This window comes from Nyctereutes procyonoides, unplaced genomic scaffold (assembly GCF_905146905.1).
Source record: "Nyctereutes procyonoides isolate TBG_1078 unplaced genomic scaffold, NYPRO_anot_genome, whole genome shotgun sequence".
NCBI lineage: Eukaryota > Metazoa > Chordata > Mammalia > Carnivora > Canidae > Nyctereutes > Nyctereutes procyonoides.
The window spans coordinates 103,842,273-103,914,361 of NW_026575125.1; the positions used below are offsets into that span (position 1 = coordinate 103,842,273).

Sequence of the window (72,089 nt, forward strand, 5' to 3'; positions counted from 1 at the left end):
TCCAGCATGACATGAGGTTTACTTTCCTCCAAGAGATGAAGAAGAGAGGTTTCATGCTGAGGACTAGGGATTTGGTTTGATCCGAATAAGCCCCTAAGTCCACTAGACCGCTATTTTAAATAAATATATTGTCACATTTGTCATTTTATGACAATACACAGATAATTTTCAGATTCTATATTTACATCATTTCAATTCCATTTGCCCTTATGCTGAGAAAGATCAATAACATGCCCTGGTAGGGGAAGAAAAACTATGAAAAGGCATTTACCTGCATGAGGAGCCCATTCTAAGAATGGTCTTGGGGGACCTGTGTGCCCCTGACCTCAACCTTGGAAGCACTGCCTGACTGAAACTATGTGTCCTTCCCTAATATGGATAAAGCATTTCTGAAAACTGTTTCAATAGTATTCACCTTGGGGGGATTGTTTTGAATACTTTGTATGTCGTTTTGTAACATAATATCTTGCCTGATTGTAAAACTAGGGCACGCTCATTGTAGAAAAGTTGAGGGAAAGTATAAAGAAGATTTTTTTGAATGTCATCTCAAAATGCCATTTGTGAACTGTGGCATAGCTTTAGCCATCTATCTATCTACCTCCCCAGCATCTTTAATATAATATAAAAATATAAATACATATTATTATCAATATATTTATTATATTTATTACTATAAATTTTTTTACTATAAATGTTTTTATATAGATATAAATGCATAAAGAATGAGTGTGATATGCCTCAGTTCACAAATGATATCTACATATTATGTTGATTATATATAAAATATAATATATATAATGTATATTAATATATATAATATGAAATATATATTTGATATAAACCCAAGTGCCCCAGGAAGTATTTTTTAAAAGATTTATTTATGGGATGTCTTGGAGGCTCAGCAGTTGAGATTTGCTTTTGGCTCAGGGCGTGATTGTGGGTTCCCAGGATCGAGTCCTGCATTGGGCTCCCTGCATGGAGCCTGCTTCTCCCTTTGCTTGTGTCTCTGCCTCTCTCTCTCTCTCTCTCTCTCTCTCTCTCATGAATAAATAAAATCTTTTTAAAAAAGGCTTATTTATTTTAGAGAGAGAGAGTGTACATGTGTGAGTGGGGGGAGGGGCAGAAGGAAAGAGAGAGAGAATCTCAAGCAGACTCTCTTCTGAGTGAGCAGTCTGACATGGGGCTCCATCTCACCACTCAGAGATCATGACCTGAGCCAAAATCAAGAGGTGGATACTCAGGCGCCCCCTTAATAGGAAATCTTGTTCTTCAACCAATCAACCCCATGTATTGATCTTGTGGACTAGAAATGTCACATTATTACTTGGAGTTGACTCTAACAGAAATGGTGAGCTAGACAAAGTCCCACCCCCATCTGATGTGAGGCAGAATCATAAGTGACTCCCACAACCTCCACCCCCTGGTGTTACCTCATATATAATCTTCTCTCCTTGAGTGTGTGGATAAGACTTGTGACTTGCCTGTAGTCAAATGAATATGCAAAGGTGTGACGGATGTCCCTCACAGTTAAGTTACTTTATATAAGGCTCCATCTTAGTAGATGGGAGCAAGCGGTTTCCCTGGTGGCCCTGAAGAAGCAGACAGTCATGCTGTGAACACAGCCTATGGAGAGGTCCATGTGGCAGGGAACCGCAACTGCAGGTAGACATGATGGTGGCCCTCAGTCAAAGACAGCCACAAGGAAATGAATTCTGCCAGTCATCCTGACTGAACTTGGAAGCAGATTTTTTCCCCAGTCGAGTCTCCAGATGAAAACCCAATCTAGCCAATAACTTCAGTGCAGCCTTTGAGACTGAGCAGAGAATCCAGCTGTTCCATGTCCAGATCCCTAACTAGAGGCAACTGTGAGGTAAGAAATACACATGTATTTTGACTTGCTGACTCTGTGGTAATTTGTTACACAGTAATAGAAAATGGACATGCCCCAACCAGTCCTGCACTTTTAGCTCCCTGCCCCATGCTCTTCTGCAACCATATTTGCATCAGAATGGAAATGGAAGCTTCTAGTGCCTTTTTTTGTCTTGATCTCCCCATTAATTCCCACGGGATGTAACCCACCAGACTGGCCTGAAGTGCCACGTATATTTTTTTTTAAAGATTTTATTTATTTATTTATTTATTTATTTATTTATTTATTTATTTATGAGTGCGAGTGTATGAGCACATGAACAGGGAGAGGGGTAAGCAGACTCTCCACTAAGCAGGGAGCCCGATGTAGGACTTGATCCCAGGACCCCGACTTGATCCTAGGACCCGGGGACCATGACTTGAGCCAAAGGCAGATGATTAACCTACTGGGCCACCCAGGTGATCCTGCCTAAGCATATTATTATCATCGACTGAACTTTTGTGCACATTATTCCTCCCAACCAAGAATTCCTCCCTTCTGTCTCTGTGTCCTACTCATGAAACCTGAACTTCTAGATCACTAGACCATTGTTTTTCATATACTTTTTACTTGCATCACTTGTTTGTCCCTGGTTCAAATGCTGCCATGTGGCCTCCTTTGAAATCTTATTTTTCTGAAAATGTTACTGAATGTATATGTATGTATATGTATACATGTGCGTTTATATGTATATACACATATGTTACAGAGACATATGAAATTGTAAGCTCAAAGAGGTTCAAAGATTCCATGTTGTTTATAGCAGACTGCTGGGAATCATACCTCCAAAATTTTTTAAAGACTTTATTTATTTATTCATGAAAGACACACACACACAGAGGCAGAGATACAGGCAGAGGGAGGAGAAGCAGACTCCATACAAGGAGCCCGATGCGGAACTTGATCCCAGGGAATCCGGGATCACACCCCAAACCAAAGGCAAATGCTCAACCGCTGAGCCACCCAGGTATCCCCACACCTCCATATTTAAAAGTTGTGTTATATGAGGTAGTCAGCCAAGCCTGGTTGGCCCCCTCCCGAGCCTCTCTATGGAACCAGACCTGAGAATATCCCTCATTTTTTGCCCTCATTTCGGCATGCTGCACTTTCCCTTACTGAAAATTGAATATAGTATCATCTACCATAATTATTTCAAAGACTAAATAAAGAGAACATGGGTTCCTGGCACTTCATAGGTGTCCAAATAAACTTGAGCTGAATCAGAATCTACGTTGGCAAACCTCCCACGTGTAAAGGCTATGCAGATGCAACCATAGGGGAATTATCAGAGGCAGGCCAATACTTTAAAAAGCTCAATGAAACTGAAGAAGCTTGTGTATTCAAAAGGCCAGTTTAGGTACTGTGTTTAAGCTTTAGTTTTCTAAGTGGATATATGTGGAATGCAAGGCCACTGCCTTACAAATACTGATCAAGAGTGGGGAGGCATTGAAAGGAATGCGAGTAAGTCTTGCCAGGAAAGAAGTTTGCTGCCTCTGAAATGTTTTGGTCTTAGCCACTGGCAGGATTGATCGATTGCAGTTAGAGCGTTTTCTGTGCAGCCTGTCCAAGCATCTGCTTCTGTAGTGCTGCGCAACTGTTGCTCATATTCACTCTCCCTTTTGAATCATCTCTGAAGAGCAAGCAAAAATCCCTTCAAACAACCGTAAGTACCCTAACAGCTTTTAAGTCCTTTAAAAGCGGGTCCTTAACATTTCCCCTTACCCCCTGCCTGGGTTCAAACTTCAACTCCCAGGGTTCGCCCAAGTCCCTCCCCTTGCCCTGTCATCTAATGAATATGCAAATACCATATAATTGGCAGCCAATGGCGTGGGTTCTGGTCACATGGTGCCCCTGGTAGGTGAGCGGACCGAAGTTGTGTGTCGGTGAACAGAGACAGCTCTCAGTCTGGGGCGAGCGCTTGAGTGAGCGTGGACGGATGCTTGGGCAGTAGTACTGGCGGCGGCGGCGGCAGCGGCGGCGGCGGCGGCAGTAGTGGTGGCAGGGGAGGGGAAGAGGGAGGGCCCCGAGGGCTACACACGCTCACACTTTCAAGTTCCCTTGGAGGGAGAGGAGGTGGGGCTGCAGAAAGAGGAGGCCAGGAGCAGTTCCATCCGTCCCGTCCCGTCTCCCCCTTGCTCCCTGCACCTTGGCTCTGCGAGAGTTGAGGGTCCAGGTGGCAGTCCTCGGCAGTGAGGGCAAGAGGGTCAGGAGAGTGGGGAGCGGAGCCAGGGGTGCAGGGGAAGATGCCCATCCTGCTGTTCCTCATAGACACGTCCGCCTCTATGAACCAGCGCACTGACTTGGGCACCTCCTATCTGGACATTGCCAAAGGCGCTGTGGAGTTATTCTTGAAGGTAAAGGGAGGGGAGGGGAGATCTGGGGAGAGCTCCCGAGGGATGGGGGTGGTGATGGATCTAGGTGCTTCTGTAACGTCCGTATCGCCCCCTCCTCCCTCCTTCCCTTCGCGGCCCCCTCCGTCATCCCTCGTCTCGCAGCTGCGTGCCCGGGACCCGGCCAGCCGCGGAGACAGGTACATGCTGGTCACCTACGACGAACCCCCGTACTGCATCAAGGTAAAGGGGCCATCGAGGGCGTGGGCGGGCGGGAAGTGGGAGCCAGGCAGCAGGGGCTGCCGCCCCCTGCCCCCGCCTGAGGCGGTGCTGCGGCGCCTGGCGGGGCGCGCGGGCCAGGCGGGGGCGCGCGGGGGGCTGGCGGAGCGGCGGCGGCGCCCGGGGCCGGGACCCGGGGATGCGGGAGGGGTGGCCGCGGGGCAAACGGCGGGCGGGGGGGAACCGAGCCGGTGGCAGGCCGACCGCAGCGGCCTCGGAACATGGCGGACATTTTGCTTTTGTATGAGCCAGAGAGGGAGACTGAGGGCGCTGCTGAGATGGAAAGGAGGGAGGGAAGGGAGGGGAGGGGAAGGAGGGTCCGAGACCCGGAGGGAGGCCGCGGGGTGGGCCCACCCGGGCCCGCCCCTTCGGGGCGCACCGGGCGCAGTGGCGGCGGTGGCGGCGGTGGCGGTGGCGGTGGCGGCGGCGGCGGCGGCGGCGGCGGCGGCGGGGCCGGGCAGGCCGAGCGACTCCGCCCCGCGGTGCTGAGGGCTGGGCGCGCGGGCTCTCCAGGCGCAGGCTCCTCCTCCGGCCCTGCCTCCTCCCCTCCCCTCTTCTCCCCTCCCCCCTCGCCTCCCCCTCTTCCTCCCACTGCCCTCCCCTTCCTGCTGAGAGCGTGGCAGAGCCAGCTGCCGGCCCTCGGAGAGGGGACCGAGCCTGTGCACGTCTGTGGTCTCTACCCAACCCCGCCCGATGGCAGATCTGTCCGCGGAGCGAGCCTCCCCGCCCCCAGACCCGGAGAAACTTCTCATTTCTCCCCCGGGAATGGTCCGCTTGAGCCTGCTCCAGGCACCTCCGCTACTGTTAATGTTTCACTGCGTACTCCACCGAACCGCGACGGGCGGGGCGGGGACGTGCGGATCGAAACTCACATGGGGCCGAGCTTTTTAGGGACCTGGCCTACCTATTTACATCCTAAATTAGGTTGCTGTTAGCCACGTAGGGATTTGTCCCAGGAGAAGAAAGGAAGGAAGGGGGAAGATCCGACTGTGCGCCGCTGCAGTAGCCAAATTCGATGATTTGATCCACGGCATTCTGACCTATAGGCGAAAAGTAGGGAGGATTTAACCTCCGTGGGGTAGTTAATCTATGTTCCTAATGGTGAGGAGATAAAGAATTGCCTTGCCTGCAGTGGCCCGATAAATGAGAACGTGGACTATTAAATCAACCTGCATAACAGTCCTCTGCTTCCATGTTGAAATTTCAAAATTATATTACCATAATCCTTGACGGATTTTGCTTGACGCCTTCTTTTTCTCAGAATTATCATAATAGTGCTGGGGATCCGCAGTGTGGATGTGTTGTAATCCGTTTCAGCCGAGGGAAGTGTTTAAAAGAATGGAACCTATCAAACCAAATAGTTGGCCAGAGAGTATGTGCCTTCAGAAATAAAACCTTGGGTTAACAGTTCGACGAGTGGGTTCCCCTTCAGACTGTTCTGGTTTGGAGGCTTTATTTTCAGTTTTCGATTTATCTATTTTAAAAACTACAGTGAGCAGACAGCTTTCAAAAATGCCATAAGCTTTTAAAAAATGTCAGTTTCCCAAAAGGGTGTGACCATTTTTTTCCACATAGAAAAGCAGATGTTTGTACATTCAAAGACTGAAAGTCTACACCCTTTGAGTTACTAATACAGATAAGAACCCACCATTTGTACTGTGGCCATTGGAAATTCTCCTTAATTTGAAGTAGTAAAAAGGATAAGCCACAAAGCAGTGTGACTTTTGTTTTTCTTTATAACTTATTTAACATTTTTCTGAACTGCCAAGACTTGTCACTTAAAATTTTTTTTTAAGCTGGAAACATTTCATGGCAATGTTTACAGAATCTTTGGAAAGGAAAAACAAAGTCCCCCCCCACACACACCCCTAAAACCATCATGCCATCTTTTTACCTAGCAGCCTAACCATAGTTAGTATACATTTTACTTTGTGTTCTGACTTCCCCACCTATTTTGTCCCATGAATTATTCTGGGTTGCCACATAGTCTTCATACTTAAAATTTTTAGTGGCTGTGTAACTTATCCATGGTATTTTGGAGGCTCCAGATAGTTCTGGGAACAGAGGGGGAAAGTTGGATCTTGTACTCAGTGGAAATTTCATCTGTTAGCTCTTTTTATCCTGCCGTGTTATAGATCACATTTTTCCCCTTAAGAAAAAAAGCGTCCTTCCATGTTGAATTTGATCCTTGTTTTCTTCTGTAGGTCAGGTATGGGAAGGCACTTTGTGTAATGGTTTTAATTACCAATCATTAGTTGTCTCCTTGTTTAGTCTTGATGCTTTTCTAAGGTTCGCTCAGGTTTTTCGTTTTCATGCCACGTGATTAACTCCGTGTGCTAGAAAATGGTTCATGGTTAATGATCTTAATGATGTTCCTGTCATGTTGCTGTGGGTACCCGAATCACTAATGATAGGCATCTTTGGTAACAGTTTTTTTTTTTCTGAGTCTCCTCAGCCACTCTCTCCTGCCTTCCCTCCCCCCTCAGCATGTGGTAACTATTTCTTCTTTGGCTTTTAGGATCTAGGCATTTGGGAAGGCCTGAAATTTTAGAACATCTGGTGAATTTTTCTTAAAATTTAGTTGAGTCTTTCATTAGCTAATAACTAGGAGCCACAAAGGTCTGTTTTCTGTCACATGGATTATCAAGAAATTCTTTCTTTGATTGTCAGCTGGCATCTAGTTCCCACTCAAAACTTCACTCTTCATTAAGAGCCCGGTTCCCTTCAGCCAAGTGATGTTACATATAGGGCTTTATCCGTAGCTTATTTTTTTTTAAAAAGATTGTATTTATTGATTGATGAGAGGCACAGAGAGAGATGCAGAGACATAGGCAGAGGGACAAGCAGGCTCCCTGTGGCGAGCCCTATGTGGGACTCGATCCTAGGCCCCAGGATCACGCCTGGAACCAAAGGCAGATGCTCAACCACTGAGCCACTGAGGCATCCCCGTAGCTTATTTTTCTGCAGAATACTGTGTACTGTTATTTCTCATTCGTTCTACAGTTGGAGGGCCATTGTTTATCTCTTCTCAAGATAACTGCTTATTTCTCAGGTCTTGGTTATATCCAGCTCCAGACACTGCAGAACATGCTTTTTCCCCCTACTACAAGATTCAGTTTTTTTCTTTCTAGAAGATTCCTACTAAAACATTCAGTTCTATTGGTGGTTTAACAGGCAGGAGTTGTGCATTTGGTTGGAAGGTTTTTTTCCTAATAGGCGTGAAACTATTCCCAGTATATCCACTTACAGGCTCTGACAGTAAATCTTGTGAAAAGTTAGTGACTGAAATTTCTCTCTAATGTATACTGTTGAGTACATGAATATAGTGTTTCACCTAGGACTTAGTAACTTACTGCGCATCCCCTAGGAATGGCTATGTGCTCTTTTAAAATTAGTCATACCTGTTACTTTCAGTCTGCTTGGCAGAGAAGGAATGAGGTTTGATTTGGGGACCATATAAAAAGCCTATGGAATGCAAGCATTTTGTGTTACATCTGTTTCAAGCGTTGCTTGGTAGACAAGTTTTATACACAGTGTCACAAGTGTTAACACTACTTTTATAAAATGGTATCTTTAGTGTACAGAAGGAGGATGAAACCATGTTTAATATTTGAGAATTTCTAGTGTAACCACATAAGAGTGATACAGGATTTTTACAAAGTGGGGCTTGGTTTGCACACTAGTTCTCAATAGTTTTGGCTGAGGTTCTGCTGTCTTTCTGTTTTGTTTTGCTATGAATCATAATTTCCTTTTATTCAGTGAATAGCTGAAGTAAGCTTGTCGCTACTACTAGTTCTGAGCACATTGAGGGCTCCAAGAAGAAAGGGAGCTGTGAGATTGGGGTCTAGAATAAATATTCAAAATAGTTTGATGTTTGAAGCTACTATCTTAAAATTTCTTTATTTCTTATTGAAGGAAATGCTTTTTTAACAGAAAACTGAGTCACTTTTCTAGAAATAGCTGAAACACATGTATAAATAGTGGGCAGAAGTGGTTTTTTTTCTTTTTGCATAAATAGGAAGAGAAGTTTCAAAGACATATCCCAAGTCTGTAATTTAAAAACATTGAGCATTTGAAAAAGTGAAAATTTCCCTTGAGTGTTACTTTTTCACATCCTGTAGCTAGTTTTGTTTACTGGTGTCTGCATGCCCTTGTCGACATGTGTCAGCAAAGGCGGCATTTTGGCTGACAGATTTAGGAAGTAAACTAATGCTTTTTAAATGATCTGTGTTCCGAACATGCATTGGTATTTTAACTAAGGCATCACTTTTTCATATTGCCCCCCTTCAGTATATGGTATGGGCTTTATTTGGACAAAAGAATGACTTTCTTATAGGGGAGCCTTTCACTGTGGTTGGAAGCTAAGGAAGTGCTTTAGTGTGTACCAGTAGCAAGGCCTGTGAGAGCAGCCTGACACAAGAAGGTGCACTTGCATATCAAAATGCCACAAAGGGGGTGCATTGACTTCTATGATGAAGTGCCTCTCCCATCCTTGCTTACTTTTCACCTTTCATTGGCCATTGGAAGCATGCGATCATACTTATTTTGAAATAAGAAAAGGGGAGAGGACCCATGCACAAATTTAAAGGCAACCTACTGAATGGAGAGAACATATTTGCAAATCATATATCCAACATTAGATATCCAACGTCTATAAAGAACTCATCCAACTCAAGATGAAAAAAAAACAATCTGACTTGAAAATGGGGAGAGGATCTGAATTGACATTTCTCCAAAGAAGACATCCAGATGGCCAACAGGTTCACAAAAAGATGCTCAACATCTTTCAGCATCAGGGAAATGCAAATCCAAACCACAATGAGGTATCACCTCATGTGTGTTAATGATTATTATCAAAAAGGCAAGGGATAGCAAGTATTGGCAGGGATGTGGAGAAAAGGGAACCTTGTGCACTGTTGGTGGGAATGGAAATTGGTGCAGCCACTATGGAAAACAGTATGGAGGTAGGTGCCTCAAAAATTAAAAATAGAAGTACCCTACAATCTGCTTCTGAGTATTTATCTGAATACAGTAAAAACACTGACTCAAAAAGATACCTGCACCCCTAGGCTCCTAGATTTATTGCAGCATTACTTACAATAGCTAACATATGGAAACAATGTAAGTGTTCATTGATGGATGGATGGATAAAGAGATGGTGATACATGTATTATTCTGCCATGCAAAAGAAGGAAATCTTGCCATTTGCAAAACATAGATTATGCTAGGTAAAATAAGTCAGGCAGAGAAAGACAAATACCATATGATCTCACTTATTTTTTAGATCTTTTTTAAATATCACCTGGTTTTCTAAGAATATTTATTTATTTATTTATTTATTTATTTATTTATTTATTTATTTATTTTTTCATGAGAGACATAGAGAGAGAGGCAGAGACATAGGCAGAGGGAGAAGCAGGCTCCCTGCAGGAAGCCTGGTGTGGGACTCGATCCCAAGACCCCAGGATCACAACCTGAGCCAAAGGCAGACGCTCAACCACTGAAACACCCAGGTGCCCCTATATGATCTCATTTGTATGTGGAGGCAAAACAAAAAACAAGCTCATAGATACAGAAAATAGATCAGTGGTTGGCAGAGGCAGGGGTTGGGAGATGGGCAAAATGGGTGAAGGGGTCAAAAGGTACAGACTTCCAGTTATAAAATAAATAAGTCATGGGGATGTTATGTGTGGTATGGCAATTATAGTTCATAATACTGTATTGCATATTTAAAAGTTGCTAAAAGAGTACTCTTAAAAGTTCTCATCATAAGAAAAAAAGAAAATTTTGTACTGTGTATGCTGATGAGTTTAAGCAGAATTATTGTGGTGATCATTTTGCAGTATATACAAATATGAAATCAACGTGTTGTATACCTGAAACTAATATAAGGATACATCAGTTATGCATACATAAATACAGACTTTTGTCCAACCTATGAATTAAATATAGTTTATTGGAAAGAATTTTATGTTCCTTTTTTAAAAAAGATTTTATTTATTTGAGCGAAAGAGAAAGAACAAGCACGAGGTAGTTGGCAGGCAGAGGGAGAGGGAGAAGCAGACTCCCCACTGAGCAGGGAGCCCTAGGAGGGGCTTGATCCCAGGACCTTGAGATCGTGACCTGAGCCAAAAGCAGACACTTAACTGACTGAGCCACCCAGGCACTCCTGGAAAGCATTCCTGAGTGAGGTACTCTGAGTGGTAGCACTTTTCCTTTATACAAGGAATTAGAGGGCAGCCCGGGTGGCTCAGCGGTTTAGCGCCGCCTGCAGCCCAGGGTGTGATCCTGGAGACCCAGGATCGAGTCCCACGTCGGGCTCCCTGCATGGAGCCTGCTTCTCCCTCTGCCTATGTCTCTGCCTCTGTCTCTCTCCTCTCTGTGTATTCTCATGAATAAATAAATAAAATATTAAAAAAAAAGGAATTAGAACTTCAGTGAAACCTTATCCAGAAAACTCATCACTTGAGTCTATGCCGCTCTATCTGTACTTTTGTTGGTGGTTTTGTTTTGCAGTGAATAAAATATTTCTTGTTAAAAATAAAAAGCCAGTAAAATTTTTGGTAGAAGCCTAGATCCCTGGGTTGGGGAGTAAGTGCCCTCTGCAGACTAGCTACGAGCTGGCAGATGATGGCAGAGTCCCATCAGTTCCCTATTGCCAACCTCTCCTCTCTCCATTCATTCTTACCTGCACCCCCCCTTTTTCCAACCTTCATCATTCTTCACCCCGACCTGTGTTGTAGCAGCCACTCAGCTGATGTCCCTACTTCTTGTCTTACTCCCCACTGATGCCTCCCCCTCATTGCCACTAATTGTTCATCCTCAAAATAAAACAAGTAGAGTAATTCCCCTACTAAAATCCTTCAGTGGCTCCCTGGTACATTTCAGAGTAGAATCTAGAATCCAGAGACCTCCAAGGCCTCCATGATCTAGCTCACCTTCCCAGTTGTGCCTTTCCACTCTTCCACTCTTCTTCTGGACCCTGGGCTCCAGCCAGGGCGATGAGAAAGTCTGCTATCTTCTCTGTACTCACTATGCGTCTTGTTTCCTCTGCCTGGGACACGCACTTGGCTGACCTGACATGCCTCAGCTCTCTATTCTATAGTCTCCAAAGTCATCCTGCCCTTCTGCCCAAGCTCTACTCCAAATGGTATAACCCCTCCTACTGTGATCCGCCAGCACTGCCCGGACCTTAACTATAAAAGTTAGCAAGCTGTATGGTGGTTCTCAGTGCTCATATTGGCCTTCCTAACATGAGGTCTTTACAGGCTCCTATTTAAACTTATATTTGTACCCTGAGCACCCGAGAGAGTGCCTAGATTTTAGCAGGTACTCAGTCAATGGAAGGAGTAGATTTCAAGCAGTAGGTAAGTGTGAAAGTTACCCAGTCCCAGCTCCCATTTCTGCTACTCTTACTTCAAAGGGTGATCAGTATTAACGAATGGTGTAATGGGTTTAATGTTGATTATAGCTAGTATTTTCACTTAGGGTCAGGTTTATGATCCAGCAGGGCTGTATCTTTTATAAGGCCAATGTATGTGCCTCCCCTTTCTTTTGTTCGTTGCAGTGTGAGTTACATACCCAGGTACATCAATCTTAATGACCCGATGCAGTTTTTAACATGTTTCTACATTCACGTAAGCACTGCCCCAGGCCAAGCTACAGACTATTTCCATCACCCCAGAAAATGCTTCTTGCTTCTTCCTGAAATCTGTTCCTCCCCTGCGGGTAACTGCTGGTTTAACTTTTATCAGCTCCACGCTGATACAATCATGATGGTGTTTCCAGAATAGAAATCCAACGGTGGGTGGCTACTCATAGCACTCATAGTAGGGGTCTGCAATCTAGGCCTGAGAGACCTGGCCCAGGGGGACACCAGAAGGGTAAAAGTCATGGTCCTCGTCATTGAGGGTCTGGAGAATGGTCACTTGGAAAAAAAGGTGACTGGAGCATATGGATTAAGACGTGGGATACACCAAAGACAGTGAGTGGACTCTTAACCGACAGATTGGAGGTGAGGCAGGGGGTGGGGTGGCATGGGCAAGTTACAGTGAAAATTCAGTTTATCCAGTCAGGGTTGTAACTAGCTGCGATTGGATCACAAAAGGGCTTTGAGACCTCCACACTAGAGTGTGTACATTTTCTCTGGGATGAAGAGTTGCAAGGCAGATTTGAAGAGGAATGGGGCTAGGCTTGTGGTCTGTGCACTTGTTCAGTTATTATTCCCAGGAGCATAGGATGAGGAAGGTCGGGGCAGAGGGATGAAGGGAAAGATGGGAGGGGACCTGAGAGATGTGGTTGGAAATGGCCTTGCCTTGCATGAGTGCTGACCGCCTGAGAGCTCCTGGTTTTGGGGTTGGGATTGGGGTGGGGCACCTGGCAGAGGGGTGGGGCCCACAGGAGGAGAGGGCAGATATGTCCTCCTCAGGTTGCCTGTGTTTCAGGAAGGTCATTAGAACTGCTTCCAAGACGGGGCTCGTAGGTTCACAGGGAGCTCAAACATGGAAGCAGTTGCACATTTCAAGCAGAGATGTGCCTTCCAGAGAAGGGCAGGACCCTCCATGTGGGTGACCCTCTGTAGGACAGGTCTGAAGACAGACCTTGGCTTTTAAGTCTTTCAATGAAAAACTCTTTGTAAACATGGTCTCTGGGTCCCTTTTGCCAAGGGCATAAATGAGAGATCCAGGCAGTCCCTTTGTGTGAATATTAGAAGCTTGGAACACACCATCTCCTGGATACAATGTTCTAAATCATGATGAGGTTCCCAGACCTTCCTTCCCAGGAAAGGCTTTTTAACCCTTAATGCCACTTAACCAGAGAACTATTGTGTTTGTCATTGTTTCTACGGGGGAAACGGATTTGGGTTTCCAGGTGATTTGGTCAAAACACATCCTTCCCCTCTTCTTCCTCACAACTCCTGGTGGCTAGTGATGGGGGGGTGGAGACCCTCTAAGGGCTCCAGTAAGATTGATGAAAGGCTGAGATGGCAGTGAGGTAGGTAGAGATCTTCAAATATACCATTCTTGTGTATTTTAATTAATTAATTAATTAATTGGAGAGAGAGGAGGGAGGGGCAGAGGGAGGTAGGGAAAGAGAGAGAGAGAGAGAGAATGAATCTTAAGCAGGCTCATTGTACAGCACGTAGCTGACATGGAGATTCATCTCAAGACCCTGAGATCAGGACCTGAGTGGAAATCAAGAGTTGGATGCTTAACTGACTGAGCCACCAGGGTGCTCTACCATTCATGTTTTAGATTGGCTACATTTACACCATTCAGTACAGTACCCACTGGGCACATGTGGTGATTGAGCCCATGAAAGGTGGCTGGTCTGAATTAAGATGATAAGTATACATTAAACACTTGATTTTGAAGACTCAGTACAAAAATATATAAAATATCTCATTAACAATTTTTGGAATGATTACAAGTTTAAGCAATTGTGTTTCTTATATACTGAGTTAAACAAAATATACTATCAGTTTCACCTAGGTCTATTTTTTAAAATATGTCTACTTAATATAAAAAGACATATGTGGCTTGCACTAGATTTCTGTTAGACAGCAGTGTTAGTCTTTTTTTTGTATATTTTTTATTGGTGTTCGATTTGCCAACATATAGTATAACACCCAGTGCTCATCCCATCAAGTGCCCACTCAGTGCCCGTCACCCAGTCACCCCATCCCCCTGCTTACCTCCCCTTCCACTACCCCTTGTTCATTTCCCAGAGTGAGGAGTCTCTCAAGTTCTGTCACCCTCTCTGATTTTTCCCACTCATTTTCTCTTCTTTCCCCTATGATCTCTTTCACTATTTTTTATATTCCCCATATGAATGAAACCATGTGATGATTGTCCTTCTCCGATTGACTTATTTCACTCAGCATAATACCCTCCAGTTCCATCCATGTTGAAGCAAATGGTGGGTATTCGTCGTTTCTGATGGCTGAGTAATATTCCATTGTATACATAAACCACATCTTCTTTATCCATTCATCTTTCAATGGACACTGAGGCTCCCTCCACAGTTTGGCTATTGTGGACATTGCTGCTATAAACATTGGGGTCCAGGTGTCCTGCCGTTTCACTGCATTGGTATCTTTGGGGAGAAATCCTCAGCAGTGCAATTGCTGGGTCATAGGGTAGCTCTATTTTTAACTCTTTGAGAAACCTCCACACAGTTTTCCAGAGTGGCTATGCCCAGTTCACATTCCCACCAACAGTGCAAGAGGGTTCCCCTTTATCCACATCCTCTCCAACATTTGTTGTTTCCTGTCTTGCTAATTTTCCCCATTCTCACTGGTGTGAGGTGGTATCTCATTGTGGTTTTGATTTGTATTTCCCTGATGGCAAGTGATGCGGAGCATTTTCTCATATACTTGTTGGCCATGTGTATGTCTTCTTTGATGAAATTTCTGTTCATGTCTTTTGCCCATTTCATGATTGGATTGTTTGTTTCTTTGCTGTTGAGTTGAATAAGTTCTTTATAGATCTTGGAAACTAGCCCTTTATCTGATACGTCATTTGCAAATATCTTCTCCCATTCTGGTCTTTTAGTTTTGTTGACTGTTTCTTTTGCAGTGCAGAAGCTTTTGATCTTGATTAGGTCTCAATAGTTCATTTTTGCTTTTGTTTCCCTTGCCTTCATAGATGTATCTTGCAAGAAGTTGCTGTGGCCAAGTTCAAAAAGGGTGTTGCCTCTGTTCTCCTCTAGGATTTTGATGGAAGTTTATATTCTTTCTTAAGATATTTATGATGTTCCTATCCTAGAAATTATTTGCTAAGGAGGTTCTTTTCTCTTGAAGTTCTGTTTAAAATTAACACCATAATGGACTCATTTGTGCATGAAAGGTTTTCATACAGTTGAGAATTGATGGGTTGATAACCTTTGGCCCCGGGGCAAAATATGAAAGCATCCCATTCTTGTTTGTATTGAAAGCCAGTGGCTTTTGGATGCAGTTGGTGATCCAACTGGTTGGGTTAGAAGTATTTTCCTAGGCTAAATACAATAGAATATATGTGTGAACTCCTAATGCAACTACAGGAATCAGAATTCTGTTTGTGATATGTGCTTAACAGTGGCACTGAATGTTGCATGCTTTTAGTGTTACTAGAAATATGTGACATAGCCCTGATTCAATTTATAGAACTTCTTGGCCCAAAAATCCTTAGGAACAGCATTCATCAAGAAAAGTAGGATAAAGGATAAATTCTCTAGCTTGGCATAGTATAAAACCCAATAAACAAAGGGGGGTTTGTATCTCTGCTTTTATTGAAGGCGTTCTCAATGTTCTGTAGAGGAGCCCTTGTCTTATATTGTGGGGTGTCATCAATAGCATTAAAAGGAAGGGGGAGAGCTCCCATGACTATTTCTCTAACCTCGGTCCTCCTAATGGGGGTTACGGAAGTGACCACGTTATTTTATTTATTTTTTTTACTGTAATGACTCCCATTTAAGGAAGAAACAGTAACGTTTCATCCTGAGTCTGGACAAAAGTGCAGATGTGCTGCTGAATGTCATGTATTTTATAGCCCTAGTTTTGGGTCCTCCTGAAACCCACCTCGTTACTGAAGGTGTTATCTGGCTTTTACAGATATGATTGGCCTTGTAACTACTTTCTTGTAATAGTGAACAATAATAATACAGTAGCTTTCTAATAATAGCAGCTGATGTTTATTGAGTAATGCCTATGTATAGGGCAACATGACAATGAATATAAAGCACTTCTTTCATTTATCTTCCCAACCACCCTAACTCAGGGAAACCAGGGCCCAGGCAGGTTACTTATAACACAGCCAAATAGTAACCCAGGTCTGTCTCTCACTGGTATTTTCTCATTATGATATACGTCCTGGAGCCATGGTTTTTAGACAGAATTATCATGCTATTATTTATAGTTCTTGATATAGCAGTGCCTGGTATTAGAGCAAGCACTCAGTGAATGAAAATTATTACTGCCACGTTACTAGCTTTATTTTTTAAACTCATTCTAGGTGAATAGCACGGTGCATTAATTTGTGAAATGGTTTGGCTTTTGATGTTCTGCAGTTCGGCCCTTACCCTAGTACCCATGTGTGTGCAGGTGGTAGAGATGGAGATAGTATGTATATGTCGGGGGCGGAGCTTGAGGGCCTGTCCTCCTGGCTGAGTCCACCCTATAGGAGGAGTGGTAGGCTTGTAAAAGCAACAGGGTAGTCTTTGGCCATCTAGTGGCTTCCACAATCTGATTTGCCACTTTCCCTTTATGAATCTCCTGATACATGTTTTTCTTGTAAGGAAAAAGAAGACATTCAAGATACGCCACGGTAACCATTTCATCTCTTCCCATCCATCACCTGTGGGGATGCAGAGTGGTTTTGTAAAAGGCTTGAAGGTGCCAGAACCACCTTTGCAGTATTTTAGGCATCAGCCTGTGCTTTGCCTCATGGTACCTTCTTCATTCCCTCCCCATCACCCTCTCTTTCCCCGGGCCCCCGACCCCTGCCATAGCCAGATGGCTCGTGGCTGCTTAGTTAGGTTGGGAAAGATGGATTTCAGAGAAGGAATGGAAGTGCTCCCCCAGTCAGCCACTGGGGTCTTAACTAGAGAAAAGGTGTATGAACACTTTTGTGCTGATGTGCCAGAGGTTGGGAGGAAAAGTGGAGTGCTGTTTCTGAAACCATGTTCACCTGATTATACTAGTCGTTAATGGCAGGTGCTCTTTCATTATCTATATTGTGCCCTGTAGGTTGAATAGTTCAGTAAACTTAGTACCGAGAGCCAAACTCTGGACTTGAATGCTAACGAACAGAAGACTTTGAAAGCATTTATGTTTGTGCAACTAAGGAATGGTACTAGCGAGAAAAGTAAATATGATTTCTCAAGGTCTCAGGATTCACTCTGTAGCTACTTGAGCCAATGTACTAATGTTTACTCTCCTTGCCATTGACTATATTTGGAACTGTTACTACTCCTTCCTTCCAGAAACTGATCACCTCCTCTGTATTCTTTCTCTGTCTTCCCAATCTGCTCCCTTGGTGAATGCATCCGACCTCATTCATGGTTTCCTATAGTCCTTCCACACTGAGGCTTCTACATCTTCAGCATCTTACCCAGCTGACTCCAGGACATCTCCATTTGACTGTCTATCCTGCCATCAGCTCACAGTAGGCATGTCAAGAAGACCCTGTGACCCTAAACCTATCCGCTCTTCCATGTTATCCAGCTTTAAGCCACCCAGTGCTGAAAGCCAGGCATTATTCAGGTTTCACCTGTTCCTTCTATTTCTTCTAATACCTGCCCATCCATCATTTCTTTGAAATGTCTCTCACGTATGTTCCTTCATCTCAATTTTGGCTGCTGTCACTTGAGGCTGGGTCCTGAACTTTTGTGCTTTGACCACTGTAACAACCTTCGACTTGGTCTCCCTAAGTGCTTCCCAAATTCCTACTCTGCCCACACGGACTGATAACTCTCTAAAAAAGCTGGTTTCATCATATCGACCCCCTTTCCCCGCCCAAGCCTCCAAAGACTCCTCAGGCCTGTGGATGCCATCCCGAGCCCTCTAGGATCTGCTCTATGCATGAGTAGAAAACTTGACCCCCATCATCTCCCCACAGGAGCCCCATGCTTCAGCCAGACCTGTCTCTTACACCACCTGATTTGGTCTCCCCATTCCTGATGCCGGCCCTTAGAGCATCAGTTAACTGAAGTAAGAGGGAGATCCAGAGCCCAGAGAACTGGGGGCTGGGGGGCAGATGGGGAGAATAGAAAGTGAACTGGCAGCATTTCAGTAAGGGTGTGACTTGAGGGGGAGGATGTGACAGAAGGTGCTTTATTATAATGATGAGAAGATGCAGAAGGAAGGGGGAGAAAGGTGGAGTATGACCTTTGGAGGCTTATTAGCGTGAACTAGACCAACATGTTGTGATTTAAATCAGCCTGCAGTTGCCTGGAGGCGCGGCAGTGTAATCAAGAGTTCTATCTTTTTGCATTTGTCTGTGCCCAAGGGGGCCTGCATAACTAGACAGGAGACAACAGAATTCCGGGGAGAATATCTAGGCTTTAATACAGCCATGGCATTGGAAAGTGTATGTGGGGGTAGTGGGGAGGTCCCTCCTGGTTTATTTCTTGTAGGAGAAAGCTGAAGATGGGCGGGGCAAAGCTCCCCCTCTTTCTTAAAAGCTCACATGTGCTTTGACTCTATAACCTCCACCTCATAGGGATGGCTCTGAGCTGCACGTTAGAAGTCTGGTGAAATCTAGGTCCTGTTACAAAAATCAGTTTCTAAAAAGTGGTCATGATACATCCTGTCTGGTAGGTCACCCGCCCACTGTCATGTACCTGTGGCAAGGGGTGTCACTTTAGCACGCAGCCACAATCTGCCACTGACTAGATAGATACATGACCCTGAGCAAGTCACTTTCCTTTTATGAGGTTAATTTTCTTATCTGTAAAAATGAAGGGATTAGACTAGATTATTCCCACTGTTCTTTCCAAAAAAGGACAGGAGAGAACTGTATAACCGAAAGATAGGAAAGGGGAGTAGTTGCATGGAATTCAGGGTGATTTCAAAATTGTTTGAAATTTTATAAAACATAGAAAACATGGTTCCTGTCCATGCCTACTGTGCTCTTCTGCACACTTACTCAGTGAATGTCACTCCATTTTAGTGGTAAATGTCACTCAATCTTACTGATGTCATTTTTGTCTGCTAACAGCTCAATGATTCCTGGCAATGGTGACCTCTGAAGAGTGTGGAACTGGGAGTTTTGGGGAGATATTGACTGACCTTGTATTTCTGTTGGGATTTTCAACAATGAATGTTTATTTGTATAATGTAAAAAAAAAAACTGCTCATAAAATTGAGAAAAAACTTTTTAAAAAGTCTGAGGGCATCTAGATGGTTCACTTGGTTGAGCATCTGACTCTTGATTTCAGCTCATGTCATGATCCTGGGGTCCTGGGATCCAGCCTTGCTTCAGGCTCCCTGCTCAGTGGGGAGCCTGCTTCTCTCTCCCTCTGCCACCACCCTCACCATTCTCTCCTTCTCTCTCTCTACCTCTCTCTCTCTCAAATAAATAGATTATCTTTAAACAAATCAGTCTGGGAGGGATCCCTGGGTGGCGCAGCGGTTTGGCACCTGCCTTTGGCCCACAGCGCGATCCTGGAGACCCAGGATTGAGTCCCACATCGGGCTCCCGGTGCATGGAGCCTGCTTCTCCCTCTGCCTGTGTCTCTGCCTCTCTCTCTCTCTCTGTGTGACTATCATAAATAAATAAAAATTTTAAAAAAAATCAGTCTGGGGGAAAGAGATGCTATGCAATCTTAGGAAAGTCACGAGTGGCCATTCTAGGGTATCCTCTGTTCAATTTTTTCTGCAGTGTTTGGGTGGCTTAGCCTTACTTCTGTCCTTGTGTCTTTCCAAGGTCACCTTTGTTAATTTTTTTTTTCGTTTTTTTATTATTTTTATTTTTTAAATTTATTTATGAGAGAGAGAGAGAGAGAGAGAGAGGCAGAGAGGCAGAGACACAGGCAGAGGGAGAAGCAGGCTCCATGCACCGGGAGCCCGACGTGGGATTCGATCCCGGGTCTCCAGGATCGTGCCCTGGGCCAAAGGCAGGCGCCAAACCGCTGCGCCACCCAGGGATCCCACCTTTGTTAATTTTTATTCTCTGTATGTGTTCATAAAAATTTCTCCTATCAGAACCCAAAGTCTCAACAGTTGAACATGTGATCTGCCCAGCGGCTTTTTTTTTTCCTGACAGTAGGTCAATAGCTACAGTTGAAATGGTCTGAGAGTGAGAGAGGTAACATTTTACACTATATCTGACTGAGTTTGGCCAATTCTTTGCTTCTCTAGGGTATTTTTCCTTTAGTAACAGTGCAATTGACTCTCAGAGAGAAAATTTTCTAAAGTTTTGGTTCTACACATTAGCATCCTCTGGTGAAGATAAAATTTCTTTTGACCTTACCATGCTTTCAAGTGAGAGGTGTGCTACTTCATAATTTCATCCTGATTCCCTGGGGTAAGAATTGAAAACTCATACATTCATTTTGCAGATATTTTAGACTAATCTTTAGGATTATTTATCCACTAAACCACCCCCCCCCCATTCTAGGAATTCTAAAGAGACTGGTGATACAAAATCACGAACTTTGTGTCAGTAGAATCAAACTGTGAATCATTTCCTTGCCCAGTTTACTTAAAAATAGGCACTCATGGTGGCACCTGGGTGGCTCAGGCGGTTAAGTGTTTGACTTCCGCTCAGGTTATGATCTCAGGGTCCTGGGATCAAGCCCTGTGTTGGGCTCTGTGCTCAGCAGGGAGTCTACTTCTCCTTCTCCCTCTGCCCTTCACTGTGCTCATGCTCTCTCTGCCTCTGTCTCTCTCAAATAGATAAATAAAATCTTAAAAAAAAAATAGACGCTCATGAGGGCCTTTAGCCATCTGCTGGAAAAACAATCCTGTGGTCCACAGACTGTCAAATACATTTCAGCAATGCACTAGGGGGTCAATTTCTTAGGCATTTTTTTTTAACAAGTAGAAGACTCAAGTAAGCTGGAATTATTTGGTGTGATCTTGACTCGTAGTATTTCCTGAAGTATGTGGATAGAAATTAGTTGATGGACCAAAACAGAGAATGGCAGTATCCAGAGTTCTCAGGGAGAGGACTGATTGAATCAAATAAAATGGACTTTGAGCATCTTAGCAATTTCAGGACACTAGGTGCCCATGGGAGCAGTAACTCGGACAACAAGAAATTCATGAGAACTGGATATTCTTAAAACCAGTAATTTTTGTAAGAAAAAGTGATATTATTAATCCCAAATGATAGGCAACCTTGTTACACCTGAAAGTGTATCAGAACCTCGAGTCACCAAAAAGTGAAACCAGTCCAAATCACTAGAGTTTTATGGGGGAAGAAATGTGTCAGGGTGAGAAAGCATAATACCAGAAGAGAAGTTTAAGGGAGATACAAGAAGCAAGACAATTCCAATCTTTTAATGATATGATGTCTTCCTAATGTGTAGTTCACCATTTGAACAAGCTCCTTTGTAAGGGTGCTGCCTGGAAACACAATTTAAAAAGAAGTTTGAATGTTTTAAGGTGATCTGGCTAGCACGGTTGTCTGTTTATGTAAGAGGACAAGAAAACCTTGTCTTATATCTCTCAGAATTAAAGTCTGTTTTAGTTGTGAGAAGAAAACCCCAAGAGTTTTAAAGTTTTAACGTGCACAGATAGTCCGTATAAGGCTAAGGGCAAAGACCAAGGGAAAAGGCATCTGTCTCCTCCAGAGATAGAGTTGATTGGAAAAGCAAGGCTTCCTACTTACTCTTCACATCATTCTGTCTTACCGGTCAGTTCACCAACACAAGAATTGTCCGCACTGACAAAGTTGACAGAGCGTCAGATTGGAGAAGAAATTAAGTTGGTCAGAAAATGTGGTGGAAATTGATTTAGTCCGATTGTATGAGTTGCCCTCAACTTTCAGAGAGCAAATGGAAAAGGGAAATAGTTAATCTTTAAGCAGGAGAAATGGTGGCCCTGCTAAATTTAAACTCCTTGGCTTTAACTTGCAACATCTGGAAAAATACTCAAATCCGTTCATCGTCTGGTTTGTAACCACCTCGAAGAAGAGCCCAAGGTCCAGGATAGCTCTATGGGATTGTGAAGGGCAAATATTACCAGGCTGATTTCATTTCCTTTAATAAAAGATTTTAAAAAGTCTTGTTAAAGAAAGGGAAGCAACATGTATTATCTTTCCCTGAATCCCAGGGAAGCCTTTTATTCATCAGGAAGGCCTTCTAACAAGCTATGAAGACTTACTTGGGCTGGGTTGAACTGTTACTTTTCAGAGGAGTGTCCAAATAGGCTTTCAGGCATGTGCGCCGAGAATGGGTCAGTGCAGTGGCTCAGCACTAAGTCAGAGGGACCCAGTGAGTGGTGCCCTTCTAGTGAGAGAGCCTGGGTTGTGACAAGCTCTATTTCTGCTCTTTAAAAAGATTCACTACAGTTGATTCCCTTTCAATAGCTATCACCCTATTGGATTGTAATTATCCATTTATTTCTTGATTTACAAGCATCCCATTTACATAGTTAGAGGGATGCTTCTCTTGTGGAAAATTAGATGTTGCTGCCCTAAATATGTTTTTTGCTTACCTTAGAAGGGGAGATTCACAGCACATTAGTTAAATTTGCATGTAATCCTAAACCTAACAAGGTTGTTTATATTTTGGAAAAGGATTACAAGTGCCATTTAGACGTGGAGGGATTTTCCAAAAGGGCTCTAGCACCACTCCCACATCGCCTTCAAGGACAGTTGATCTGCTTTTATCTTTCTTACTTGTTTATACTTCCTTTCATGATTTTGATGGAGGAAAGGGTTCTCCTCTTTTCAAAAATAAAAATAAATTAAAATTGATGAATTAGAGAAATGGTCTGGCCAAGGTGGGATGAAGCTTGGGAAGGAAAAGTATGAGGATGGTGAGGTTTGGGGGAGCCACTAAATAACACCTCCACCTTTCCCTCCTCCATTGAAACCAATGACAAAATAAGACCCAAGGAGCCAGCAAGAGTTCTGAATAATAGCTGTCTTCCTGACAAAGGCTAGACTGGAGGTGTGCGTTCCCAAAAAGCTTCTAAACTGTACACACATTGATAGACCTCCCCTATAGGTCTGATGTAGGGACAGGGCCTATACCTTAAGCAACCAATGTCAGAACATACCAGGAAATTAGAAAGACATGCTTCCTCCTCCATGGGAGCATGCCAATTTCCTGCCAAACCTAGCAGTCAGATAAGAAGATGGAAATAAGGTCATAGAGGATAGTAGAAAAATATTTTCTTTTAGGCTTTGCCCTTCCAGGGAAAGGAGTGAAGATTCTCTCTTTTCTGTGGTGATACGAGGGGTCAGTAAATGGCCAGTGGTTAGTCAGTAGAGCTGGAACAGAACCCAAGGCACTGATAGGCTGAAAGGCTCATCATACTTTCTCTGTTGGTATTCAAAGACATTTTCAATTAACTGTACATATTTCAACCAGGCCTGAATGAGCATATATATTAATATGTGAGGTGTTTTGTTTCTATAAGTCAGATTCATATAATGGTATGTAATTATGAGGTATGACAGCTTGAAGGGACCTTCGAGTTGTTTCTTTAGCCTTTTCATTGCTTAGATGAGGCACCAGGCCCAGCAGAGTGTAACTGACTTCCTCTGGACCAGTTTTTGATAGTTACAGCCAGGATAGACCAGGGTCTTCCAAGTCCTAGATCACTCGCTGCTCCCCATACCCCACTGGTCTGCATTTAGACATCAGGGAAGGTAGGCTTTGGTGAAAGGAAATTTGGAAATTTCATGAAATGTATGAACTTTTAAGCTACTATAACAAGACTTGTCTATGAAGTGAACATGCAGAATAGGTAGAAGATCCTCAAGTAATTAATGGTTTAAATTGGCTATGTGGGTGCAAATCCTGGCTGTGTCATTTACTAGTTGTTTGACTTGGATGAGTTGCTCATCCTCTCTGAGCCTCAGTGGGCTTATCTACAAAGTGGAACTAAGAGCAGCACCTACTTGATGGGGTGGTGGTGGCAACCAGACGAGGAGGATACTGTGCTTAGCATGAGGTCCTGACACATTGGCCCAGAAACACATTACCTATTATTATTATTATTATTCAGCACCACCATCATTATCACCACCATCATCATTTGACTTCTGGGAGACTTTTAAAACTTGATCTGTAGAGACAGTAAACTCTTAATTTAGGATTTCACTGATCCCAGGTTACTCTTTTGTCCCAAACCTCTGTTCCTTCATGTGTCCTGGGCTAGAAGTTTGTCAGCATCTTCCACTCTCTACTTGTAGACCCATGGTCTATCTGTCATCAGATCCTATCTTGTTGGTTTGAAATGTTCCTTATTTAACCCCTTGCTCCTCATCCCTATCCTAATCCAGGCCCTGATTCTCTCAGGTCTGGATTACTAATTCAAAACTTCTAGTTTTCTTTTTCCTGACCACAGGTTCTCCTTCCCCAATCAGTCCCCTATGTCACTGCCAGACTGACCTACTTGAGATACTGCTTTGGTCCTGTTTCCCCCCTGCCTCGGGGTCTGTAGTGTGTCTATTGTCTGCTGAAGACAGGGCAGGCTCTCTTGCCTGACCTCCAAGTCCTTCTAGAACATCTCTATCCAATAGACATATAATGCCAGCCATACACAAAATGTAACATTTTCTAGTAGCCACATTAAGAAGTACAAAGAAACCAGTGAAACTTTTTGTGATACATTTTATTTAACTGCAAATATTCAAAACATTATCATTGCAACATGTCATCAATATAAAAATCAATATTCAAGTATTAGCATTCTTTTTTTTTCCAAGTCCTCAAAATGCCATGTCTTTTATACTTATATCACATCTTAAGTCAGACTAGCCATTTTTTAAGTGCTCAGTAGCCACAAGGGGCTCAGGGATACCAGAGCAAGTACAATTCCAGAGTGTGACTCACTGCCACTATCAACCCCCCCCCAAACAAGACCTACTTAAGTCTTACTTCTTCCTGGTTTAGAAAAACAAAATTGGATTGGTAATACCATTCCTATTTATAGGGTTGTCCTCAACAAATGTGAAATGGGATAAGGCTTTGTAAGTTGTAAAGCTCCATAAAAATGTATAGAACTCATCATCATGAGTCAAGATTTTACTGACTCAATATGAAAATAGGGTACCTTTGGAGTGAGTTGAAAGAAAGGACTGTATTAAGAAGGTAAGTGTGGATGGGGGGAGGGGCACCTGGCTGGCTCAGTCTTAGTGGAGCATGCAGCTCTTGATTTCGGGGTTGTTTGAGCCCCATATTGGGTGTAGAAATGACTTAGAAATAAAATCTTAAAAAAAGTAAATGGGCTGTTCTGAATTCACTTATTAAAAAAAAGTCAACTCTAAGCAATGAAGAATATAATGAGAACGAGAATGAAGAATATAAACATCTACTTTCTACCACTAGCTCTTTATAATTATCTTTTGCGAAGAAATTTGTCACATGAATAAAGTTCTCTAAATATTGAGATTAATCTGTAGGCTTTTTCCTCTTCAGCATTGTGAGGAATGCATTTAGGGACATTTAATTCTTCTCTTGAAGAAGCTAAACTGCTCCCAAGAAGTTCATTGCTTTGGGCAGTAAATGTGGCTCCACTTTGTGATACCGAGGTAGGAGTAGCATCCACATTTCTTGTATTGTTCCATTCACTGCAAAGAATTGGAATTGGCCTGAAAACAGGATGCCACCAATTCAGTTGCAGAAACGATTTGTAAAATGCTTTCAATCCATATTATAAAGGGAAATTTAAAGGGCAGTTATTTCAACAGATTGATTAGTAAGATGATGAACAATCAGAACACATTATTTTAAAGATGGACAAGTTACAGGGTGGTTGTTTAAGTGGTACCCATGTCTAATCCCAACCCTTTCTTGAATCAAGTAAGTCTGTTAATTCTTCTTTGGCCATGCCTTGAACTACTCTGGCTCCCAGGAGTTCAATGCTCACTATAGATAGAATGTTGAATGTACGGTGTGGAAACAAGATTGCTATGTGAAGTCACTTTGAAAAAGAAGTCAACTTAATAAAGTGGCTTGTGGATGAATGACCCACCATTCTCAGGTTTGCCCAGGCCACAGAGCTCAACCTAATGGACTACCTCTTTTCCTCACCCGGCTCTTCTAATTAGCTCCTAAAAACCTTGTGACTGCCTCTGAAATACTTCATTCATTGGTGGCAGCATACTCCCCTCCCCATTGCTTTTGCTCAGGCTTTCATCACTCTTCCCATAAGCTATTGCAGCAGTTTCCAAACCAGTTTCCCTGCCTTGAGCTTCAGAAGCCCCCCCATACCCCCCCCCAATTTATTCTCCAGGTCCCTAGCGGAACAATCTTGCTAAAAGGTATATCTGATCATGACACTCCCCTAATTAAAAACCTCAAGTCATTCCCAGAGCCAACAGATAAAATCCAAACTCCTGAGCACAATGTACAAATCACTGTATGGTCAGAGCCCCACTTATCAGCCTTGCCTCCCGCCATGTACCCAGAACAACGATAATCAAATTACTTGTGGTTCTCCACAAAGCCCTAGCCTCTTATGGATTCTTGTTCTCTTCCTTGGCACACCCCTCCACTCCTACCATCAATTTGGGACGTCCCATGCTCTTCCACAGATGCCCCATGCTTAGGGAGAAGCCCTCCCTGACTTCCTAGCCACTTGCCCTTTCAGCCCTCCCGCCAAAAACTGCATTTCTCATTCCTCTGTGACAAGAGCTCCTCAAGGGCCTAACCCCTTCCATATCCTCAGTGTATGGAGTTCTGCCCAGTATGGTGGGGTTGATCCATGCCAATTTGTTGACTAAAGGAAAGAATTCCTGCTGTCCCTCCCAACTTCGTACCTTTCCTATCTGCCACAAAGCAGAAAGCTTATTTTTGAATTCAGCTCAATTTGTTTTTTTTTAATTATTTATACATTTATTTATTTAATATATTTTTTATTGGAGTTCAATTTGCCAACATTTCTCATAACACCCAGTGCTCATCCCACCAAGTGCCCCCCTCAGTGCCCATCACCCAGTCACCCCAACCCCCTGCCCACTTCTCCTTCCACTACCCCTTGTTCATTTCCCAGAGTCAGGTGTCTCTCATGTTTTGTCACCCTCACTGATATTTTAACTCATTTTCTCTCATTTCCCTTTATTCCCTTACACTAATTTTTCTATTCCCCAAATGAATGAGACCATATCATGTTTGTCCTTTTCCGATTGACTTATTTCACTCAGCACAATACCCTCCAGGTCCCTCCACATCGAAGCAAATGGTGGGTATTTGTCGTTTCTAATGGCTGAGTAATATTCCACTGTATACATAGACCACAACTTCTTTATCCATTCATCTTTCAATGGACACCGAGACTCCATCCACAGTTTGGCTATTGTGGACATTGCTGCTATAAACATCGGGGTGCAGGTGTCCTGGCATTTCACTGCATCTGTATCTTTGGGGTAAATCCCCAGCAGTGCAATTGCTGGGTCATAGGGCAGATCTATTTTTACCTCTTTGAGGAACCTCCACACAGTTTTCCAGAGTGGCTGCACCAGTTCACATTCCCACCAACAGTGCAAGAGGGTTCCCCTTTCTCCACATCCTCTCCAACATTTGTTGTTTCCTGTCTTGTGAATTTTCCCCATTCTCACTGGTGTGAGGTGGTATCTCATTGTGTTTTTTTTTTCTCATTGTGGTTTTGATTTGTATTTCCCTGATGGCCAGTGATCTGGAATTCAGCTCAATCTGTAACCTGCTGATATTTCTAGGTAATTTGATGAGGACCTGGGGCTCCAAAGATTTAGTCTCATGTGCTACTTTCCCTAGGCACTAGAAGTCATATCTACAATGTGCCAAAGGAACACGTGCAAAGGTTTTACCTTTCGATCCTTTGATCTATAGGATATGTTAGGAGTCTTTTTAAAAACAAACAAAGCATGTCTTTAATTTTACAGAATCCCAGACTATTGGACTGGAATGGATCTTAACCAGGCCCCCCTTCACCTTACATGGTTATGCAGGTTCTGAATTGTTCAGCTGCAGGGAGTGCCATTCTCATGGATTCCAGTGGGAATGACTCCTCCCTCGGGTTGTATTTTGCACAGCCTCGCAAGGTGTCCCTGTTTGCCTTAACCTTCTTCATTTTCAGAGAGTACGATTTAGGTCCTCAGAGCCAACAGGTTTGCTCAAGATCACGCAGACACTGCCCCCTTTCTGTCTCCCACTCATCCTGACCCAAACTGCTTCTGAAGACTGGGAAACCAGCAAAATAGCTTTGGCTGGAGTTGCGTAGATAATAGACTGTATGCCTTCAGCCAAATGTGATATTTGAGTGCTTTACTTTATCTTTTCTTATTTGCTTTTGCTTCCACCTCCAGCTGTCCTGGCCTGGTTGGCATGACTTCAGCATCTCACACTGCTGCCCTTAGGGCTCCCAAGACTCAGGTGGCCACTGGTCCCACCAAGTTGCCCAGCTGTGCTGTGTGCTCTCTCCCTTGCTGGACTTCTCCTCTGTGACCCGCTCTTAGCCGCCAATTCGTCTTTTGGCCTCTCTTCTTTACATTTGAAGCTGCTTTGTTTTTCTGGCCATGACTGCCCCATCACTGTGATCTTTTCCTCCTCTTCCGCAAACCATTAAATCATAGCATGCTGGCTGCTGACCTTGGTTCTTTGGTTCCTGGCTGCTGTCCAGAGCTGCTGGGGGTGCCTCAGGGATGCTGCTGCTTTGCCAAAACTTTTTAAATTTCTTTCTCCCCTTTTTCTAGATTTGGGGCTTTCTAAATGTTTGAAGATACCAGAAGGGTTGTCTCCAAATAGTTGTGGCTCTATTCCTAGAATTCCCCCTTGATTCTTATTTAAAGTGAAAATATTGTTTGGGAGGAGGAATCTTGGTTAGAAATGTTCAGGTAGATCAAACATTCAGGAAAGATTGTCTCTATGAAGGACAGTGCATTTAAAAATTGTGCTTCCTCTCCTCTGTACTTCATGCTCATCATCCATGTCAAACTAAGGTAAATACTGAGATGTTTGGGTAGTTTCGATTGGACCTGAACAGAAGACTGGACTCCTTGAGCCAGAGCCTTCCAGCCACAATGGATGAAAGCATTGTTTGCATCTTTGCTGTTGGGCATTAATGTGGATGGATCTTTCTGAAACTGATGGCTTGCTTTAGTTCCATTTGGTTGGCCAAGACATAGAATATAATTAGATCAAGGATCTATTCATTAGTCAGATGTTTGATACTTGCTGTTTAGTGGTTTCTTGCACTTTATATTATTGTTCATTGTATAATCGGGAATTTCTTTGTAAATGTTTGGTTTTCAGGCTGGTTGGAAGGAAAATCACGCAACATTCATGAGTGAACTAAAAAATCTTCAGGCTTCTGGACTGACTACTCTTGGTCAGGCTCTAAGATCCTCATTTGATTTGTTAAATCTCAATAGATTAATATCTGGAATAGACAATTATGGACAGGTAAAAAAAACTTTAAGTGAGTACAGCTAATTTATTTTGGTGACTTGGGTTAAGAGTTTAAAATTGGGCGTGGTTACCAAGTTTTTTTGCTATTTGTCACAACTGCCAAAAGGAAATCTGTATCTTTTAAATACCTGCTTTGAAAAAGATCCCTCTTTTGGGGAGGGGGATTTTGTATGTGGCTTGATCATAAAATATGTAGTGAAAAGTGACTCCCCATCATATCATCAGAGATCTGAGAATGAGATGAATAAATTGCTGAGAAATATTGGAATGAGGCCATTAAAGAGTGTTTCAGTGTCATGAACTCCCTTGTCTCTCCCAATTCAATGAAAAAGCTCTAGAATAAGAGGAAGGCAAGATAGCATCTGGCGCTCCTGTTGTCCTTACTCTAGAATCTCTGATCACAATAACCAGACTCACTGCCTGAGCTCCAGAGCATAAGTCACTATTGTTCCCCCAATCTGTGCCAAGGTTTTGACTCAGGGGAATGAATTCACAGATGTGGATGCTGCTGCCATTATAATCTCTCTAATATCTTTCTCTTATGATTACTTGGAAAGCAGAAGGAGAGGAGTATTTGGTTGTTATAGTTTGGGGAGTTCCTGAATTATATGAATTCCTCAGTTTATTCTGAATGTTACCTAGGCGGGGATCGTTATTTTGATTCCCACCCGCTTTAGCCCCTAATCTTTCCCTTCTTATTTATCCAGGCAAATTTTGTCATACACTTGAGAGATCACTGGCAAGACAAATGTAAAAAAGTTTAAATACAATTTTATTACTTTACATGGCTCTAATACTTGTTAAATGTATTTTAGGGGAGAAATCCATTTTTTTTAGAACCATCTATTTTAATTACCATCACAGATGGAAACAAGTTAACAAGTACTGCTGGTGTTCAAGAAGAGGTGAGATTTCATTTTTTTAAAGTTTCGTTTAAATGGCAGAGAACATGCCGCTATTTCTGTGGGAGGTGTACGTTGCCAGTTAAGAATAAGTTGGATCAAACCTTCCATCTTCATGAGCCCTGAAAGATTATCGAGTACATGAAAGAAAAGTGACCCTTTTAACTCTTTCTTCATTGTTGCCCAGGTTGTTATGATAAAACTTTTCAACTTTTGCCTTATCAGCTTCATCTTCCTTTGAATTCTCCTCTGCCCGGAAGTGAACTAACCAAAGAACCTTTTCGTTGGGATCAAAGGTTATTTGCCCTGGTGCTACGTTTGCCTGGATTGGCTTCTACAGAACCAGAGCAACTAGGGAGTGTACCAACTGATGAGTCTGCCATCACACAGATGTGTGAAGTCACAGGAGGTATGGGCAAAACTTGTATTTCTAAAGGAAGAATTCAGAGCAACAGGGGGTGGTTCTTCTTAAATGCCATATTCTGTCTGGCCTTGCTTTCCTTCAGAATCCTTTAGCTCTGCTGCTTACGCTCATCATGAGCATGAGGTTTGCTGCCAATGTAGTTATGATTAGTTCAAGGTATATTTTAGGATTTCAGATGCTTATATTGTTAAGTAGTATTTTATTTGATCAAACTTACACAATTTGTTTTTCCTTTTGGTATAGGTCGCTCCTACTGTGTTAGAACACAAAGGATGTTGAATCAGTGTTTAGAATCTCTAGTTCAGAAAATTCAGAGTGGTGTAGTTATTAACTTTGAAAAAACGGGACCAGATCCACTTCCTGTTGGAGAAGGTACAGTAGATGACTTTTTTTTTTTTACCCTGGAGAATGATCTGAGATTGGGAAGACATTCATCTAATAATAGACAGTCTTTACTGTCTATACACATTCATGTGGTTGTGAACATCCATCTGAACAACTGCCATTCATTCACTGCCTTTGTATGTGTCAGGTGGTTAGATTCTAACAACTTTAATTTGACATCAGATCTTACAAAAATTCTTCCTTTTCCCCATCCAATTCATATCCCCTTGTCCCAGTTCTGGGATACACCACATTATTCTCTTGATTCATTAAGTATCTGGAGAATCACTTTGGAGTGCCACTTAACCAGTAACCTGGTTTAGGTCTTGTGAGTGCCAAATGTGCCAAGTGATCTTTATGAAATCTGTGTTTGTCACCACATGTCAGCGAGAGATTGTGAACGTTTGTCTAGAAACTGCTGATATTCTATAAGATCCTACACCAGGATTTTCCTGGCCACTTTTTAGCTGCAGAAACTTTTCTCTTCAAATGACATTTTCCAGAAAGTTCAGCATCTCAAAATAGATGATCACAGAGAGTACCTTTGTGTAAGGGAAGGGTCTTCTCTCTTATATCATCTTAGCACCGCAAGACTTCCTGGGAGCATAAGGCTGCTGCTTCTCATTCCTGAGTGCTCACACACATCATTACCATAGTGCTTGTCTGATCGGATCCATACATTTTCATTAATGGCCATAATTAGTGGTGACTGCTCAGAAAGACACATGTTTCTGTCTGAAGCCATTGGATCCTGTGATCTCTGGCCTTTTAAATGTTTAGTTCCTAGAACCCTATAAGAAGCAGTTGGAAACAGGAGAGACCTCTCTCCCTAGAATAATGGACATAGGCCACACAAATACAATTTTGTATTTGATTTTAGGGTTTCTTGGACTCCAATTTAAGAACACTCACCACAGAAGACTGAAGCCTCACCATCTATTTTAAATTCATTAAATTAATTGAGGAAAGACATGTTCTTTTGCTAATGATTGACTGCTCCATCCATACTTTCGTGTTCGTTATCTAAATGTGAACTGGGAACTGTCCCACTGAAAGCCGATTAGATTTGGTGTCCTGTGAATAGCTCAGATTTTCTTTCTAGATCCAATTCTCCTTTGTCCAGAGTTCTCAGCCTTTGAGATTCTGATGAAAGTTAAGAACTCTCTCCTGAGAAGAATGCACATCCCCAGAATTGTGAGCTCAACTTCAAGGGGTGGGGGTCCTTTTGGTCCCCTGAAGCCATTACATGTATTCCTTAGAGCTCCATGGACTCTAATAAATCTCTGGGTATAAAGTAATTACTTGTTTAAAGTAATGTGTAAATAAGTAAATCATATGACTTGTAATATAAGAAATATGAGACTCAAATCATTAAAACATGTCCTTTACAAATATAATTTAGACTGTTGAATCATTGCATTAAAGGATATATATAACTGTCTTGCCTTCTTTGCGGGGGCAAATGAAATATGCTAGTTTAAATAATTAAAATGCATTCAGGATACATCCTTCAGCATTATACAATGCCCAGTTTCCTGGAATTTTAGTGGTGGATGGGGAAACTATCATGAATTAGTTCATAACAAACTCAATGCATTTGCATTATGTTCCCTCCCCCAACTATATATATAGATTGTACTGGCAACATTCCTTCTATCTTTGAGTAAATCTGGATCGTGTTTATTTTGCCTTTGTGGTCACTGAGTCTGTTTAGTAAAGAATACTTTTTTTCCCACCTAATTGGGAATAGAAAGAAAAACTAAATGTAATTTAATGACCTATTTTGTCAGATCCCAAAAGTGTAAAAACTATACCAGGAGGTGAGCAATTTCATTTGCCTAATTTAGAAAAATAACTCTAGTGGTTTAGTGTGTTTAATTTATGTGTCTAAATTCAGAAAATTAAAAAAAAACAAATTCAGAAAATTGAAAACTAATTTTATAATAGTTTCCCATAAACTACGTATTTGGGGCATAGATAAGGATGGCATGGGGTGTTAGATTAGAGGGGTGGATTAGAGGAAAATTGCTAGAGAGAACATTCAGAAATCTTGATACAGTCTTATTTCTTTAATTTTTCATGAATCACTGTTTTGGTTTGTTTTGTACTTTGCTTTTCACTGAAAATTTTCTGCAAGATCAGCAGCTGTTAAAAGAAAGTCTTGCCTTAGTGTCTGTCTTTGTTTACCTTTTAGATGGACTTATGGATTCATCCAGGCCAAGCAATTCATTTGCTGCTCAACCATGGCATAGTTGTCATAAGCTCATTTATGTACGACCTAACTCTAAGACTGGTGTTCCTGTTGGACATTGGCCAATTCCAGAATCTTTCTGGCCAGATCAGAATTTACCTTCACTAGTAAGTGTCATAAAACAAAAAGGTAAACCTCATTCTTGGTTTTCAGTTTGCTGATTACATCGACCCTTGTAAAATAGCTTTGAGGCTCTTCAGCCATACCTTCCATCTCTTGCTGGAAGTCTAAGCTTGTACCTAAAAGCAAGAGAGGACTTCCTTGCTATTCTGGTATTCTCTTTCTTTTAATTGCCTTTTGCCACTTGAACTGCCCACTTTGGATGTTTAAAGCATTGTTATTTTTGATAGTGTTGCAATTGGTGGCTTGGTTTTTATTTCTGAGTGGCTGATTTGATTGACATGGGAAATGCAATGTCTAAAGACTGCTAGCATTGTTTTTTGTGTACATCCTCAGGAAACGAAAACTTAGCTTACACCTTGCATAGGTTCTAGTAACCTACTCAGAACAGAAGCTCTTCTACTTCCTCCTAGGGAGTCATTAGACACATAGTGCAACTTTGTGGACCTGCTTTTCATCTTTTTCTTTTTTTTCTTTTTTTGTAATCAGTGGGACTTGGCATTCCTTGGCAGTGCACCTTTCAATGATGGGTAATTAAGCAATATTTTAAAAATGATCTTTAAGTGAAGACTTTTCTTTTTGTTCACTGCTTTGGGAGAAGAGGTTTTGATATTGTAGTTGCTCCTAGTACCAGATGAATTGGCTTTGTGGGGGAGGGGGTGTCTGCTAATGAGGGAAAGCATATGAAACTCACTCTCCCTCAGTCTTCCTCCCTGTCCCCCCCGCCCAGCCTCTGTAAAAAGGCCCGAGTGAGCCTTCTTGGGTGTGTTGGGGGGGTACATGACGCTCACTACTCCTTCAGTTAGCACCTTCCTGGTTCGGCCAAACTACATTCTGTGTAAGTTGTAGAACTTTCTTTTTTTTTATAATAAATTTATTTTTTATTGGTGTTCAATTTGCCAACATACAAAATAACACCCAGTGCTCATCCCGTCAAGTGCCCCCCTCAGTGCCCATCACCCATTTACCTCCACCCCCCGCCCTCCTCCCCTTCCACCACCCCTAGTTCATTTCCCAGAGTTAGGAGTCTTTATGTTCTGTCTCCCTTTCTGATATTTCCCACACATTTCTTCTCCCTTCCCTTATATTCCCTGTCACTATTATTTATATTCCCCAAATGAATGAGAACATATAATGTTTGTCCTTCTCCGATTGACTTATTTCACTCAGCATGATCCCCTCCAGTTCCATCCACGTTGAAGCAAATGGTGGGTATTTGTCGTTTCTAATGGCTGAGTAATATTCCACTGTGTACATAAACCACATCTTAGTTGTAGAACTTTCTGACATGAGCTGCATTTTTTTCCTGGATTACTCCTTCTAGGCTCCTTTTTCTCAGGAGACGCCATGAGAATATAGGGCCAAACAGCCACTTCCACCACTGCTGTGGGTGAGGGCACATCTCCTCCACCTTCCCTCAGGGCTGCAAGTTCACACACCAGTCAGAGCTCAGTGCCCAGTTGCTCTTAGCTCCAAATCCCAGAGTGAATATTTTGGTTACAAATTTATGTCATTATTGCTAGTGACTGGGCTGCACCTGTGTCTTTATGGCTTTTTGAAAATCGGTTTAAATAGAACAGGCCAGAAATATTTCTCAAGTTTAATTAAAATGAAAATCAGGGGGTCACCTGGGAGGATCTGTCAGGTAAGTGATTGGCTCTGGTTTCGGCTCAGGTCATGATCTCAGGGTCCTGGGATCAGGCCCCAAGTCAGGCTCTATGCTCAGTGTGGAGTCTGCCTGTCCCTCTCCCTCTGCTTCCCCCCCACTTGACTGTGAGAAGTGCTATACAAATTCCACTTTAAAATAAATTTCCACTGGTCCTGGGTGTTGTGACTAGCTCATTTTTGTTACCTGTCTTGCCCTTTCCGTGCCTTGCCATTTTTCTGCTTGCTTGTTAGTGGCTCTAGCCCTATCATTAACTCATTAGGTAGCTTGATGGATTTCTTCCTCACCAGTAGGGTCTGGACTACCTGTAACCTCTTGGTACAAAGGAATGAAGGGCAGGTGGTGCTTGGACGTGCAAAATGGGTCTGAAAATCAGGGTTCATCTTACGGATCATTAGTGACTTCCTAACCATATTCAAAGCACTTATCATCTTTACTTCATGAAAATTGTAGTTATGGGTGTTCTAATTTACCTTTCCTCCTCCAATGCCAAGTAGATGGTAGAGCTAAAGAATCTGTGTGTTCTCCCCGAATGGACACTGTTGTCGATGCCCTCTTTTACAAAGCGCCGGTTTATAGTTCAGCGATGGTTTAACAAAACATGAAAGGGATTGCAGATTTTTGTCAGAAATGTAAGCTCGCTTTGATAACAGACTGTATCTTCCCTTTTTGTCTTTTAGCCTCCACGAACATCTCATCCTGTTGTGAGGTTCTCCTGCATAGATTGTGAGCCAATGGTAATAGATAAACTTCCTTTTGACAAATATGAACTTGAACCTTCCCCCTTAACTCAGTACATCCTGGAACGAAAGTCTCCCCATACCTGCTGGCAGGTACTTACTCTTACCTGGTGGCCAAATGTCTAACTGCTCTGGGATCTAGGGACTGTTTTAAGAAGTTTCAAAGTTATTCTGGGAATAATTAGACTGAATTTGTTAATAATTTTTCTAACAAATGCTATCAAATAAGCCGCAGAGCCAGGCAAATAATTTCAGAGTGATAGGAATCATTAGTCCACTGTATATTGCCATTTGAGATGGTGGAATCTGGTGACATTTGTGTATTTGGAGGATTTGGAGGAACCTTCCCCCCACCCCACCCCCGCTTACTCAGGGACACCAAGTTAAGAATCTCTAACCTAAATGATATAATTCTATTTAGTTATGGCTTCTGCAGCTGAAGCTTAGTGTGAATTTGACAGATTGGAAGCACAAGATCAATTTTTAAAAGTTTTTAAAAAAATTCCATTAGTTAACAGTACAGTGTAATATTGGTTTCAGGTGTACAAGATATTTTTGACACACACACACACACACACACACACACACACAAAAACCCCATAGGCCCTGAAACTACTTTTTACATTAGTGTAAAGTAACCAAACTTCTCTTCCTGTACAAAGCACATTGGTATGTGTAACATGGATTTTACGTGGATGAGACAAATGCACATACTGGCTCTTGCAAGTGTTAGACTTCAGCCAGAAAGGCATGCTAATTTATTAATAGACTTACCTTTGTATATTAGTTTGTAAAAATCCAGACATGGCAGTCATAGCCCTTTTATTTGGATATAATAAAGAAGTCCTACGCTGGAAGAATGTTTGTTCTGTTTCTAAACTACAGCACCATATAGCAATCAGTAATTGTTAGGTTCTATTTACGCAAGAAACACTTTTAGACTGCCATCTGTTTCATCCTAAAATGTGAGATTATTGCTACCAGTTGTCTTTAAACTACTTTAATTCTCTAAAGATGCTAAAACTGGGTAGAAAAAAAGGAACAAACTTAAAGCAAGAATGTAAAAGTGTAAGAAACAGAACAATCTCATAAATATAATATTGAGTGAAAGAAGCCAGACCTCAAAGATCCCAGATCCTGTGATTCTATTTTATTGATACTCAAAAAGATGTAAAGCGGGCTTACTCTGTCAAAAGTCAGGCTGGTGGTTTCTCTTGGGGTTGCAGAGCAGTGACCAGTAAAGGGCATGAAGGAGTTTCTGGTCATGTTCTATTTCTTGATCTGGGTGCTGATTACACATGTGCTTTCACTTTGTGAGCATTCATTGAGCTATATACTTACAACTCTTGCACTTTTCTGAATGGATGTTTATATTACAGTAAAATGCACTGGAAATGTGCTACGAATGTAGAGATATAGATAATAGAATGTTAACTTAAAATCACAATAGGAAGTTTGACACCATGGATTGACAAAAATTTTGCAATAAAGGCAAATACAATTACAAATCATAACTTTTTCCTAAAGGCCTCTTTTCTGTATAGCACATTTCTTGTAAATCTTCTCCAAAGGAACATCAGAAATTATGCCCTTGCTTGTTGCACCACCCCTCAAATGTGCCATATGCTTGTTTCCTCCTGTACCTTATGTGACTTTGGTTGAGTTTTAATGCAATGAATTAATGGGAGTAAGAAAGAATAAGATGAAACAGGGGAGGGATGCCTGGGTGGCTCAGCGGTTAAGCACCTGCCTTTGGCCCAGGGCGTGATCCTGGAGTCCCAGGATCGAGTTCCACATTGGGCTCCCTGCATGGAGTCTGCTTCTCTCTCTCTCTCTCTCTCTCTCTCTCTCTCTCTCTCTCTCTGTTGTCTATCATGAATAAATAAAATATTTAAAAGAAAAAGAATCAGGGGGAGCCAGGAAATTTGGCTGAGTCGTAATGGAGCCTGGATTCTAACCTTAGGTCTGCCACCAATTATATGGTCCTGGGCCAGACACTTCCTTTCTCTAGACTAGATAGTCTCTAATGATCCCTTTGAACCCCCTGATTCTATGAATTTGCAGGTGAAAAGGAGTTTGGAAAAACTCAGAGGGCTTATGAGATGGAAGGAAGAGAAGAAGGAAGGGAGGGAGAGGAGAAAGAGAAAAAGAGGAACAGAAAACAATGTTTCTCCTCTCATGAGCCTTGTACGTTTGACCGCCAATGGCTGTGTGTAATGTTTTTAATCCTTTCTGATGATTTTCCCCTTCTTCTGTTTTACACACTTAGGATGTAGGGGGAAATTCACCATGTGTTATTACAGTCTATTAAGGTTCAAATTATGACATGAAATCTCATAGATGAGTCCTGTTTTATAGCACCAGCACGACTCATTGTTTTGTAGGGTTGTAAATGACACAGGAAAGATTTATTCTTAGCTATGACTAAATATAGCAAGAATTTAGTCAACTGGTAGGTGATATGGCTGGTACCAGGAATTAGCAAGGTGAATGGATTCTGTTCTTCATCAGGATTTGATTTTTGTTTTCAACAATGCTACTGAAGGACCTGGGAACCAGCAAAGGTCTAGGTCCCTAAAAGTATATACTGGTGCCCTAATTTTTGGCCAAAGAGTAAACAGGGAACAGAGAGAAAGCATGGTAGTCAGAGGACTTCAGCCCAGCATATTGAGTGTACAGAACTTTGACCATATGATATATATCAAATCAGGAATCATCAGTGAGGAATAAGATGATAGTCACATGGAATAAAGATCAATGTTTTGATCTTTACTGAATGTTTGCTCTATTGGCATCATTTAGAAGAGAAAGTGCCTTCCAGATTTAGCCAAAGCTCAATCCTTGCTGCCTCCAAATAATTAATACCCATTCTTGGCTCATAATAGCCTACTCGATAAATATTTACTGGATGAAAAATGAATAAAAATGGGTAGGAGAATGGGGGCATCAAAAGGAAGCAGGGCAAGACTAATAGTATGTCAAGAGTAGTAGTAGGATGCTTTAAATGGGCTTTAATTTCGTAATTGCATGCCTTAGGCATGGGGCCATGTTCATTTTTCTCAAGTCTCCACTCTGGTCACCAAGTGTTCTTTTGAGAAGTCAGTTTGTTTTAATGGCTGGTATCACTTGGTGGAATTTCAGCCTTGATTGTCATCGTACTAAGTCAGTATTTGGGTATTGTTGATGTGAGCCCATGGTCTCCAAATGGTTACTGCACAGTCCAGTCTCAGTTTTTTGTATAACCTATAAAGAATTGCAATTTGAACATCCTTTTTTAGTATGGCATATTTGGACATAACCTTAGACTAAAAGCACTACTGCCTTAGATATCATTTTGGAATGTTGCTGGATGTTTAGTTTCAGATAAAATCCTTATTGTTGTAACTGTGTATGACTTCATGTTCTCAGGTATTTGTTACTAGCAGTGGAAAATACAATGAACTTGGTTATCCATTTGGTTATTTAAAAGCCAGTACGACTTTAACTTGTGTGAACCTCTTTGTGATGCCGTACAACTACCCGGTTTTACTCCCTCTTTTAGGTAAGTAAAGTATATGCCTCTTAATCATCTTTAAAATACAACAGAAATGAAAAATAGGATAAGGGGCCAAGCATTTTAAATGTAGCTAAAGAGTAATTGGTATCAGGATATAGAAAAGTCTATACATGGGTTTGGAAGGATGGAATTCACACACAGTTTTCTGTTCTGTTCGTTTTGTTGCTGTTGTTCTTCTTTGCATCACACAGAAGAGACACTTAACCTCTGGTGTGGCTTGTGACTCGTACTGCTCTTTAGACTGTGAGCACCACTGCTGCCATTCCTGGCACCCCCCACCCTCGCCCTGGGTTTCAAGCGACTTTGATTTTCTGTAGACTAAATTTGGACCAAAAATTCCATTTATTGAGGTTAATGCTCCAAGAATCTGATGGTTTTCTCCAGAAAATAGGGCTTCTCTGTGTGTGTGGTGGGGGAGGGTATTAGCTCACACTATTTCCCCCCTAAAAGAATCTCAAATGCTCTGGAGGCAAGTTAAGGAGCTTGGTATGAGAGTAAATTCTGCAGTCACTCTAGTCGTAAAAGCTGTGGTTTCTATGGTAAAATTCTACAAGAAACAGCTCTAGAAGCTTCTACTGAGATATCACTGAAAATGTGTGTAGAGATTTTTTTTTCCCATTGAAAGAGCTGCGTCTGTTTGGAGCAATTTAGTAGTAAACCACATAGTATGCTTCCAGTTGTGCAGTTGGACTCACTTTTATTTGATGGGGTTTCTTTCTTTCTTTCTTTCTTTCTTTCTTCTTCTTTCTTTTTCTTTCTTTTTTGTTGGGGTTCCTTAATTCTTGCAAAAAGTTTCAACCTTACTTGAAGTTGTAATCTAGTCATTAAAAGCATAAGCTTTTTAGTGCTATAAATACTATTTGTACTAAATATGCTGAAAAAGCATTTCAAATTTTGCAAATTAAGCAGGTTAAGAACTGGTCATCATAAATGTTAGCATGATTGTTTCACATGTAGTCTACGGACTTTCTTTCTTAGTGTCTAATATAAAAATGTCCTCTAGGGGGCGCCTTGGTGGCTCAGTCAGTTAAGCGTTAGCCTTCTGCTAGGGTCATGATCCTGGGGTCCTGGGATGGAGCCCAATTAGGGCTTTCTGCTTAGCGGGTAGCCTGCTTCTCCCTCTCCTTCTGCTGCTCCCCGGGCTTGTGTTCTCTCTCTGTGTGTGTCAAATTAAATAAATAAAACCTTTTAAATAAATAAATAAATAAATGTCTAAAAGGTGATTGTCACTGATATAAAATATAGGTTATGTCTTTGAGATTAATAGTGATACCAATAAAAAGTACCTATACTTTGTGGATTTGTTTATACGTTCAAATAAATTTATTATTTGTTAATTATTTTCTTTTTTTTTTTAATTTTTATTTATTTATGATAGTCACACAGAGAGAGAGAGAGGCAGAGACACAGGCAGAGGGAGAAGCAGGCTCCATGCACCGGGAGCCCGATGTGGGATTCGATCCCGGGTCTCCAGGATCGCGCCCTGGGCCAAAGGCAGGCGCCAAACCGCTGTGCCACCCAGGGATCCCTGTTAATTATTTTCTTAAATTTATTTTTTAATGGGTGTAGTTGACACACCATATTTTTTTAAAGATTTTATCTATTTATTCATGAGAGACACAGAGAGAGAGAGAGAGGCAGAGGCAGACACAGGCAGAGGAAGAAGCAGGCTCCATGCAGGGAGCCTGATGTGGGACTTGATCCCGGGACTCCAGGATCACACCCCGGGCTGGAGGCAGGCGCTAAACCGCTGAGCCACCCAGGGATCTCCAACACACCATGTTACATTAGTTTCAGATGTACACCATAGTGATTGGACAAGTCTATATGTTGTGCTGTGCTCACCACAAGTGTAGCCACCATCTGTATCACTATAACAATACCACTGATGACATTCCCTATGCTGTGCCTTTTATTCCCAAGATGTATTCCTTCTCTAACTGGAAGCCAGTATCTTCCATGCCCCTTCACCCAGGTCACCCATCTCCCCAACCCCTCCGGTCTGGCAGCCATCAGTTCTCTGTACTTATAGGTCTAATTCTGCTTTGTCTTTGTTTATTCATTTGTTTGTGTTTTTAGATTTCACGTGTGAGTGAAATCATATTGTTTTTCTCTTTCTCACTCTGACTTATTTCACTCAGCATATTAGCATCCATGTTACAAATGATACAATCCCATCCTTTATGACTTCAGTTTTCCCAACTATAAAGTGAAGGATTAGACTAGATAATTTCCACTTAAACTATTAATGACATTATTTTTCTATCTTTAAAGACTACCTTTTATTTTCAAATAATTGTAGATTCACATGCAATTGTAAGAAGTAATAAGAACACTGGTGTAGCCACCAGTATGGGGGAAGACAGTATAGAGATTCCTCCAAAAGTAAAAAAGGATACCTCCCTGGCTGGGAGAAGTAGGAGTTCCTCATAACTCCTCCCCATGTGGTCTCCACTAACACCTCTGGGGTGGAGGTGCCCTTATTTACCAAGGCAGTGGAAAAGTTCTATAGAACTATTATGGGCTGAATTCCAGGATCTCTTCTTTGGTCTAAACTCAGCCTGCCTTCCAAATTATGATATGAAAGTGCCCCTAACTAGAGTAGCTGGTCTCCCATTAGAAATTGAGATGTACAGTTCTTCACAAAGCAAGACCAGCCCTCTAAGCCTGGCCTTTGCTGGTCTTGTGGGTAATAGAGGTCAGATGTGGACATGGTGTAGTGGTTAAGAGGAAGCATTCAGTCTTCCCTTTGTCTAAATCTGCTGTGCCTAATAGCTACATGTTGTCCACTCACACTCCCCACTACTAGGTAAGGTCAACTCCTGGCACTGTCTGCTTGGTGACCTGGTAGTCTGTATTTCTTCCCCAAATGCCAAGTTCCCCTTCTCTCTGAGATGTTTTCTGTCACAAGAGGTACATGTGCCACATCTATCCCTGGTCCTCCTTAACGTAGGACACTGAGGATCCAACCCTACCTAGAGCATCACTATACCTCCGCAAACATCTCAAACCAGAAACCCCAGACACATATTTGATTCCTCCCTCGTCCCCAGCACCACACGTCTATCTGAGGGTCAATCCATCCTTGATTCAGTTCCCATTCTGCCCTTTGGCTTTAAATATCCATTTCCAGGCTTTTCTGTAACCTGTGTCTTTCCAGGAACATAGGGTTTTTCATACCCTCTGAGGCTGCAGGTCCTTGTGCCCCTGAATCCCAAACTTCAGTTTTGTGTTGAGTTCTGAAATAGACACTCTCAATATTTCCATCATTACTTTGCTTTCTGGATTGTGTAGCCCCACAGCATTAAGAGTTTGGACTATAGAAGGGCACCTGTGTGGCTCAGTCAGTTAAGCATCCAACTCTTAATTTCAGCTCAGGTCATGATTTCGGGATCATTGGGAGGAGCCCTGAGAGTCGGGCTCCTCACTCTGTGGAGTCTGCTTGGGATTCTCTCACTTCCTTTCCCTCTGCCCACCCCCATCTCAAATAAATAAATAAATAAATAAATAAATAAATAAATAAATAAATAAATAAGTCTTAAAAGAAGACTATGGACTGTAGAGCATAGATGGCTTAGTATGGATCCTGGTTCTGCTGTTTGCTAGCTTTTTGACCTTGGATAAGATACATACCCTCTCTGTGCCCTCGTTATTTTATCTGTAAAATGGGAGTAATGATAGTATATATCCAAAGGCATTTAGTTGGGATTAAATGAATTAATGGAGTAAAATTGCAAATAGTAAATGCTCAGTAACACTATCAGCATTATTACTACTGTCATTAATATCTATGCTATTTCTGTAGCTTTTGAAGGCACTGCTATTCCATATGAAGGACATTATTAAAGATGTAGAACAATTTTGCAGTTTGGTGGGCAGGGCATTTAGTAAAAAGACAAGTTAAGTCACATGAACTTCCTAATGCCTGGAAACATCACTATATTACTGCATAATATAAATGTCCAAAAAGGTCATCCTTGTTTTTTTCCCCTTATTAATTCAAGATTTCCATCAAACGTAGTGAACAGAGGTTTAATTATTTAAGCACTAAACCTTACCTGGAAGGGATAAGTGAAGCTTGATTGGATCAATAAGCCATCATAAGAATCATGTCAGTAGGATGGTGACCAGAATATCACAATTGGCAAAAAGATTATCTCTCAATAAGGAAATTCTCTTTTCTATCAAGAACCAATAGGGCAACACAGGTGGCTTAGTGGTTTAGCACTGCCTTCGGTCCAGGGCATGATTCTGGAGATCCGGAATCGAGTCCCACGTCAGGCTCCCTGCATGGAGCCTACTTCTCCCTCTGCCTGTGTCTCTGCCTCTCTCTCTCTCTCTCTCTCTCTCTCTCTCTCTCTCTCTGTGTGTGTGTGTCTATGAATAAATAAATAAAATCTTAAAAAAAAGAACCAATAATTACAGAAATTAAGGCATTTATGGCAACTTTTTTCCCCTTGACTATACCATATTCAGTTCACCAATTTTTAAAGATTATTTATTTATTTTAGAGAGACAGAGAGAGTGTGGAGGGAGGGGCAGAGGGAGAGGGAGATGGCGAGAGAAATCCAAGCAGAAATTCCCACTGAGCTCAGCTCGGAGCATGGAGAGCTCTACGTGGGGCTTGATCTCATGATCCTGAGATCATGACCCGAGCTGAAACCAAGAGTCGGGTACTCAACTGACTGTACCACCCAGGTGCCCTTGTTTGTTTGTTTAATTAAGAACTGGAAAAAAATAAGAACTGGAGATTTGTGTAAGAAATAAAATTCAGCTCCATATTAAGATCAGTTTCGATCAGAAGAACAAAAAGGACATGGGCAAAGCAATTTCTCAAAGCTCACTCTGCTGAGTGTGTGGCTGAGCCTGGAACTCAAACCCACGTGTCCCCTCACTTTTTTTGCAGCAGGAAAGGAGGAGAAAGGAATGAAAGGGAAAATATCAATAGTTTTCGAGGCGTGGGCAGTATCACTTTCCTCTCCTACGCTCTGATATCCTTGCCTTTCAAATGTTGACTAGCTGAGTGTTTATGATATCTTCACTGTCCCATCCTCCAAATGTAGCCTAACACCTTGGAAATAATTTCCTGCCCTATGGAGAATGTGACTCAAGTGGCTTTACCCCGGTGGCTCTCTACCCTTAATCTAGACTGTGAAACATTCTCTTTCTTCCTCCCCATTTCAGAAACCCCCAACAAGAAATAATTAGACTAAATGAGACTAATTGGTGGAGTCTGTGCAATCAGCAATTGTTTGAAATTGTAAGACTATTCTTAACTCTCATTATCAAATCTATTTATATCTAAATGTCTCCCAAGTCTTGTGGTATTTCCATTTGTCAGTTTCCAAAAATCTGCTTAATTCCCAGCAGACTCCATGTAAAGACCCAAGTATAACAGCATATTTCCACTGACTCTCATTCCTTTCTGTCAAGATATGAATGGTCTTTAAAGGACCTGCGTGTTACAATGAGCCAGAAATCTCTTCATATCTGTTTTCCTTTGTTCTTTCTATCTTGTACCAAAAGAACAAAGAGCCACATTTTATGACTTTGTAAATTCATTTAAATTAGTTTCGGCAGGGGTGAATAATTTATTATAGCAATAAAAGGAAGAAAATGTGTAGTTGCCTTTCTTAAGTAAAGTAATTCAGCATTTCAAAGAATAGACCTATTTGTAGAGAAATTATGCATATGGCATAGGAATGGCTTTTGTCCTTGGAATAAAGCATTTGGATGTGTTTTGGATAAGAGCCAATGAAACCTGAAGAAATAAGATAGAAGATGAATTTCAAATATCTTTGGCATTTATAGTGTGGCAGGTTCCTGTTGATGTCTGCTGATATCAATTTTGAATTCTTAGATAAGAAATATTTTTGTACCCTCAGAAGGAAATAATAACGTGTTTTGTAAATTTTCCTGTAGTGTATATAATGTATTTAGATTATTAAAACACTTAAATTTAAGTGTGAAAAAGGGAGAGGATGTGTGCTTATTGAAGGACAATATCTTCAGTGGTATTAACATACATGGTATTCAAGAAACATAATTGTACAGAGTTTCAAACTTAAACTGAACATCTCCACTAGCCTTTTCTAGTGCCATGACCTAATTGTTAACTAATATTTGACAGAGCCAAAATTTGCCTCGAACTGCCTGACCACAGAAATGGAAGAAATGAAGTGAGTGTACGGGAATAGACTAATCAAAGTATAGGTAGATGAAGGTGAATCTAAAGCATAATTTACAGCTCGCTGTCATTGCCTGGAAATTAGAGGCTTCGCTTTTGTTCTCATATACTTTGTGTAGTCTCTTTACAACACCCTCCATTTATTTATTTATTAATTATTGAGATATAATTGATATATAACATATTAGTTTCCCGTGCACAACATACTGATTCAATATTTGTATATATTGTGAAAAGAACACTGAGAACACCAGCTAACATCCATCATCATGCATAATCACAAGTTTCTTGTGATGAGAACTTTTAAGATCTGCTGTCTTAACAGCTTGCAAATATTCAACACAGCATTATTAACTAGAGTCACCATGCTGTGCAGTACATCCTCAGGACTTATTCATTTTGTAACTGGAAGTTTGTACCATTTGACCACTTATCAGCCATTTCACCTACCCCTTATGCCTCCACCCTACCTCTGGCAGCCTCCAATCCGTTCGCCATCTCTGTGAGTTTGGGTTTTTGTTGGTGGTGTTGCTTTAACACCCTCTATTTGAATGAAAGAAATATTTCACCAACCAGTGACCACGGATTCCCCCTCAGGTGAAAATTAGTACAGTAGTGTTACCAGTACGTAACAGGTCAGAAAGATATTTCACGTGGCTCAGAGTAAGCGCTTTAATATTATATTTGATGTAGCTTCACAGATGGAAGAGGAATATGTAACATGAGAATTTGGTGTTTTCTTTTCTAGAAAAATACTATATGTAATTTTGGTAAGTGGTACCAAAAATGACAATCGAATCAATGAAAGGTTCATCTGATGTAATTAAAACTTGAGCTTTCTAGGAAATGATACAACAGATGTGGGTTGCCTGATATAGATCTTGGAATTTAGGACTGGAATAACGTAATACTTTGTTTCGTTTTCTCTTACAGATGACTTGTTTAAAGTTCACAAGCTTAAGCCAAATCTGAAGTGGCGACAGGCTTTTGACAGCTACTTAAAAACTCTGCCTCCGTACTACTTATTAGTATGTATTTAAGTGTATATATGCATTAACTGTATCAGTGATGAGTCTTGTCACCAGAAATGTCAGTGAACCAAAAACCTGACCCCTGAAATAAGCTTGATATTTTTATTGCTAAATATTTGTATTGCCATTGTCTTCTCGAATTATGTGTAAGTTATGTGTAAGAGCTTGGTGATGTCATGGCAGCACAAAAAAGAATTTTTTCTTTATTTTATTTCCTATAACTGCCATGGTTATTTTTATAAGAAACACATCTATCTATGTTTTTCTTCTTAAAAGTAACCTTATGAAATTGGAATTTGGGGATTTAAGAAAAACAGGTCTGGATTCATGTGTGATATCAACTTCCCTTTTTAACTCTAGAAATTTTCAATATGGAGTTACCCTCTGAAACACAATTCTGAAGGCAGTATATTGACATACTGTCTGTTAAATGTGTCCTAGACTCAGCCTCAAGCAGGGGTGCTGGTTGGGGAGGGGAATCTAAAATGGAGGAAAAGCTACCTGGCCTCATGTGGGTTTTTACAATTTGAGAAAGATCGTCATGATGATTTTGAAATGGTCGCATAATCGATCATCACGACGATCAAAATCATTTTGGAGGTGGATGTAGCAAACTTTTAAGCCAAGTTTCTAGAGGTGAAAAGGCGGAATCTTAAATGGTACTATTGGTGTCACTGGGAGGAGAAATTGGGGTGCGTTAGGATTCACCATGGCAGGAGTGGGGTGCACGCTAAAATGCAGTATGAAATGATTTTATGACTTGGGAATTAAGACTGATGCAATTGACCTGTTTGAATTTGCTGTTTCTTGCTCTTCTTATCCCACTCTCTTCTGATTTTGTTACTTTCTGCTCCTTACTCCTCTGCTATATTCATTGCCACTTTTTAATGTTCCATGTTTGGTTTTATGTGCAGCACCTTGACTTCTAAGAAATGAATCATGTCCCTTTGCCCCTTATAACTGAACGTTGAGTATTTTAAGATTTATTCTATTCTTACTGTTGTGTATTTTGTTTCCTTATAGCCATTAAAGAAAGCACTAAGGATGATGGGAGCTCCAAATCTGATATCAGATAATTTAGATTGTGGACTTAGTTACAGTGTTATCTCTTACCTTAAAAAACTCAGCCAACAGGTAGTATTGGTAAAAACAAACAAACAAAAATCCTTTGCCCTCAGAAGTGCATTTCCTTCTTCTTTAGTGTAATTGTAATTTTTTCCAATTAAATGTGTATTATTTCTCCACTTTATGGATTAGTAATAATGTGATACTCTCTGACTTCTAGCTTCACCATTAAACCGCAGTTAAGGGTCTGTCAGTGTCATTGGATGCTGTGCCATCTCTCCTTTCATTTGCCAGTCTGTGTTGTGCACAAGCTGGTTGATATCTTGTGGCCTGAGAGGGGCAGAGGCTTAGTAAAATTATTTAGCGGGTCACATTTTGTCTCTTCTCAACCTTGTGCCTCCGCAGGTCACATTGGGCTAGAGCATCCCCCCTTTCCTAGGTCAGCACACTGAGGCATGGTGTGATTCAACGTCTTGCCTGAAATTTGTTTTTAGGCAATACATATTCAGATGCTTTTGCTTGGAGACGGGGAGATGAGACCAGTGTTCTCACGCTGGAGGGGGATAGGCCCTAAGGGGACCTGAAGAGTGGAGCTCAACCTCCTCTCTTCTTGCCCTCCATCTGTTCCTTTATACCCCCACCTCATTTACCATTATTCACCTTGTCCCTGCCCCTCTATGAGTACCTCATCCTCCACTCACCCCTACTTATCATACTTCTCACCTCTACCTAGCCCATTCTCGCAGGATGGAAATGTTTGAGAACTACCGAGGTAGAGATTTACTGCCACACGAATGTGTTCATGTGATAGGACCAATTAATGCAGCCTTTTAACTTTCTTCTTCTGCACAAGGGTAGTTCCAGGTAGGGAGCAGTACTAGCATTTGCAGTGACTATCAGGCTTCAGGTTAGCTATGTTTGGAAGTTGGCCTATAGAAGACAGATAGTAGTAAGCAAAAGGGTGTCAGATTCCACTAAAGAACCAAAGTGACTCCACAACTGGGAACGCTGACACACCTTGCTAGGAGCTGGCACACGCAGAAGGATGGTCTAGGGCTTACCAGCTCCTGACTGGCCAGCATGCTCATAAATGCCAAAGAAATTGCTCATAAATGCAAACCTTAGACTTCTGGTCTACCAAGTGTCCCCATGATCCCCATTTCCTCTCTGCTGATAGATTTTTGTTGTTGTTAATGTTTTGTTTTGGTTATTGATTGATTGATTGACCTGTTGATTTATATCTATTTTTTATTTGATGTCTACTGTAGGCCTTTAAGGCTGTGTCAGCAGGGTATGGCCACAAGGAAGAATAGTGAGCAGAGTGGAAATTCATGCAAGTTCTGGGACCTTCTGGGACACGTTGCTTATGTGGTTTTCCAAATGAAATTTTGAGACCACTTCTGGAAACAGACCCTTCATTTGCTCTTATCCCTTATTTCAGGACTTATTTTTTTTTTTTGAGAAAGATAATAAACGCGTTTAATTCCAATCATAGTGAGAGTTTAGTGCATATTTCTGACCTAACCATAAGAAACTCAGAATTCTTTTGGGCTTACTGGGCATTGGTGGAATTCCTTCTTTTAGAGAAAAAGAAAAGATTATTACTAATTTATAATCGCTCCAATTACTAATTTAATTACTAATTTAATAACTATGTTGCCAGTGTTCCTTGATCCATCTCAGATGTGTGTCAATCATAAAATATGCCCTATATATTCCTACAATACCCTGTCAAGCAATCTTTATCAATGTGGTTTAATAGTGCCTGTTAAGAAAAATTTTTGCAAGTTAGCTAGAAACTTACTGAGTACATATTACACATTATTTACGTGGTAATGTTTGTTAAATTGAGCATTACTTTTTTGGGGGTGGTCCGATATAAGAAAACAACTGTTTAAGTTTTTACAGATGTAATGCCAAATCTATGTAATCTGAAATTTGGCACTCGTTTACATTTAGAAATCCAGAGTCCTAAACCTTTCTGTCTGGGTCTGAAATAAATATGTTGACTTAGACTAGATTTTAAAGCAACAAAATATGCTTTTAAATGTCTATGAATGGAATTCTTATCCACTATTTCCATTCTCTCCGTGATTTGATCATAATTTTGACACTAGATGAGAAAAAAAATGTACCAAGTTATTGACCTTTCTAGCCACCCCCTCCCTGTTTGCTGTGATAGCTCAGAGAAGCACAGGGCAATGTTTAATTATCAGTTTTTCTGTAATTTACAATTGAAAAAATTATTCTGTGGGGTTCTTAAAGTATTACCTTTCTTAATTAGTGAAAACAACAGTGATGCTATAGGCCTTTTCTTAACATACTATGTAATTTCATTTTAGACCAAACTAGAGTCAGAACGGATACTAGCATCTGTGGGGAAGAAACCTCCCCAGGAAATTGGAATCAGAGTGAAAAACCATTCTGGAGGTGGCGTGTCCTTGACTCACAGTAAAAATTTTAGAAAACTCTTGAAAGAAATCATAGGGGAAACTGCACCAAGACTGGCAGAATTGAATACCAAAGAATTTGCTGGCTTCCAAGTAGGGCTCTTAAACAAGGTAAACTGCCAGAAATAGTTCTTATTTGTTTGAACTTGTCTGATGCATTTATGTCGTATTACTTCAGTTTTGAAATAATCACGATCCTGTTTTGGACTTTGTGGTTATTGATGTGGACCAGTCTAGGAATTGTCCTGCAAGTAGCTGCCACTGTGGAATTAAATGTACAAGATACATTTGGTGGGGAGTAGGGTGGGGGGTAATGTCTGTGAAGGATAAAGGGGAGAGAGGACAGGAGTAGGCAGGGAGAGCCTTCAGGCCATACTGCTGATCTAGCACCTGTGAGAGGACAGAACAAGGCAGAGGATTGCTATGAAGAGGCTCGGGCAGCAGTGCAGCTGTGAGACAGTCTTGGCCAGGCCCGCGGGGACCTCTGGCCCCACAATTTCCCGTAGAGGAGGTCCACTTGGGGCAGAACTGGCCAGGCCAGTTGACATACTTGGAAAAGGGTATTCTCAGTGGTTTGAATACTTTGGGGGGGGGCGTATGAGAATTCAGAACAAATTTGCCACTGGAAGAGTTCTACTCTAGTTAAGCATTGAATATCCCTCTCTTCACTATGATTTTCAGAGAGTTAAGAATTACACTTCTATCTGAAAAGCCTCAGGAAGAACTGAAATTATTTGTTCCCTTTCAAATAGGATTTGAAACCCCAGACGTACAGAAATGCTTATGACATTCCACGTAGAGGTCTCTTAGACCAGTTGACCAGAATGAGATCCAATCTGCTGAAGACACACAAGTTTATTGTGGGACAAGATGAAGGTAAATGAACAAAGAAGTAGTTTTTGTTGATTAGGAAAATGTCAAGCCCTGATTTACATGGAGGTGTTACTGCCTAATGGGTAGGCTATTCAGTCATATTTTAAGGCTTAGGATGGCCATTTTCATTGAACCCCTACACTCCTCAGGCACAAGTTGGTTGTTCTCGGGTTTTAGGGGAGGTGTGCATTAATCTGCAAGCGTAAGACACCATCCATGCTTCAACTCCTGTAAGCCTCAGAACAGTCCCATGAGAGAGGTACTGTTTTTATGCCCATGTTACGGATCTGGGAATGGAGAGTGAACATTTTTTTCTTAGTTTTTATTTTAATTACAGTCTAGTTAATGAACAGTGTAATATTAGTTTCAAGTGTGCAATTTAGTGATTCCACACTTCCATACATCATGCAGTGCTTATCCCAAAAAGTGCCCTCCTTAATTCTCATCACCTGTTGCACCCATCCACCCTCCCCCCTCCCATTTGGGAACCCTCAGTTTGTTCTCTGTGGTTAAGAATCTGTTTCTTTTTTAATTTACTTAAATTTTTAAAAACATTTTTAAAGATTTTATTTGAGAGAGAAAGAGAGAGCACAAGCAGGGGGAAGAGGCAAAGGGAGAGGGTGATGCAGACTTCTTGCTGAGCTAGGAGTCTGACATGGAGCTTGATCCCAGGATCCCGAGATCATGACTTGAGCAGAAGGCAGACGCTTAACCGACTGAGCCACCCAGGCGCCTGTTTCTTGATCTCTCTCTCTCTCTCTCTCTCTCTCTCTCTCTCATCTTAATGGCTAGTCATGAGTTGGAAAGTGGCAGGACCTAGGTGGAAATTGTACAACACAGTCTGCCATGATGAATTCAATCCAGAATTCCTCATTTACATGAAAAGAATTAACCTGATAGCATCTAGGATAATTGGTGATGTTGTACAATTCCCCCTTACTCCCTTTTGTTCATTTTAAAAGGAGTCATTTGTCTATTGAAATGAGCAAATCTTAGCCTGGCCAACCTCCTGAAATTATACACCAAGTTTATGGCAAGGAGGAAGCTTCTCTAGGAAGAGAGCCTGTAGATTTAATCACATTCTCTAAGAACATAAAGCCTACTACTAACCAAGGTCCTCTGGATGATAAGACAGAACCATGGAGCCTAGGCTCTTTGAAATGCAGAACAAACATGGTGCTTCAATTGGGTGGTACCCTAGGGGATGTCAGCCCATTTTCAAACCTCATTTGAAGTGGAAGGGAGTTGCCGTTGGCCTAGTGATTTGAGCTTGTAGGCATTACTGATGGTGCACTGAGTAATGAGTGGGATGTTGAGAGACGCTTTTAGATTTTAGAATTTGAGATTTTAGACTATTGGATGCCAAGGTCCACATTGTTAAAGCCAAGTATGATCATGTCCTCTTAAAAAGACAGACACTGCAGCTGTGTAGCATCTGTTTCTTTCCCTATGATTTTATAGATTCCCTTCATAGCGTTCCAGTCGCACAAATGGGTAACTATCAGGAATATCTGAAGACATTGGCTTCTCCTCTTCGGGAGATTGATCCAGATCAACCAAAAAGACTGCATACTTTTGGCAATCCGTTCAAACAAGATAAGAAGGTAAGATGTATATTTCTGGGTCTACCTAAATTGTGATATTCTTGCCATAATTCCTTTCTTCTGGGCAAGATGAATATAAATCAGAGCTTCTCCTTCTGTTTGTTTAAAAGATAAAATAGGACTCTGGGGGTCTTTGTGAATGGAAAGTGGGAGCCTCCTAATACGAAGGTGTGTTGCTTGAGGAAAATAATAACTGGCCTTTCTTGAGTACCAAGTGGGAGCTGGTGTTTTAAATTATCACATTTAATGTTCACATCTGCCCTTTAATAAGAAGAAACCAGGGTTCACAGTGGTCAAGTGACATGCCCTGAGTAACATGGCTGACAAGAGCCAGGATTTGAATCTACATCTTTCCAGCTCCAGAGTCTGTATCCATTCCCACCTCTACACACTGATTCATTTACTATTGAGATTACCATTTATTTCCTGTTTCTGTGACTCAGATTTCTAGTACTTCCTCTAGACTGTGATGAAGCATTCCTCATGAAATAGGGAGTACTAGGTGATGTTGCTATATTTGGATTGTCCTACTAGAGATCTAAATGTGATATGCATGTGTGTGTGTGTGTGTGTGTGTGTGTGTGACCAGGAGAGAGAGGGAGAGAGAGAGAGAGAGATATGCTGACTTGATCATGTAAGGATGAGGACACATGGGGATTATATCTGCACACATGGAGAAGACCATTGGTATTAAAGTGCAGACCATACAGTAATCTCTTTTGTAACAAAACTAGACTGGGAGGTATCCCACTTCACCCCCATCTTCAATTAACTGGAGCTTTTCTTAATTTTTCTGTGCCTTGGTCTCCTCATTTGTAGCTATGGGGATATTTATTATGTTTAACTAACAGAGCCCTGTGGAATAGTGAGTGGATGCATGTATACCATTTTGAACATGATCAGACATGTAGTAATGCTCAGTGAATGTGGTTTCCCCTTGCCTACTGTTTTGCTTTGGAAAATGCCTTGGAAATGTCGTTTATCATGGTTTTATGAAAATATTTCCATATTCTTGGGTTATCCTTGAATGAGAACAGCTTTTAGCTTACTGTCTACACTACTGGCTCTCATCCTTTACTTCTGAGAGTGAAAAGCCCCCGCAGTAGACATATTTGAATCTCTGTGAGGTTGCTGTTGGGGGAATGACATTTCCACAATTTACATGCAGCATTCTGTACAGTGATAATCAGTATTTCCTAATGATGCATTTAAAGCACAAAAGCACAGCAGAAGGGAATGATTTCCCTTACCCAACTGGGTTGGCTCAGAATGGTTTGTCCTTCCTCAGAAAGGTCACTGTGGGTTTATTCCCATTTTGGTTGATGCAAGTTGCTCATTCCTCAAGTTTTCTGAGTAATCATGATTGTACTGTGTTTGACCTTGGCAGCCCATTCTATTGGACCAAAGTAGCACTTTCTAAGGACAGAGCCTATGTGGGGCATGACAAATCTCTGGCCTGTGATAAAGATCTGTGTTGGTGATGTGATGCATGATTGTGTGTATGTGCATGTATGCACATTGCATGCACACAGCATTCTCTCTAATGGACCTCGTTCACTGATGTTTTCTAGGGAATGATGATTGATGAAGCAGATGAGTTCGTAGCAGGGCCACAAAACAAAGTGAAGCGTCCAGGAGAAGCCAGCAGTCATCTGTCATCTAAAAGAAGGCGGAGTATGTCCCTGCTGTTGGCGAAACCACAAACACCACCTACTGTAACTAACCATGTGGGCGGAAAGGGACCACCCTCAGCCTCGTGGCTGCCATCTTATCCAAACCTCATAAAACCCACCCTTGTCCATACAGGTATAGAGTAGTAGTTGTGATTTCCTTATGGCTCCTAGAGGACTAAGACTCTTAAGCAACTTTAGTTTCCTTTGTACTCATTTCTTTTGTTTTTGCTCCTTGGTTGTTGAGTAAACCGTTATACCATCGATGTGGTAGGTATGGAGGACCAGGTGGAGAACAGAGGCCCTAGTTGAGGGGGAGGAGCCAGACTGACATTGTCACCAGCCTGAGATGGAGAAATGGGTAAAGGACCTTATTGCCCCATGAGTCACAACGAGGAAGCAGGTTCCTGAAGTTGCAGGGGTGAATGGGCTCAACAGGAGCATCAATGCGGCTGTGCTGGCTCTGTGTCCTCTGTTCCTCTTCCTTCTCTCACTCAGTGTGGTTGGGCTCAGCCTCTACCTTCCACTGACGCGGGCATTATCAGGGTCTCCAGTATCTGCTGCATGTTGCCATTGCCCCTCTGTGTCTTTTGACACAGCCATTTCCTCCCTCCTCCTTGGAAACTTCCTCGGGTTCCCAAAGACTACTTGGTTTTATTTGCTCTTTAATGGTGACCCATCTTCATCCTCTTCTTGTCCTCTCTCCCTTTCTCCCCCACCTGTAAATAGTGTAGGAACTCAAAGCTCTATTCTGGACCCTTTCCCCTCCCTGGGTCATTCCATCCAGTCTTGGGCTTTCCAGGAGATTTATGTGTCAACAACTCGGATATTTACACCTCTACATTACAACTTGCTCCAAACTCCAGACTTAAATTTAACGATGGGCATGGTCTCTCCACTGAAGTGTCTGGTAGATAGACAAAACTCAGCTGGTTTCTTATGGGTCATTGGAACACCTCACCTCTACCCTCTCCATGGCTGTGCTTATAGCACAGTGGAGGTCGTTCAATCTTAAGTAATGCCATCGGGCAGTGTGTTGGTAAAGCTGTGACAGCTGGCTATCTGAGGGTGTGGGGGTTGGCAGGGTGAAGCCCTGGATTATAGTGTTTGCAGATTTCCACAGTGTAAATAATGCCAGCATTATTGATGTCAGGCCATCAACATGAGGTCACTGAGGCAGATTGGGAAGAGTAGGGCACGGTCCACCCTCACGAGCAGTTGGGCACCGATCCCTGCCCAGCCCTGGCACTGCTGTTTCCCCAGGGGTTCAGATGAAAACCTTTGGAGTCAACATGATTTCTCTTAATTCTTCTCTCACTTCCATCCTTTAGCAATTCCAGGCAATTTGACACCCAGAATTCCTGTAGTGCCCATTTGTCCCCATCCCTCTAGTCTCTGCTGCCACCATGTGGCTGGAAGCTACTATATAGTAGCTTCTCATCTGATTTCCTGGCTTCCCTTTCTTGACCCTGTCTAGCCGCTTCACTGCCCTGCAGCCAGAGTGACCATGTCCACACAGAAACCAGATCATGTCACGTCCATCCTGGAACCCATCATCACCCCCTGCCCTCTGTGCACTCAGGAGAGAGTCTGAGCTCCTGACGCTGGTCTACATGCCCTGCGGGACCTGGCCCTGCCATCCTCTCCTGCCATCACCTGTCCTCTCCTTGTCATTCTTGATGCCTCTCTCTCTGTCCTTTGCCCCCCGGCCCTAGCTTGTCCCATCCTAGGGGTCCTGCATGGCCCTCATGGCCACTAGAACTTCTCTGCATGTGCACAGGCTGGCTCTGTCTCCTGCTCCTGGCTCTGACCACACGCTGGTAGAGGCTTCCCCTCTTGCTCTCTGCCACATCCCTGCTTACTTCTTTCCTGACACAAAGTCAAAATGGGTTATTCCCTTTGCCCATTTTACACATACCATCTGACTTCCCCATGAGGATGTAAGTTCCATAAGTGTAGGGATCGTTTCTGTCTGTCTCCTTCACTGCTGATCCCCTGGTGTTGGCTCAGTGCCTGGCCCCGAGGAGGCTGAGCATATGAAGTACAGGTATCAGACTTGAGGTGAAAGGACACAGACTTCTCTGTCACAGAAAGTAATGATGAGAATCGTATGCAGACAGAGATTTCTGGTAATGGAGTACATATAGAGCCTTGGGACCTAATGGCCACCTGTTTTCCTCAGAGATTTTGAGGTAGGGAGGAGGCAGGTTGAAGGGGGCCCACGGAGTCTAGTGCCAAGCTCAGTGAAGAATCCCATTTTATATGCCAATTACATACACTATGACATCAAGTGAGACTTGCTGCTATTCAACTTGTAACAGGCAGCCACTGAACCATGGATGCCAGGTATCTGAGAATGCTTATTAGTTGTACTGTCTGACTTGGTTTCCATATGTATTTCAAATGCCATGGAGAGAAGAAATGGTTTTGTGGTATTATCTTCATGAGCTCAATTGGAGGGGATCTCAGACTCCACCTGTACATCTTCTCACTCTTGGAAACAAATAATTTCCTCCAAACTGAGGAGCACCAGGATCTACGTGTAGGGTTGATATAACGCATCTACCTCACAGCTCAACTTCTTAATTTGGTTTCCAGATGTTACTGTCATTCCTGAGGTCCATGAGGAGAAGATGGAAAATGGTCAGATCTCCCCCGATGGCTTCTTGTCAAAATCTGCTCCACCAGAGCTTATGAATATGGCGGGAGATGGCATTCCCCACAACCAAATGGATTCTCTGTCAGATGACTTCACTAGCCTAAGGAAAGATGGCCTGATTCCCAAACCTGGCACTAACACACTTCTAGGAGGAAGCAAAAAGTGCAGTGTCTCTGTTGAGGATCAAAAAGTCTCAGTGACATCTCCTCTGGGAACTGTACCGAACACATTGCAAATCACTCCTGCCATGGCGCAAGGAATCAATGCTGATATAAAACATCAGTTAATGAAGGAAGTTCGAAAGTTTGGAAGAAGTAAGTAGTGAAAGAACATGCATCAATAATGTCATGGAAGGTCCGCATTCTATGATTCAGGATAGATTGATGCTATCTCTTGAGGTACATTTTTGGGAGGTATTGGGTTTTTGCATAATTTAAAGTGATTCCTCTTCCTTTAACTAAAAGGACCCAATAGACTTTTCTCTCTTGCCTCCCCTTAGGTGTCATACTAGTTTCCTTTTGCTGCTGTAACAAGTTTCCACAAACTACAGGGCTCAAGACTCTATTCCCCTTGCAGTTGTGGAAGTCAGAATCCTAAAATTATTTTCAGCGGACTAAAAGGAAGGCACTGGCAGGCCAGCGTTTCTTCTGGAGACTCTAGGGAGAAGTTGTCTTCTTGCCCTTTCCTGTTTCTCAGGCTGCCTGCACTCTTTAGCTCCTGGCCCCTTCCTCCATCTTCGAGCCAGTAGCGTTAGCACCTTCTCTCCTATTTAGCCTCTTCCTTATATCTTTTCTCTCTGATGCCAACTCTACTGCCTCCCTTTTATTCAGATATTTGTGATTACACTGATGCATCAACATGGATAATCCCCTATCTCAAGATCCATCACTTAATCACATCTGCAGAGTCAAATCCCTTTTGCCATATATGGTAACATATTCGAAGGTTCTGGGAAATAAGATGGGGACAGCTTTAGGGGCTGTTCTCAGCCTACTACATCTGTGCAGTGTTTATAAGAGTTTCCTTAGTAGCTAATGGGTGGATGTTTTGATTTGAGGGTTTAAAATACAAAATATATCTGACTTGCCACCCATGAAGAATGATTTCTAAGGGTACATAAGGATTGAATTTTATTTTTCATTTATTTTTTTAATACTGAAGTTGTTGTTTTTATATATCTTTAGAGTATGAAAGGATTTTCATTTTGCTTGAAGAAGTGCAAGGGCCTCTTTCAGTCAAGAAACAATTTGTTGAATTTACCATCAAAGAAGCTGCAAGGTGGGTGTAAAAAAGAGACCTCTTTTTTTTTTTTTTTTTTTTTGAGGCAGGACAGGGGTAGGAATAAGCCCTACCTTGCTTTTCTCCAACCCCGGCCCTCACTCATAGTTAAGGCTGTCTCCAGAGGCATTTAGATTGATATAATCTGAGTCCACCTCCTTCATTCCAAGTCTACGGAATCTTCTAGGCTCACCACAGTGTGAGGTGGGCTTTAAGCGTATTTGGTTAATACACTTTCTCTTTATTTTTAGGTTTAAAAGACGAGTCTTAATTCAGTATCTTGAGAAGGTCCTAGAAAAAATAGACTCCCACCACCACCACCTCAACAACGTTAATCACATCAACAGCAGATCATCATGTTAATGCAAAGACCAAGGAGGATAAAAAAGGGCAAGTTTTCTGTACTGTAGGATGGACGGGGATGTTGTTAAATCTTCCTAGACTGTTTAGCCAAGGGAATTGCCTTTCTGAAGCTAAGGAAAAGCCATGGAGCTTTTTATTTTTTTATTTTATTTTTTTTTTATTTTATGAGTCTCCGGAAGTCAAAGCTGGCTTTTGCCCTAAGAGTTTCCCTTGAAAGTATTAATTTGTTGTTTTGTTGTTTCTTTTCCCAGTTGGGGAAGGTGATGTTCTTAATTCAGCAGGTTCAATTCAGTAAACACTGTTACCCCCTACTAGATATGATAAGGGTTTCCTCACATGAGCTTTGTTCTGCGCATTTCCAGAGTGACTAGGGGTCACCTGTAAGTGGAGCACTGCTTGGTGCTCTCACTACGTCATTTAGAAAGAGTAAGTGTTCAGAATACAGCTGGTAACCTTCTGTGCCGAACAGAGTTTTCAACAGTTCCTAGTTGTGCCTTTTAAACCATGCAATATTCAGGACAGTTTGAATCAAAGAGTAAGAAAGCTGCTATGTGGGTAACTTATTTCTCTGTGGGAGGGGGCAGGGAGAGTCATGAACGATCTACCTCCAACTCTCTTCTATTTTGTCTAGAGACATTACAAAGTGCACCTGAGGCAACCCCAACCCTGATATTTGTTCTTGCATGTGACGACAGAAAGTCTTCAGGTGGACTTGTACATTCTGTGCTTTGAAAGCACAAAAAGAAAAAAAAATAATGTATATATTTCCTTTAATGTTTATACAAAGGTTTATATGGAGCAGTATTGTTATGTCTGTACTAATTTGCGAAAATTTAAGTGTACAAAGAGATTTTGAGTTTGCATATATAAAATAAATCATTTTATTGATTTTCACAAGCTTGTTAACACTAGAAAAATTTCTGGTTTTACCTTTCTTGTGATCTGTTGTTCCTTTCTGAAAACAGAGTGCACATTGTCAGTAAAGATGTTAACACAAGGATTTAAACTTCAAAATGTCACTCACAGAGCCCAGTAAAGTTGGGGAAAATGGCAGAGCAGGGTACTTTGGGGGGGGGGTCAACCCCTCCCCAGAAACACTGAAAATACTGAAAAAAACCTGTCAGAATGAAGGACCCCTCAAGATAGAGATTTACAGCAACCAAGCGAACACTGAATCAGGAGAAAAGCCATTGAAACCTGATAAGAGAGTTCTGTGGCATTTGAATAGATTCTTGTCCACCTCCCAGTCTTGAGGATGTCAGCTTGCATTCTAAGTATGGGTTCCTAGTTCTGGAGGCAGGAGAGTGGATCTTAGTCCCAAGGAATTGTTTGTCTGTTTGAACCTGTCTGGGGGCCTCCCAGAGGACAGACACGGGGGAGCAATTGCTTCTGTTTGGCCCAACTCCTGGGAGGAGACACTGGGGGATGAGAAACCTTGGGTAATACGGGCTTTGACATGCTCCAGTGTGGACCTGAGTATCTAGAAAACCATGTGCATGTCCATGGCAGGGCTCAGAGTCGGAAAAGACCTGAGAAGACCATAAGTATTCACCTCTGGTTGGGTTTTAGGCTTAGCACAGTAATGGCTAGAATGACTAGTCAGGATCAGTAAGGAAATAGAACACTTGAACAACACTACATCAATTAGATCTAACAGACACCTATAGAACACCCACCCAACAACAGCAGAGTACATATTCTCAGGTGCTCACAAAGTACGCTTCATGGTTGTCCATATATCAAGCCACAAAACAAGCCTTGATGAATTTTAAAAGATTGAAATCAAAGTATCTTAAAAAAATTTTGTTTTCATTTACTTGGAGCACCTGGGTGGCTCGGTTGAGCATCTGCCTTCGGCTCATGTCATGATCCCAGGATCCTAGGATTCAACTCTGCATCAGGTTCCCTGTTCAGTGGGGAGCCTGCTTCTCCCTCTCCCCACCTCCCACTTGTGCTCTCTCTCTCTCTCTCTCTCTCTCTCTCTCAAATAAATGAATAAAATCTTTTTAAAAAGACTTCATCAAAATTAATAGCATTTTGGGTATCAAAGACTATCAAGAGAGTGAAAAGACAACCCGTAGGATGGGAGTATTTTAAAATATTTGCAAAGCATACATCCAATAAGGGTCCAGTATCCATAATATAAAAAGAATTCTTTCAGCTTAACAGCAAAGAGGCAATCTAAGGAAAAACAGACCAAAAAAACTTTGAAGAAACATAACTCGGACAGCTGGGTGGCTTAGTGCCTGAGCGTCTGCCTTTGGCTCAGGTCATGATCCCAAGGTCCTGGGATCAAGTCCTACATCAGGTTCCCTGCAGGGAGTCTGCTTCTCCCTCTTCCTATGTCTCGGCATCTCTCTCTGTGTCTCTCATGAATGAATAAGTAAAATATTTAATATTAATAAATATATATATTTAATATCTATCTATCTATCTATCTATCTATCTATCTATCTATCTATCTCCAAAGAACATACACAAAAGGAAGAAAAAGAAAATAAAAAGAACATACACAAAAGGCCAACAAGCACATGGAAAGATGCTCAACATCATTAGTCATTAGGGACATGCAAATCAAAGCCATAATATAACACTTCACATCTACCAGGACGGTTATAATCAAAAAGAAATAGAACAAGCATTGAGGATGTAGAGAAATGGGAGCCTTTGTACATTGCTTGGGATAAAGTACTGACACATACTACAACATGGATGGACACTGAAAGCATTATGCTAAGTGAGAGAAGCCAGATAAAACAAAATAAGGCATATATGTATGATTCTGTTTATATGAAATATCAAGAACTGGCCAATCCATAGAGACAGAAAGTAGAAAACTGGCTCTGAAGGGCTGAGGAGAGGAGGAAATGGTGGATGACAGCTTGTATAGTTTCTTTTGGGGATAGTACAAACTGATTCCTTCTAGAATCAGTTCTGTGATGGTTGCACAACATTGTGAATGCACCTTATGCCATCGAATCGTACCCTTTTAAAATAGTAGATTTTATGTGTAGTTTACAACAACAACAACAACAACAACAACAAAATGCTCTAGGGCAGTCCAGCAGCCATCTGATGCCACTTGATGCTGTATGGAGCAGAATGAGTGCCATCTCAGCCCTGTTCAAATTCCTGACATACAAAATTATGAGATGTAATAATTTTTTTAATTCTAGTATAATTAACATACAGTGATACATTAGTTTCTGATGTACAATATAGTGATTCAGCACTTCCATACATTACTCAGTGCTCATCAGGAGAAGTGTACTCTTCATCCCCTTCACGTATTTCCCCCATCCTCCTTCCCACCTTCCTTCTGACAACCACCAGTTTCTTCTCTAAATTTAAGAGTCTGTTGTTTTGTTTGTTTCTTTTCTGTCTTCGCTCATTTGTTTTGTTTCTTAAATTCCACATATGAGTGAAATCATATGGTATTTGTCTTTCTCTGACTGGCTTATTTTGCTTAGCATAATGCACTCTAGATCCATCCATATCATTGCAAATGGCAAGATTTAATTCTTTTTATGGCTGAATAATATTCCATTGCATGTATGTATACACAAATATACATACAATATATAAATACACACATGTACACAAACCCACATCTTCATTTTCTTTATCCATTCATCTATTGATGAACATTTTGGTTGCTTCCATATCTTGGTTATTTTGATAATGCTGTGTAAACATGGGAGTGCATATATCTTTTTAAATTAGTGTTTTTGTTTTCTTTGGGTTAATAGTAGTAGAATTGCTGGATCACATGGTAATTTTATTTTTAATTTTTAGAGACATGTAATAACATTTAAAAAAAAACATTCACTTCTAGTTTTTTGGTCCTGCATGTAAAAAGCTTGGAAGTCATCATTCCATCCCAACAAGTGAAAGGCTGAACAGACTGAAAAACAAACAACTCTTCTTGGATCTATAAGTGAGGGGCGGACACAGGGCTGACAACTGCCCCCAACATTGGAGAGACAAATAGCAGGGAGTCATAGCTTATTGGAGCAGGGATTAATGATAGGAAGCCACCATGAGAATGAGGGCCATGGTAGAAAAACCTGAACTATAATCAACAAATCGCTGGTAGCTTAGTGTGGACAAGTCTGAGAGTTAAAAACTCCAGTCTTTGGTTGTCAATTCTTCCCAACTTGACTTATAGATTCAATGCAATCCCAATCAAAATCCAAGCAAGTTCTCTTCTGGATACTGATAAACTGTTTCTAAGATGTTTATGGAGAAGCAAAAGATCCAGAAGAGGCAACACCATATTGAAGGAAAAGAAGAAAGTTGGAGGACTGACCCTACCTGACTTCAAGACTTACTACATAGCTGTAATAATCAAGACAGTGTGGTATTGGCAAAGGGATAGATAAATAGATCAAGGAACATAATAGAGAACTTGGAAATAGGCCCATATAACATAGTCAACTGATCCTCAACAAAGGAGTAAAGGCAATACAATGGAGCCAAGATAGTCCCTTTCTTTTTTTTACAAGATTTTATTTATTCATGAGAGACACATACAGAGAGGCAGAGACATAAGCAGAGGGAGAGGGAGAATCAGGCTTCCTGCTGGGAACCTGATGTGGGACGCAATCCTGGGACTCCAGAATCATGCCCTGAGCTGAAGGCAGACACTCAACCACTGAGCCACCCAGGTGTCCCGCCAAAATAGTCTCTTTAACAAATGGTACTGCAACAGGTAGACATCCACATACAAAAAAATGAATTTAAACACAGATTCTTCACAAAAATTAACACAAAATGGATCATAGACCAAATGTAAAATAGAAAACTATTAAACTTCCAGAAGATCACATAGGAGAAAACCTAGAGGACTTTGGATATGATGAAGACTTTCTAGATACAGTACCAAAGGCACAATTAATGAAAGAAAAATTGACAAGTTAGACCTCATTAAAATTAAAAGCTTCTTCCCTGTGAAGGACAATGTCTTGAGAATGGGAAGTCAAGCAACAAACTGGAGAAAAGATTTGCAAAACACATATGTAATAAAGGATTTTTTCCTTTGAAAATGTTCAAAGGTCTCTTAAAATAATCAGAAAAACAAAACAACCCAACTAAAAAAAGGGCCAGAGGTGACAGACATCTCACCAAAAATTATATACAGATAGTAAGTTAGTATAGGAAAAGATGATCCACATCCTATGTCATTAGAGAATTGCAAATTAAAACACTCCTATTAGAATGGCCCAAATCCAGAACACTGACAGCACCAAAAATTGACAAGGATGTGGAGCAACAGGAACTCTCACTCATTGCTGGTGGACGCAGTCACTTGGGAGACAGTTTGGCAGTTTCTTACAAAACTAAACACACTCTTGCCATACCATCTTGCAATCACTCTCCTTGGTATTTACCCCAAATAGTTTAAAACTTATGGCCACACAAAAGCCTGCAAGTAAGTATTTATTGCAGTTTTATTCTTAATTGCCAAAACTTGGAAGCAACCATTGTCCTTCAGTAGGTGAATGGATAAATAAATGGGTACATCCAGACAATGGAATATCACTCACTGCTAAAAAGAAATGAAATATCAAGGGGCAACTGGGTGGCTCAGCGATTGAGCATCTGCCTTTGGCTTGGGTTGTGATCCCGGGGTTCTGGGATTGAGTCCCACATCAGGGTCCCTGCAGGAAGTCTGCTTCTCCCTCTGCCTATGTCTCTGCCCCTCTCTCTGTGTCTCTCATGAATAAGTAAATAAAATCTTAAAAAAATGAATTATCAAGCCATGAAAAGACATAGAGAAATCTTAAATGCATATTAATAAGTGAAAGCAGCCAATATGAAAAGGCCATTTACTGCATGATTCCAACTATCTGTCATCCTAGAAAAGGCAAAACGCTGGAGACCATAAAAAGATAGTGGTTGCGAGGGGTTGGACAGATTGAGAAGAAATGAATAGACCAAGCACAGAGCATTTTTATAAAGATCTATTTATTTTATATATATAGAGAGAGCACGAGGTGGGGGAGTGGTGGAGGAGAGGGAGAGAGTCCCAAGCAGACTCCATGCTGAGTGGGGAGCCTGATGTGGGGCTCGATCTCATGACCCTGAGATTACAACTTGAGCCAAAGCCAAGAGTCAGATGCTTAACTGTGCCATCCACCCAGGCGCCCCAGGACAGAGAATTTTTTTTTTGCATTGTGTTGAAAATGATTATTTTACCCACCATTTGCTTCGACATGGATGGAACTGGAGGGTATTATGCTGAGTGAAATAAGTCAATCGGAGAAGGACAAACGTTATATGGTCTCATTCATTTGGGGAATATAAAAAATAGTGAAAGGGAATAAAGGGGAAAGGAGAAAAAATGAGTGGGAAATATCAGAAAGGGAGACCATAATATGAGAGACTCCTAACTCTGGGAAACGAACAAGGGGTGATGGAAAGGGAGGTGGGTGGGGGGTGGGGGTGACTGGGTGACGGGCACTGAGGGGGGCACTTGGCGGGATGAGCACTGGGTGTTATGCTCTATGTTGGCAAATTGAACACCAATAAAAAATAAATTAGAAAATGATTATTTTAATTTATTTTTATTGGTGTTCAATTTGCCAACATAGAGCATAACACCCAGTGCTCATCCCGCCAAGTGCCCCCCTCAGTGCCCGTCACCCAGTCACCCCCACCCCCCACCCACCTCCCTTTCCATCACCCCTTGTTCGTTTCCCAGAGTTAGGAGTCTCTCATGTTCAGGACACAGGATTTTTAAGGCAGTGAAAATACTTTGATACTGTAATGGTGGATACATGTCATTATACATTTACCAAAACCCATAAAGTATGCCACACCAAGAACGAACCCCTATGTAATCTATAGACTTGAGGTGATGATGATGCACCATTGTAGGTCCATCAATTGTAACACATGTCCCACTGTGGAGGGGGATGCTGATAGTGGGGAAGCTATGCTTGTGTGGGGCAAGGGAGACATGAGAAATCTCTGTATCTTCTCAGTTTTGCTGTGAGCCTAGAACTCTTAAAAATACAAAGTTTAAAAAAATCACTGCAATGGACTGAATATTTATTTGTGTGTCCCCAAATTCAGGTTGAAATCCTAACCTGCAATGCGATTGTATTAAAAGGTGGGGCCTTTGGGGGGTGTTTAAGTCATGGGAGTGGGACCTTCATGAATGGGATTAGTTTCCTTATAGAAGAGACCCCAGAGATCTCTCTTTTGCTCTTCCTGCCATATGAGAAGTGAGCAATTTGCAACCTGGTGTAGGGCCCTCACTAGAACCTAAGCATGCTGGCCCCTATATCTTGGACTTTCAACCTTCCAGAACTGCAAGACATACATTTCTGGGTTTTTTTTTAGATATTTTATTTATTATTCATAAGAGACACAGAGAGAGGCAGAGGGAGAAGCAGGTTCCCCTCAGGGATTGGGATGCGGGACTTGATCCCAGGACCCCAGGATCATGTCCTGAGCCAAAGGCAGACACTCAACCACTGAGCCACCCAAGCACCCCCATTTCTGTTGTTTTTAAGCCACTGTGTCTATGGTATTCTGTTTCAGCCATCTGAAGTAAGACACTTCCAATTAATAATGGTATCTGTTTATGCTGGATTTGGAAACATTGAGCCAAACAACAAGGAAATTATAAAAAATGAAATTCAAAGGTGTTCTTATATACAATATACCAGCACGGGGAAAACTACCAGATCCAAGAAGCCAGTGGTATGATGAGGCCTAATAAAAGTTAGGTATCCTCTGGTCAACTAGAGACACAGAGAAAGTAGGAGATATATATGCTGTTGCTGCTGCTGCTGGTGATGCTGGGACAGAAAATTGGCCTTATTTATGTAATTGTGGAATGCAGTTAAGAAGTCTCTATAAGGATGCTGTCACCTCAGCTGGGGTAGGGAGGGAAATTCATGAGCTAAATCCCACACATTTGATCTGGAAACCCATAAGAACAAACAAATACATTGCCTTTCTTGTTGCCTCTGATCTTGGTGACAAGGTTATCTGCAGAATCCAGGGCCCGGCTTCATGGGGCTAACCACAAACACCTGGTCCATATGATAGAAAAACTGAGGGAGAATCTAGGAGAAAGTAGAGAAATTGCAGGCCCAGCTGTTGACTTAGGCCAACAGGTGAATTAGCAGAGCAACACCATGTGTGAGCTACAAAATGGCAGTGGTTTCTCTTCCGCCATGCTCTTCAATCTCTAGTAACCTCCCTGTGGCACACTCTAATTGGAAATAGCCAGTGGAGGTGTCTGTAATTTGTGCCATCTAACCAAGTGAACACATTAGAGTGGGTGCCCTCTTCTCAGCTTGGCACCCTTCAACATCTCTTTAAACCATGCTCCCTATTCCTAGTTAACATGATACAAGAGTCCCTGCTTATAATTGAGAACATGTTAATTAACCCTTTTCCTAAAGAGGGTACAAAGTTCAATTTTTGCCGTTAAGTCTTTGCTATTCTTTTGCTGCCTAAATCACTACTGCCTTTATTTTTTTTTTGAGAGAGAGACAGAGGGCGAGTTTGAGTGGGGTGGCGGGAGAGGAGTGGGGGGGCATAAGGGAGAGAATCTCAATCAGGCTCCATGTCCAGCACAGAGACCGACTCAAGGCTTGATCTCCTGACCCTGAGATCATGACCTGAGCTGAAATCAAGAGTCTGATGCTTAATGGACTGAGCCACACAGGCACCCCTCCTCTGCCTTTATTTCCCTGCATCTTAAATACTGAGAAATAAAGTTAGCTCACATTGATGCATTTTATGTTAGTAGCTAAGGGGATGAGGGGGAAGAAACCCAAAAATATTGATTGGGGCATGGGTAGTGTAAGCGTCTGCCTTTGACTCAGGTCATGATCCTGGGGTCCTGGGATCGAGCCTCATGTTGGGCTCCCTGCTCAGTGGGGAGTCTGCTTCTCCCTCTGCCCCTTCCCCTGTTCATACTCTTTCTCTCTCAAATAAATAAAATTTAAAAAATATTTGGTTACTATGTATGTAAACTTGTTCATATCAAACTAAGGAAATAACACTCATAATTATTACAGTCCTTGATTCTTCAAATGGCTGTGTGGTCACTGCTCTCATTACCCATTCCACATTCCCTTTGCCCTCACCAAGAACCTTGCCTGGTGATGGTCTTGTTCCTATTGGGGTGACCCAAATCTTTATTCCCAAAGTTCATGATCATTAGCAGTCCTGAATGAATTAGCTTGGCATAGTTTCCATTGACCATAGGAAGTGGACATGGGAATATTGAGAGGTGCCCTGCAGGATCTCCTGCAGTGCAGACATACTTCTCCTTACTCCCCTTCTGACCAAGGGGCCCTGAATCAATCAAACCCCACACTTGACTTGGTTAAAGATCCAAAAACTCATGTATGAAGGAGAGGCTTCTTAAGGAAGGACCTTTCTAATAGTTTCTGTTATTACCTCTCTCCCATGCATACCCAAAGGGGCCTGCAATCTTTTACTAGTGTGACTGTACGTTGGGGATGAGAAATAATCAGATTTGTCAGTGATTACAGGACCCCAGCTCTGAACTGGCACTAATTTCCCAGACAGATGAAACATCATTCTGGTCCTTTTGAACAACACTGGGCTTACTACTGGGCCTTAGTAGGATTGAATACTTGACCAGGGTACACCGAGTTCCCATGCCACCTGGGCTGTCCATACTAATCTGGGTGCTTTCTGACCCACCAAGTCACAGCAGTGGGTATGCACAGAAGTGCCCCTTTTCAAATGGAAGTGGCGTGTAGAAGATCGACCGAAGCAGGTCTTGAAACCAAGGGCTTTTCTTTTCTTTCTTTTTTTTTTTATGATAGTCACAGAGAGAGAGGGAGAGGCAGAGACACAGGCAGAGGGAGAAGCAGGCTCCATGCACTGGGAGCCCGACGTGGGATTCGATCCCGGGTCTCCAGGATCGCGCCCTGGGCCAAAGGCAGGCGCCAAACCGCTGCGCCACCCAGGGATCCCCCCAAGGGCTTTTCATTAAGGAAGTGGCTCTAAACCCATGGCTACCTTAACTTCTTTCTCTTGCTTGGAAGAATTCTAAGATGTTCCCTATGCCCTTTGCCCTCTCGTGTTCTCCTATTGTTACATTACAGGGCAAAAGTGTGCAGATGTAACTAAAATTACTAATCATCCTTTATAGTGGGATTACTGGGACCAAAGCTACCCTCTGAGCCTTTTAAGCAGTGTTTCCTCCAGCTGGTAGTACCAGCAGCTGGCTGAGGTCATTAGAAAGCACGAGAAGAATTTGATGTGTCTTTGCTAACTTGGAGATGGACAGAGACACATGAAAAGGGCCTCTAGAGGTGACGCTGAGCCCTAGGTAACAGCCTATGAGGAATGCAGGATCTGTCTCATAGCACAAAGGACTTGAATTCGGCCAATAATCCGAATGAATTTGGAGGTGCATTTCACCCCAGACCTTCCAGATGAGAACCCAGATTGGCTAAAATCTTGACTTTGGCTTTTTAATCCCTGAAGCAGAGAACCAAGACAAAGCCATCCAGACTTCTGAGCTACAGGACTATGAGAGAAGAAAGAACAAATATTGTTTCAAGCCACTAAATCTGCTATAATTTTTGAAGCTGCTAAATTAGGGGTAATTTGTCATACAAAATTAAAAAAATGAATAAATACCCTCTCTGGGGATTCACATATGCTCATGTGGATTTCACTAAAACCAGTTGGCTAGAGAAGCAATACATGAAACCTGGTTTATAGATGGTTCTTCCTGATACGCAGGCACTGCCTATACTAGTTTTCGTCCAGAACAAAAAGAGAAACAGAATAAAAAATTTACAGTCTTATACACTCGATTTTATACCTCATTTAAAATGCAGCATATATTGGGGTGACTGGGTGGCTTAGTCAGTCAAGTGTCTGCCTTTGGCTCAGGTCATGATCCTGCAGTCCTGGGATGGAGTCCCACATCAGGCTCAGCAGGGAATCTGCTTCTCTCTCTCCCTTTGCAACTCCCCCTGCTTGTGCACACACACACTCTCTCTCTCTGTGTCAAAAATAAATAATAAAATCTTTTTTAAAAGGTAGCATTAATAAATCAGTCAGAAGAGCATGCTACTCTTGATCGGAAGGTGGTGAGTTCAAGATCTGTGTTGGGTGTAGAGACTATTTAAATAAATTTTTTAAAAAAATTAAAAAATAACATATATAAAGAGGCACTTCTGGGTTCTTGGAGGAAGGGCTTGTGAAAATCCACTCCAGCACACAAGCAATGAGAACACAGGTAAATGCTGTCTAAATAATGGTTATTATTTAAATGGTTTCAGAACTGTGCAAATTAACCCAAGGCTGACAAGAATGGGAAGAGCATTCACTCAAGAAAGAGGGCTAGAACCCAGGAGGGATAGTGAGCTTTGGGCTGTTGTGATGAGCACTATTCCCACGGTTGTTTCCTGAGTTCTGTGGTGGCCCTGACATCAATGATGTCACATCCACAGTAGCTCTGAACACCAGCGACCTGTCACCCACTGAAGGGACAAACTTATTGGAACCCCCCAGCAGTCTCTATTCCCAGACAATTGTCACTACCTGACATGCCTGATAACTCCCTGAAAAGCACCACTCCTGGGGCTTGTCTATCACTGAGCAGTCTGAGAGCTCCTTCCATGGGCATAGCCCTGTTCACCATCTTAAGGTGCCAGGTAGGACTCCTGTAGGAAGTATGAATAGAAGGGATGGTGATGGGCATCCTTATTTCTGATCCTTATTTTAAAGATTTTATTTATTTATGCATGAGACACACACACACACACACACACAGAGAGAGAGAGAGAGAGAGAGAGAGAGAGGCAGAGACACAGGCAGAGGGAGAAGCAGGCTCCATGCAGGGAGCCTGACGTGGGACTCGATCCCGGGACTCCAGGATCCCGCCCTGGGCCGAAGGCAGGCGCTTAACCGCTAAGCCACCCAGGGATCCCCCTTATTTCTGATCCTATAAGGAGCACTTCTAATTTTTCACCTATGAATAATGTATGCTAAAGATTTCTGTAGATTTACATACCCTTCTTAACAAATGCTTTTAACTATACAATGGAATATTACTCAGCCATTAGAAACGACAAATACCCACCATTTGCTTCCACGTGGATGGAACTGGAGGGTATTATGCTAAGTGAAGTAAGTCAATTGGAGAAGGACAAACATTATATGGTCTCATTCATTTGGGGAATATAAAAAAATAGTGAGGGATCCCTGGGTGGCGCAGCGGTTTGGCGCCTGCCTTTGGCCCAGGGCGCGATCCTGGAGACCCGGGATCGAATCCCACATCGGGCTCCCGGCGCATGGAGCCTGCTTCTCCCTCTGCCTGTGTCTCTGCCTCTCTCTCTCTCTCTCTGTGACTATCATAAAAAATAAATAAATAAATAAATTTAATTAAAAAAATAAAAAAATAGTGAAAGGGAATAAAGTGGAAGGGAGAAAAAATGAGTGGGAAGTATCAGAAAGGGAGACAGAACATGAGAGATTCCTAACTCTGGGAAACGAACAAGAGGTTGTAGAAAGGCAGGTGGGTAGGGACTGGGTAATGGGCACTGAGGGGGGCACTTGATGGGATGAGCACTGGGTGTTATTCTGTATGTTGGCAAATTGAACACCAATAAAAATTAAATTAGAAAAACAAATGCTTTTAACTTTTTCTTCAAGAATAGTTGTTGCTTTTTATTCCATTTTTTGCCTTCTTTGATCATGTGACATTCCTCTTTAAGTGTGTTAACAAAATGCCTGTCTATATTGCATGTAAGGTCCAAATTCACTCTTGTCCTGCTCTGTGGAAATGTTCTGAATCCTTTAGATTTTTTTTCTTGTAGTTGTTACTGAAGTTTGTTTGTAAAAGGTGCCAGAGACAAGTGAAAAGTTTCCCTTCCTGGTCTGGGTCCCTTGCACAACAGGCTCCTGGGGGCACAAGTTTTCTCCAGCACCAAGGCCCCGCACCCAGCAGTGGGTATGCACAGAAGCGCCCCTTTTCAAATGGAAGTGGCATGTACAAGACCAACGGAAGCAGGTCTTGAAACCAAGGGCTTTTCATTAAGGAAGTGGCTCTAAACCCATGGCTACCTTTACTTCTTTTTTTTTCTTGTAGCTGTTACTGAAGTTCTTCAGCTTCTGGGGGTGGGGTGGGGGAGAGCTGCTGTAGGGCAGTGTGGCCAGCAACACTCTATGGCCTGCAGCCTCCCTTACACCTCCCTGGGGCAGTAATAATAGATCAGACTCTTCTGGTGGGAAGGACTTTGCCTTATGCGCTCTATCTCAACCCAGACAGGATACTTCCTTGGTGCTCC

At 42.0% G+C, this 72,089-nt stretch overlaps 1 protein-coding gene across 8 annotated transcripts; it reads left to right on the forward strand.

Annotated features, from left to right (window-relative positions):
- Positions 1–3,740: 3,740 nt before the first annotated feature.
- Positions 3,741–59,791, forward strand: LOC129517701 (integrator complex subunit 6-like). Of its 8 annotated transcripts, none has more exons than XM_055337676.1 (19): positions 3,741–3,763; positions 4,178–4,263; positions 4,405–4,482; positions 29,407–29,556; positions 30,378–30,467; positions 30,690–30,873; positions 31,132–31,260; positions 33,467–33,630; positions 35,990–36,142; positions 39,458–39,590; positions 46,726–46,820; positions 47,847–47,957; positions 50,231–50,449; positions 51,091–51,214; positions 52,673–52,815; positions 54,387–54,621; positions 57,084–57,458; positions 58,329–58,422; positions 58,674–59,791. In XM_055337676.1, the coding sequence occupies exons 2-19, from the start codon at positions 4,192–4,194 to the stop codon at positions 58,783–58,785; spliced, it is 2,661 nt and encodes an 886-aa protein (XP_055193651.1). In that variant the 5' UTR covers positions 3,741–3,763; positions 4,178–4,191; the 3' UTR covers positions 58,786–59,791. The 8 variants fall into 8 exon arrangements, 6 of the variants coding, with proteins under 6 accessions (XP_055193651.1, XP_055193650.1, XP_055193649.1 ...); XM_055337675.1 differs by lacking the exon at positions 3,741–3,763 and adding an exon at positions 3,790–3,831; XM_055337674.1 differs by lacking the exon at positions 3,741–3,763 and having other exon boundaries at positions 3,899–4,263.
- Positions 59,792–72,089: the final 12,298 nt, after the last annotated feature.

What these genes read in the sequence shown, in the direction of transcription:
- LOC129517701 (XM_055337674.1), top strand. Translation starts at nt 4,153, where the DNA reads ATGCCCATCCTGCTGTTCCTCATAGACACGTCCGCCTCTATGAACCAG. An exon ending in CTGCTGGTGTTCAAGAAGAG is followed by an intron (nt 30,468 to 30,689) that starts GTGAGATTTCAT and finishes TTGCCTTATCAG; the next exon opens with CTTCATCTTCCTTTGAATTC. An exon ending in TCCACTTCCTGTTGGAGAAG is followed by an intron (nt 31,261 to 33,466) that starts GTACAGTAGATG and finishes TTTACCTTTTAG; the next exon opens with ATGGACTTATGGATTCATCC.